Here is a 72,089-nt window from a genome sequence, read left to right as displayed (position 1 = left end):
ATAATATGCTGTTTCTTTTACTTTAATTCTCAAGGGTTAATAAGAATGAAGACATTGTTCAGTTGTTATCCTAGATGGAAGATTCCCTATTAAGTATTTGCTGATCAAGGATGGGTTTTTTATAAGATTTTTTTATTGACAAGATAAAACTTTAGTATGAATAATGAGCTTAAAACTTGTACTTTTAGTTGTGGCATTGCAATAGCAGATAGTTAATGTAGGTTTTTATGCTAAGCTGGTAAGGAAAATAGCCCTTTTGTACTGGTACCTTTACTATCTGGACGGAGTTTGTGTGTGTTGAGACAGAAATCGGTGGTTGTCTTGATTACATAGAACCCTTGCAGTCTTCAGTATCCTACAGTGTTACACCCCTGTAGCTGTGCCCTCTGATTTCAACTAGTGAGATGATAAAAGGGCCCAAAACCATTCTCAAGTGGGCAGAAATCCAACTGAATCTTCTTTACACCTCTTTGAACTTGCACAGTCTTGCTGAGGTTCTTCCATTTGGAGGTCTGTGCGTATGGAGAGGGGAGAGAAATCAGAGTTACAAGAACACCGCTTCTGTAGGCAACTGATTTGTCATCTCATGGGTCTCACTGGGGGCTGTATTTTTATGAGGTGATGATTTCTCAATTCCAGTAGCAAGCTGAAGGAGCTCAGGACCCTCCAGAATTGAACTTAAAATAAACTGGTGAAACATCTGTTTTCTTTTTTTAACTTACAGTTTGAGATCAGTGTTTGACATTAAGAGATACCATTTAGTAAATGTGTTTAACTTTATGACCCAACCTCTGTTGGCATCGTATTTTTTCCTAGTCTTCTTATTGTGAATAAGGACAGTAGTGATATGAGGGAATAAAAAAGTTACTTTTCAAATAGAGCAATCTTATTAGTTTTGGCCACATAATTAAATCTTTTGATTGCACAGTTCAAAATCACTTAGCTCTATCATTTTCCTTGTGCAACTTATCTCTGTAAAACCCAGGAAAATAATTTTTTAAACATTCCACCTACATTTTTAAAGTGTACTTCTGTTTTTAACTGACTATAAATACAGTACAGCCTTTAGTACCCTCTAGGTTTATAAAACTTCTAATAACATCAAAAAAGTGGGTACTGGAGATAGTGCTGCAAACATTGACCTGGCAAATCAGTGGAAGTTTGGGGTCACTTAGGGCTTTACTAGTTCATTTATGTTTAAAATCAAATAGTATAGAAAACCAGTGAGGAGAGTTTTAAAAATACTATTTTTAAAAAATTTCTGCAGATTAAATAATTATTTCCTGAGTAGCTGATTTAAAACAACAACAACAAAGTCATGTGAAATACGGTCCATTTCACCAGTGGAATAACTCCCTTCACGTGGGTGAGAGGGACCTGGCATTTCCATCTTTTCATAGGCTTGAAATGGAAATGATGTTTTGCAAAGGATATGCATGGATGTATTTATTCTACACCCAAGGAAGGATGTACAATCTGTTTATGCAGTCCTTATTTTCAATTTAATTAGATAACCATACTTGCCTTAAGGAACGAGCATTGTTTATAAAAATTATTCTGTATTAGAATGTGCATAATTTTTAAAATATGCTGTCTGTTTCTGATGTCGGTACGTCTGAGGCCTTGTTCATAGCCACTCATGAGTGTACAAGTGATTCACACATCAGTAACTCATTCATAAGGGTAGCGTTATTGAGCCTCATGGAATATCTGCATGAGGTAATTTGCTGGCAGGAATGTTTGCAGATTCAGGATAGAAAGTGATGGCAGCCCGTTGATGGTGCAGCCAGTAGCTGTCAGTGTGCTGCGTCAGTGATGCAGCAGGTCATCGCAGTTGCTTGGTACTGGTAGCTTCTGGCTTGAGGTGAGCTGCATAGTCTTGTTCCTACATCTGAAGTCGTGTCTAGTCTCCAGCTGTAGTCAATGGTGATGGAGTCAAGACAGTCAGTAGAGTTTAGGTATGGCGTCTTTGACCAAATGGAAGTGTCTTTCAAGATGAGCTGGATCACTCTTGACTCCGTTGACTGCAGTGGGAAACTAAATGTGCCTCGGTGTAGAAGCACATGATTAGGTGGGGCTGGGTACCTCTACTCTGTGTCTAGTAATAGCTGGTAGAAATGTCTATTTCTGTCTTCTGAAAGCAACACCACATTTCCATTCTAATACCAAAAGTTAGGAACATGGATGCTTTTGAATTACAAACTACTGCTCCTGGTTGTTAATGCAATATATACAGCATATATAGACAATACCTGAATTTTGTCTTTGAGTACTTAGATGGATATGTAAGTTTGTACAATGGAGTATGACTCTCAAGATAGCTTTAGTGGCTTTTAGAGTGCAGGAATTCCTATATGGTTAGAAAATGTCTCTGTATGAAAGCATATTATATATTGTTGGGAGGTATCCATGTTTATACATAGGTGTCCTTACCAAAGTATTACCTTGCCCAAAAGAAAGAATCGTAACTGGTGATCTGGAGTGCCTACTGATGGTTATTGATAATTTTAAAATATGTTACAATAACATACAAGCACAGGAGATGTTCAGATGTTACCTTGAAATGATTGCAAAAGAAATTTTCTGTAATTGTCAATGTGGCAATAATGTAACAATAAAGCATGAAGTTGTATATGGGGCTCTTTTTTCTGTAAGTACAATATAAATCAGCAGGGTGCGGTTTTGTGGGGTTTATGGGATTTTATTACAGAATGCTGCACCACTAATCAACATTTTATAGATAGTGAAATTTATTAGGAAGTTTTATGACACAGTGGATGAGCTGTTTTGGATAGTCCAGTCTCATTTAAAATAAAAACTAGATGCTGCCAGCTAGAATGGGAGTTGCTGTTTTCCACTATGAAATTGGAGATTCTCCCTTGATCTTTGCAAAGCTATAGAATCTAAGCCTGGTAATAAATCAGTATGGTAAAGGAAATGAAATTTAACATTTTCCATTGCTTTTCAAGTTCTAATCGTCTTTCAGAAAAAGAAAGTATTGTAATCAGAAATGGCAAGCTTCTCATAAAACTGCAGTTAACATTACATAGTGCATGCCATAACACAGGTGATTCTCAAAAGAGCTTGGAGAAATGGCCACAGTATTTCTGGAAGCTTTCTGATACTTTGGGCATCCTATATTTAGTATATGTGTAGTGTGTATATAATACAACAAATATATGTGATACAGTGCAGATATGATAGATTTACTGCCCTGGGACTATTGCCATGTTAGATCCTTAGACTCTGCACTCACATAATGATATGCTACCTTATGCAAAAAAGTCTTCTTTCATTAAAATTTGGGGAAAATACATGTGCATGACATCTGGCATGCTGCTGATTGAGTTGTTCATATTATTCCAAGTTCCATGACCCTGTTATCAGCAGTATTGCAGATGTTATTAGTAATTAGAAATTATTTACTTCTAGTTTCAACAGTATGGTTTACCCTTTTTGTCATTAGATGTCTTGAAACATAAGTCTTGTTCTTTCATCCGTGGTGGTATGATCAACACATGCTCCTGGCTGTTTAATGAAAATATTCACAGCAGTCTTTTTCATACAAAGGTGAAGGGGATGGATTGGACATACGTTTTTGTCCCTTTGGAATAACTTTATTCTGAATACTCACCATGTTCACGGAGGAGGGAGGTGTGGGTTTTATAAACCACTTCTCATGTCCCCTTCAGATTCAGGTATATCAAGTTTAAAATGAGATTCAAGTCTAGGCCAATGCCTTTAGCTATAGGATTAAGATATGTTAATTGCATTTTAGAGAATGTGGGGATGTCACTAAGGGAACAGTTACTTTTACAGCAGGAAGAGATGTTGCTGGTCAGATGCTGCAATGATGTAAAGAATTAAGATAAATCTCTGTTTTAGTTTAATTTCTTTGCACACAAACATCCTCCTTCACAAGATAGACATTTAAATATAACTGGTTACAGCTAACATTGTCTGCTCTGTCAGTAAAAAAAGAATCCAGATCATAGTGACTGGAGGAGCCTCGATGAGAGTCAAGTCTACAGCGATAAATCTTCATCAGACTTCTTCAACGGGTGGGTAAAATAAATCTGCATTGTAGCTGTAGCCTTTGGTAAGTGCTGTGCGTGATTGTATTATGTATAATTAGTAAAGATAATTACTAACTACCTGATTTTCTTTCCTAAACAATTCTTTTTTTTCCTCAGAATTTCTCTGACACCTCTGGTATGCACACGTTTTTCTTAGGAAGGTGGAGGTTTGTATTTTGCTTGTTGCTGTGTTCTTGGGTCTCCTTCAAGAACGTGTATGTATTGGTTTTCCTCCTCCCCCATCAGAGAAGAGACTGCATCTAGTGTATGCTATTTTTTGAGTCTTTTTGTAAAATGGTAGCACTAGTATTTAGATAGGAAGCCTGAGAGGAGAGGTGGAATGGGTTGTATTTGACAAAGCACTCCATGAACGAGGAAGTCAGTTCTGTTGCAAAGACTGTTTCCCTTCCCTTCAGGATGCGGATCAGAGGTGAGAACAAGAATACAATACCATTTTCTGAGAATGTAATTTATTACTGCTTGGACCTGATGGGCATGCATGGATGCTGATGATTTTTTGCAAAACACACTGCCAATACTGCCAGGAACAAAACTGAAACACAGATACTAAAGCCATTGCAAGCATAGATCTTTCAAGTGACCTTGAAAGAAGCCCTGTAATATAATCTCTGCTGCCCAGCTTGCGTTGGAGATATTTTTAGAAAACTCGAGTGGCTGACGTACTGTAGGTCACTCACGGCTTTAGGAAAATAAAAGCATTTGTAATCCACAGTGATTTTAAGGATTATAAAAACTGTTTAGCTGTTAACGAGCTGTGAGCTCTCTACAGCCAGCAGTAAGGGCATGTCTGTTACCTTTGGTGTATTCTCACAATGTTATGACTAAAGCTGGTTCAGCAAAATTTTTTATGCTGCTTTCTGGCTGACAAACAAGTGGCAGCTTCTAAAGGTATGTAAAACAACTTCTTACAAGCTGTTTTTGGTAGGGTGTCTCAGGTGTCAATGGATGTCTGATACTAATTTAAGTATGCAACTTAAATGGAGAGCGCAGCAACTAACCTGGCTTCCCTCTTAAAACAGAATTGTCTCTTGAAATACAGAACAATCGATGTAGTTAAAGTGAAAAGCAAAAGTTAGCTACTAATCTCTGCATGCTGCCAGCGGCTGAAATAACTAGTATCTCACTGTGGTTCAGATGTGACTGAAACCACAAATATGTTCAATGTCTTTTAGAGTAAAATTGTACCAGCGTGCTGTGTGTGGGTCTGAAGGAAGAGAGGCTTCAGTTTTCTCCTTGCTTTACACTTACGTGTGAATCTACTGTATTTACCTGAAAACTTTGCTTAGTACTTTAAAAAAAAAAAGCCTTATCTGAAGTCATGATCGTAGGCTTCATTTCATTTTTCAAGTGATGTATCGCTCTGCAGTGAGGGTTAACCTTGTTTGAGTTCTGCTGACCTTATGGTTCGTGTCTTTAAAAAGCTGTTCTAATCCGTGATTGTTTCTGTGAATTCAGAGCAGATTTTCCCAAAGAGGAGCCATGGACAGCGGGTTCCTGCTAAGAGACTCCTAACGCTGATGGATGTCGAGGAGTAAAGGGAGAGCCCGCAGAAGTGGTTCGCAAGGGGAGTGGGTGATACAAACAGCAGGCAGCCTTCAGCTGCCGGGGAAGGCCCAGGACGTAGGGGACAGTGGTAGGGACAGCAGTCTTGAGCCAGCAGGACAGAGCAGACATATGGGCCTGGTCTTTTTCACCTCCCTCTGCTGTCCCTGGCATCCGATACCCGAGTATTTGGCGTGGGCTGAGTGGAGCTCTGGTTCTCGGCTCCAAGCAGGTCTGTCCCCAGCGGCAGGGTGGGTCAGCTGGGTTTGTAACACGGTAGTGGGGAACTCTGCGGAAGCTAAAGGGCTCGTAGCTCGCTCTCGAAGACCAGCAGGCTGGGGCACATGCTGGTGGAATGTTGCGCACTTCATTTTATTTTTTGATGTATTTAAATCTGCAGCGAACAGGAGCAGTGACTAAAGCAGTAAACCCTCAAGTATTAAAACTAGAATAGTAAGTGGATCAGTGCAGAAGTGGATTCGGTTGTGCTCTGTAAAACTGTTGTTAGAAGATGATGAGGGAAAAGAAACTGAGCTATCGTCTCATTTCAGAACTGGATACTGACCATTTGTTATGCTGCTCAGTGACCTCAATTTCCACTGCCTAATTATATAGTGAAAGTACAATTCATTGATTTGTAAATCTACATGTCCTTCAATCGTTTTGCATGGGAGAGGCCTTTGGATGAGGAAAATCTGCAAATGCAAACGTATTTTAACAAACTTCTGGTTCTTTTAATGTACAAGATTTAGTATAAATAAATATATATTCTCTCTCTTTGCAGCACTGTGTGTATGTGCATGTAGGATGTGGAATTGAGACATATTCCAGTTGAACTGAGACCTAATTAATATTCTAGTGTGTGTGTACCTACAAAGAGAGAGAACAGTCAATTTTAGAATCTAATATTTTATTCATCTCAGAGGCATTAAGCAATGTGAGATCAGATTCCTTGGAACACACAGTCTGGGTGAACACCTTTCACATCCTTTTTGCAGGTAGCTTTTCACTGTGTTAAATCTGAGTTGCTAATAAAAAAAACTACATTAGAAGCTGATTCCTTATCTAATTTCTACTCTCTGGATAAAAGATAATGAATAGCAAATGCAAGAATTCTCTTTTAGGACCTGATTTATCACCCAGAACAGAATTAACATTACCCCACTGCTGATGTGACAATTGTGACAGCTGGAGGGGTCTGGAATGAAAGGCTGAAGCCTTAAATAAGCCTTTCAATTGAGCTTATTATGAGGACGTTCGTTAAACACACAGCCTCGCTTTTCACCATGCCAAATAGCTCCTACAATGTACGTGCTGGAAACCTATACTTCATAGTACGAGAGCTCTACTTTGCATGCTAATAGCTGGTTCACCATTAGCGAATTGTTGCTAAGATAAATATTTATGGAAAGTGTAGAGCATGATCTGACTATTTGTCATGACTCATAATATCCCTCTCTCCTAGGTTTGCATGTTTTGTTTGTTTATGGGGACAGTTTTTTTCCTGGCTGTCATTGTGCGCAGTGTGTGTCACCCTCTGACGGTCGGTCCTTTGCAACAGGTATGACTTTGTTCAGTGGGAGCAGGTTAAAAGGCAGAATCTATCCCTTAAAAGGTATACAAAATGTTACCAATGGCATCTAAGCAGACCTCTCCTGGCAGATTTAGGATTCATACAGATGTAGGTTCCTTTAAGGCAGGTTACTTTCCCATCCTGTGCAGGCCACCAATCTTTCAGAGAGGATTTCTACTTTGTGTTTATGGACTCCTGTTAATTTCAGTGATACTCTCCACAGAATTAAGGTACTTCAGCTTTATAACTTCAGATTTATTTTGCAGGACTGGAGTGTCAAACTAGATATTTTACATAAGGTAGGGACCTCCAAATGTGTCTCAAACACTGTAAGGCGTATGTCCTGGTTTTGGCTGAGATAGAGTTAATTTTCTTCCTAGTAGCTAATACAGTGCTGTGTTTTTAATTTAGTATGAGAATAATGTTGATAACACACTGATGTTTTAGTTGTTGCTAAGTAATGTTTACACTGGTCAAGGACTTCTCAGCTTCCCCTGCTCTGCCAGGTGCACAAGAAGTTGGGAGGGGGCACAGCCAGGACACCTGACCCAAACTGGCCCAAGGGCTATTCCATACCATAGGACGTCATGCTCAGTATATAAAGCTGGGGAAGAAGAAGGAAGGGGGGACATTTGGAGTGATGGCGTTTGTCTTCCCAAGTAACCATTACGCGTGATGGAGCCCTGCTTTCCTGGGGATGGCTGAACACCTGCCTGCCCATGGGAAGTAGTGAATGAATTCCTTGCTTTGTCTTGCTTTGCTTGCGTGCGCGGCTTTTGCTTTACCTATTAAACTGTCTTTATCTCAACCCACGAGTTTTCTCACTTTTACTCTTCTGATTCTCTCCCCCACCCCACCGGGGGGGAGTGAGCGAGCGGCTGCGTGGTGCTTAGTTGCCGGCTGGGCTTAAACCACGACAGCATATCAACCTGAAAAATGGTGGAGGAGACTTGCGGGCAGATCCTTTGCTTTGTGTGAGTTGTGTTTGTGGAGCTCTGCAGAGGAATGTCAGTGTTAGATGACTTTATGTCCCATCTTCAGTTCTGCGGCTTGCTGGCTACTAAACCACTTTTTTAACATTTGTTTCTGGGCTTTTTGCTGACTCCCAAACGTCTTGTAAAGCCCTGGCTTCAGGGAGTGAAATGAAATTTGTCATGCAAAATATGACCCCAGTCTGTTGTTGTGGAGGTCCCATGATTTCAAAAATAGGGGACTGGAATTCAACAGAGCTCCCTGGAAGGGGGAGCACCTGTCTATGCAGTGCTCCTTGCTGGAATAGCAAGTTTAGAAGAAAAGATGGTGTGAGTGAAAACCTGAGTTATTTTGAAAACTGCTTCAGTTGAACAAAATGCTTCAGAGTAAATTAGCTTACTAGATAGGAAGGGAAGAAAATCACTATTATAACGCACAGGTATACATGTACATCTTTACATGTTGTATAATTCAGTATTACCTGATTTTAATAACTAGGGGAAAATGTCCCTATTTTGCAATTCCTAATAAATGAGTGTACAGTATGTTTCAGCAGAAACAAACATAAGCCCTACCACAGCTATTCTTTGAGGAATGATATAAACTCCATGTTAATTTACAAAAGCAGTCCCAGGGTTACTGGTCTGTAGTTTCTCCTTTACTTACGTGTTGCTTTGTCTATAATCAAACAAGACTGCAAAGCAATGGGCAAGATATCTGCTCAGCCTGGAGATACTATTGAAATGCTTTTAATAGTCAGAATCAAGCAGGAGCTTCACTCTTGGTTTATTGTCCTTTATGTTCTGAAAATACAAATATTTCTGTGGCTGTTTGTAAGGAGCTGAGATTATAGAGTGAAAGGATTAAAGCACAGCACTTCAGGAAGAAAAGATATACCAATTACCCTGAGAAGCAATTCTAAATAGCATTAGTGACCTAGCACTACTGCTCTGAAAGGTCTAAATAAAGATGGCACCTTTGTGCTCATTATGGACTACTTCATTTTGATAGCTTATAATATGTACTCAAGGTAAAATGCTAGAGCTGATGTAAATGGAGAATATTACTTTGATAGCATTATAGTTCTAATGGGTAATATAAGCTACAGGCAATGAATATGAGCCCCATGTATTTTCAGCCATATTTGCTGGCATTAATAACAATACAGCTGAAGACTTTTTGCTTTCCATCAGCTGTGCAGCAAAAGCTCTGCAAGTGTAAAAGGAGAGGTGAACTTGTTTTTATGCTGCAAACTTAACAGAAATGCTTCTTAAGAACAAATCTTTGATCCCAGTGCAGCTTGCTGACAGCATCTGCTGGAGTTGGCTGGGGCATCACTTCAATGTGATCACTGCAGATTTGGGTGAGACTTCTTCTGGCTTCACAGCCTTTCCCATCAGCAACAACAAGGGAGAAAAGAGAGACAGAGAGAGAAGGATTCTGCAAAGACATCAACTAAGGGGTAGGAGGAGGGACTTAACATGTAAGCAAAACGTGTTGGACCTGGAGTCACTCGGAGGCAGCAGTGAATAACACATAGGCCTGTCCTGTCTGCTGGCATCTCGCTTCCCGGGGCTGCCACTCTCACTGCCACAACGTGGCCTGGCTCCTGCATATGCCTTGCAAAATCCCGGGTGAAATTTGGTATAGTGGCTGGTATTGTTTTGTGGTGGGCAGTAGCTGGGAGAGCATCCAAGGGAGAGACCTCAAGCTGAACATGCATCTTTTCACTCCCTAAAGCTGCCACAGAGTGCTGAGAGTCAGGTAGGCATTTTCTGTAGATTCGCAGAGGGATGGTTTGGCACACGAACAGAATCTGGGGAAGGTATTAACAAAAGATCATGGCAGCAGCTGGGCTCATCTAACCATGATATTTTGAGAGGGAAATGCCACAGCCTTCTTGGAAATGCACCCTGGAAATGTTGAAGTTGGGGCTGGAAGGAGCAGAAATGGGACCTCTTAAGGAAGGTGCAATTCAGAAAAGAAGTGAATGCAGCTCGCGTAATTATGCAGGACTACTTTGTCTACGGCACTTGGAATAAGCAAATCATGAGCATATGTTCTGTGGATGCAAGAACTATGACGGGGAGAAATAACCGCATGCGTGCCCTGCAGCTTTCACTTGCCTGGCCCCATCATTTCTGTGAGCACAGATCCCATCATCTTTGCCCTTCCCTTCAGCTCTTGCAGAAAAGGTAGCCCCGCTGTCTTGCACTTGCAGTCTTCTGGTGACCCTGTCTCAAACTCCCCTGTCCCGCTTCCCTGAACCTTATCACAGCTGGAGCTGCGCTCTTGGAGGGAGCTAGGCACGCTCCTGGCCGTGCATCGTCGCTGCCAACGTCCCAGATGAGAGCCTCTCAGCACAGGGAGAACAGCAACGCCGAAAAGGTGCCTTTGGCTTGCTTAGAAATTTCCCCTGGAGTCGGCTGAGTTGGGAGAGTCTGACAGAGGTTTGTACATGGGCGAAAAAACCAAATAGTTACTCAAAGAAAAGGCTTTTCAAGGCTGCCTTTGAGCACCAGCAAAGCCCAAAAGAGGTTATGAAGTATCAGAAAGTGGTTTTGAGTGTTCTCGACCGCCTTTCATATTAGAGGTGAGTTTCTCTGTTGTTCTGTCCCAGTCAGTTATATGGATGGTGCAGTGGACAGCCTTTGCTCTTAGCCAGAGACCAGCACAGAAGACCAGAATATGATCTCTGTACCCTTCCTTGGTGAGGGTTGCTGAGGTTTACACCCAAATGCTATTGATGTAGGAGTTTGGAGGGCCACTGCCAGGGACACTTCTCAGGACGCTGCCTTGCGTGGTCTTTGGGGCTCAGGCAGCTCCAAGAGCCCCAGCGTGTGGGGCGTTTCTGGTGCCCATGGCATCCAGCCGTCAGGTGCTATACTTTGGGAGAGTCTGTGAAGGCTTGTTGCTGGTGAGCAGCTGACAGGAGAGGGGGAGACAAGAGCGGTTTGGTCTGGACCATGGGATATGTTTTGAGTTTGCACCAGACATGAAATATGTGGGGTTACACACTACACGTGACTGCGTCTGCCGGTGATGCTTATGAGTAACGTAATAAAAGCACACATTGAGTCCCTCAATCAGCAGTGTTTACAGCAATGCCTAGAGCATGGTGTTCAGAATATGGACTCAGATTTTAAGGAATCTGGATTTCTAGCACATTTCAGTGGAAGCTTTTGTTATCTTTCATGGAAATTGATTGCTTGCCAGTAAAATGCATGCAGTTATTGCTACAATTTAATAGGGTTTGCCTGTGAAAACAGATGTGAAAAAGCCTTTAGGTAGCTACGTGACCTGCCAGTGTCCCAGCATTCGCTGCCTAACTCAGCAGATATTTTCTCAAGGGAAAGATGTCGATATAATTGAAATTAGCAGAAACACTTTGCAAGGAGTCCTAGGAAAGGTATGAGTGGCTCCCAAAGCATTTCCCAGGTGCAGACCTTGCTGCAGAGGTCTGGGTGCAGCTTGGTGCTCAAGAATTCCTGCTTCCCCTCCTTCCCACCACTACGGTTTTTTCAATGCTATCTTGAAAATGTAAGCAGTGTAACCAGTGCATTGAAATACAGGTTTGCAGGCTGCCTGAAACGATCTCTAAGAAAAAAGTACTCTTCCTGTGTCCTGATGGGATTGTTGGCTCCGAACCCCAAAGTTGGCGATTGGCAGCATCATTAAAACTGAAGCTGAAGGCAGGGTAAAACACATTCAAGTTCGCATCAAAATAAGATGTCTGACTACTGTACTGACTGTAGTATTTATTTTTATATTTAGTTCAATAACTTTGTATAAATTGGGTGAGAAAGTGCTGCGTTTCCTCCAGCCTGTGACAGGGTTTGGGCTCAGCTGGCTGTGGCGTCCCCAGGACCTAGTGTACCATCTTCTGCTTCATCCTCACTCATGACACTCTCTCGGTGCCTAGGACATTTTTTTTACAATCCCATCCAACCACCGCCTGCCTCAGCTACGTTTCTGGACAAGTTCAAAAGAACTGAGAGAAGCTGATGCTTAAATACTGTGCAGCCTGTTTAAAAAGTAATCTTGCCCAGGCTAGAAGTAGTGAAATATCTGCTTTTCTCCTAAAGCATTTCTCAATGCGTGCTCAGAGCATCTCATACTTGTTCCATAAGCTTTATTATCAGATGGTTGGGTTGGTTTTGATAACTGTGACATGACTGGCATGCCTGCTCTGGCACGGGGGAGAGGCCTTCAGGCCATGAGTGAAGGAAATGCTGCTTTCTTCTGCTCTTCCCTGGGCCTGGAAGTCCCAAGGCTATTTTGGGTGGGTGCAAACCCACAATTGCATAGAACATTTGTGTCTGTACATTAATGGGATTTTTAAATAACTCTGGTGGGAGATTTAACTCTGGTGTTAAATTAGAACCTGTCTTTGTTTGACCTGCTGCGGGGTTGCTGCTGCCGCCTCTCCCTCCTCTCTTCTCCTGTCCCGGGCTCATTTAAATTCCTTCTGAGTGTCGTTCCCTGATGTGTCGTCTTGGCTGGCACGAGGCTTTCAGAAGAGCCTAGCTAATGGGAAATGGCAGCACAAGGATTTAATGGCATTTAGATTGCATGGACTTGGCTTTCGCTTTCATAACTTCACAAATCTGTTGAATAGCCCACTGGACTCTCCAAAAGCTGGAGCTCTTCAGAAAAGTAGGATGTGATGGTGGTATATGATGCAAAACTTTTTCAGCCTTGCATTTCTAGGCAAAGCTTTCAGTGTACTTTTTGCAATACAGCAAATACTCATTTACTTGAGGAAAGCACTTGGTGGGAAAAACAGGCCAAAGACACCATCAGCTTCCTGTTACTCTGAGGGAAGTACTTCCCCCCCATGTCCCCCCCGCCATGGGTTTTGAAGGATGATGCCTTTAATGGTATATATCTATACTGTGGGGAATGCATGAGCACCCTCGCACTTCTTTGTCTTCAGGAGCTGTACGGGTTCAGCCACCTCCCAGCCGCGAGCAGCAGATGATCTACCTTCTGGACGTGTCTGTCATCATTTGACACCTGCAGACTACCATGGGGATCGCTCCAGGCTCCACTCTGGCCCCTGCCATCCAAACTGCCTCTACCATCTGTGAAGAACTTTACAGTGGTTTTCCAAAGCCAAAGATGACATGTGCTCTGTTTGCTCGACTGACATAGTTTTCATTATGTGGTTTTGTTTCTATGGGTTTTCCCACCCATCCTTTTCCCTTATTACCTGATAACCAAGAGCTGCCCTTAGGAGTTAACTTGGGATTTAGGAAAATATTTCTGTTTAATTGATGGGGCAGTTAAGGCACAGAGGAGACAAGCAAGTCTGTCTGGAACAAGCCCTGCACTCAATCCAGTATGTGCCAACACAGCTGCAGCTTTGGTGCTTCTGGAAATACCTGGATGGTGATGTTCGCTTTAATCTGTTTTCTTCCCTCTGTGTTTTCTTCAGCCATATCCCCTTGCGGTGGTGGTTTCCTTTCATCCAGCCTCACATTCTCTTTACTTTGGTCATATCCTAGCTGACTGGTGTACAACTCTCAGCTCTTCACAATGGCCTCATTTTGTTGCTTTTTCAATTTAACGAATTCTTGCCCTGAGGAAATGCCACTCACTCCCCTAAAAAAGAAGGGCGACCAATATAGCACATGTCCTGTGTCCTGGGATGATGGGCTTAGGAGGGAAAGAGCCAGAGCTTGCCTACCGTGTTTGTAGATTTTGCCTACCATGTTTATAGATTTTCTGTGGTTTTTTTTCTTTCTTGTACAGGTAGACATATCCTGAAGCTGAGACTTTTTTTAGTGACTAAAAATAGCTACAGTTATGGATGTGCTCTACACCTGGCAATTGAAGAGCATACCTGGAGATAAAGAAGGAATAGAGGTCTCCAAGCAAGCCCCAAGCTTAGTGTCTGGGAGGCGGGCTGTTTGTCTGCAGTACATGGTTAAATCCCATGGCTGTCTTCTGTACAAGCTGTGTTTTGTAGGAGGCAGCCTTGGGAAGACCTGCAGACAGGGAATTACTATAATCCAGCCTGGATGTCACGAAAGCATGGATTAATATTTCATCTTCTGCCTCCGACTGTTGTCAGGCTCACTTTGTTCCTGAGCTGGGGCTGTGATCCTCAAAAGACAGCCTTGAATTAAAGATTAAGCCAGTGTTTTACTTGATGGAAAGAGAGCAGTTCTCTGCGGAGGACGGTGACGATGCAGTTCTTACCCAGTGCTGCATGCAGGGGTTCAAAGTTTCCCAAATCCAAACAGAGCAAAGCTGCAGCATGGTGCCGGGGACTGTGCGAGGGGAAGGGTCTCTGGCAGTTGCAATCCACGATAATGAAAGTGAGACCAGTAATTAGCCGAAGGTGAGCAAGAGGCACTGAACTGCTCCAGGAGGTGCCATTGACTCTGCTGTGTGAGAGAGAGCTCACCAACAACAAACTGTAGAAGAGAAACAAGTACCTTACCGTCCTGTTGGAAAAATGAACGCTGCGAGGAAACCAGACTGCGTCGGCAGAGAGCTCGCGGCAGAGCCTTCCCCCAGGTCAAGGATACGGCCCTCTGCCCAGTGGCAGGGCAGCACTCTCCATTGAAAACAATTTAGTTAAGCTGCCACGACTCTCTAGGCGGAAACTGTGATTTCAGGATGAATGATTTATGTCACTTTAATCTCAAGCTGGTTCTGATTGATTAAGTCAAGTGAATATTAGCCTGATTGAAACCAACCCGAGAGAGTCTGTGCACATTTGTTCAGCTTCACTTTTCAGTTAAACTAGTTCAACTGTTTTTATTATTATTATTATTGGTTTTGTTTTTAAATACAGACAAGACCTTGCCATGATACCTGGCTATTTCTTCTTTGGACAGCTGACATGCAGTTGAAGTCCAGCACTTCATCCTTGGCTTTCTCTGAGCACAATAGCTTAGTCAGTCATGGAAACCCTAATAAGACAGTTCAGGGTTTTTAAGATTCATAAATGGGCAAGTTGTTGGGCAAGTGATTACCCAAGAACGTGGAGGACCCAGTTTGAGCGTACAACCCTAACTAGTGCCCATCAGTCACTGCGACTGAGACGACCGCTGTCACACGACAAAGCCTGGTTCTCATGGCTCGGCCACTCAGTAGCTGGCAGAGATTCTTCTAGCAAAGAGCAGATGCAGGCTCTCAGTAGTGCTGCTGCAGAAAACCCTACGTAAGCCTAAAAAGGCTCTTGCAGAAGGCTGCCTCGTAGTGGCTAGGAAACCACAGGCAAACACTGCTCATTGTGCCCATTAACGTAAAAAAAAAAAGCTAGTACAGTCAATCATACGAAGAATAAAAACCACAGTTTTCACAAACCACAAGTGAAAAAGTGATCGTGTAAAACATCCACAAAGCATTTTTTTAACTGAGCATGTTAGTAGAATTTGAGTTTGCTAAACAAATTTTTGAGAGCAAAACAAAGCAAAATTAGTTTAATATGACTGGTCTGTTCAGTTCTATTGCTCACCAAACAAATGTTGTTCTTTTTCACTTGTAACTATAGACTTCAGGAGGCTGCGACTACAGATTTTGGAAAAGGATACCAGGTGGTCAAAGACCACATATCCCTTGCACGGAAACTGGGTAAATCCTGAGCGACAACTATTCCACTGCACTTCCCTGGGAAAGCAGCCAAGCTATAAAACAGCATCTCTGCTTTCAATACAACTACATTTGTATATTCTTGTTTTGGGACAGAACTTTTAGTGGGGCTATTACTTAATGGCATCACTTATTGATTTGTGTCACGTTACCACTGTCACACAATAAGGCAGAGCATCCCTACGCTACTGGCTTCTGCAAGAAGCTGGCTTCAGTACAATGGCAGCAAGCACAAGGAAACCTTAGCTCCTGTTGCCACATGCGGTTGGAAAGTAAATATTTTGTCACCTTTGTCAGTAGAGAGCTGCGTATAGAGATTCAGAAAGCACCTTTGGCAGTTAACACTGCCCTGAGCGGATTTCGGTTACTACTTCCCTTAAAGTAAAAATACTGTACACACGCACACATGCAAACAGAGATGTTTGAGCAGTTCCTGCATCCCTCCCTTTATCCTCGTGTACAAGAGCTCACTGTTCGATCAGTGCCTTATGAGAAATTGCTGAATGCATCCAGGATGGTGCCTGCTAGCATGGATTTTGCGCATCTGCCTCTTGAGGGTTTCTGTTTATTTTTTATTTGTTTGGGAGGAAGGGCTTGTGCAAAGTAGCAAACTATCATTCATGTGGGAAGCTGCTAGGATGGGAAGGGGAAAAGGAACCACCTGAACTCATTTCCCCAACCTCTTCTGTTTTCCCAAGAGTGGACTGAAACAGCAGCATTTGGCCCAGTAATTATCCACAAACCTCTGCACAGTTTTATAGCCATAAAAGAATGTTACGAACATTGTAAATTCAAATGTGCCGAGAGAAGTGCCAAATTTAAACCTGACTAAGCAAAATTAATATGCATAATAACTTTAATTACCCGATGAAGTATGATTTTTCACAGAATCCCCTGCCTCTTTGCACGCAAGCGCTCCATAGTGTTCAGTGAAAAGGCAGCTGGCCTGTTTTCTCTTTGTAGTCTCTATATTATACCCTGAATGATTTGTTCCTCTTACAGAACAATTATTTAATGCTAGCTTTCTTAGAGACAGTCATCATTAACATATTTGAGTGCTTCACATCATCACTGGCAGGTGAGAGGCCTTTTATACGTATATATTTTATAAATCTCTAAACATATATGAATATATATAGATGTTATATATATATAGCACCTATTACTTTATGTATGAATGACACATATGTATGACTATGTTACCAATAGGTAGTTTTATAGGTATGGTTTAATTTAATATCATGTATAATTAATATAACTTAATTATACAGGTATTTTATAGCTAGGAAACTGATTTGGGGCATCCAGTTTGCCAAGTTTGTGATGTCCTTATTCAGTGTATTTAGCATTATAAAACACATCTTGGTCTAAGCACGGCTCTGGCTGACGTCATTTGTGCTTCTCAGTGGTCAGTCAGCAGCTCCACAGCCAAAGCAAAAAGGGTCCAGAGTTTATGAGGTTTTCCTTAAATGCCATGTTTAGCTGCACACAGGAATTCTCCAGGCAGAAGCAAGGCGAGTTGGCCCTTCTCATGTGCCATGAGACATTCTCCAGGCCTCCTTTGTGATAATGTGACAGCCAGCAATACCTTTGGAGGTGTCTGTGAATATTACATTTTTTGCTTACTTGGATGACTCAAGAGCGTGGTCAGATACACTTCAAACACGACACCTCTGAATACCTTTTCCCTGTCCTGTTCTTTGGTGGACTTTCCAAACTGTCTTTCCCTGGAAATAATCCCCCCTTGGCCTTCTGCAAGCAGAGAAGGTGCTATGAGAGGAATGGTACCTGGGGATGATGAGCACTTTTTTTTCTTTTTCTTTTTCTTTTTTTTTTTTTTTTTTTCATTTGGGTTGGGGGAGATCCTAGAGAAAAAGTGTCCCCAGGATCATGAGATAGGCAACGTTTACAGCTCCCGGGGGGGATCCAGTCGAACTGAGCTGATACAGGACTATCCCTGCATGGGTTAGTTATACAGCTGAACAGTTTTATTTCTGAGGTTTATCTCTGAGGAAGCCTTTGCCTCTCAGCATATTTGAAGCCCTGGTTTGTGTTTACCACCCTAGAAATGACCTCTTGGCCTCCCTACTAACACAGAGGAGCAATCTTAGACACACTTAAGGAATATGTCTGTACTGAAATCAATTGCTTGACGTCTCCCATTCTGAACGAGCTGATTTCAGGTTTTCATTGCTTGATCCGTGTGTATCCTACAGCCAGCCTGCCGCTGCTCTGCAGGCTGCCTCTGGTCTCCAGCTCCTCCAGCCAGCATTATTTCTCCAAAGGGCAGGCCTGGGCACCTTGAATATATTTAGCACAGGTACACAGGGAAGGATCTAAGTGATGTTGCTCGTTATTGGCTATTATTTTGATTTTTGTACTTGTCTTAACGCATAATGTGTTGGTAGGCGGGATGCTCTACAGCCTCGAGAGGGTCCCTGGTGGCCAGCCTGCTGGGTGACAGGTTTATCTGGCTTTCTTATTTTCAAGATGCTGTTGGAGGCATATTCCCCAACTTCAGATCAAGTCTTTTACAACTCTGTCCAAGGTCATTGCTGAGTAAAGATCTTCAAAAGAGAATGCTGGGAAACAGGAAACACTGAAGGAGGCTCATATTGAAACACTTTCTTTACAAATAATATATTCCGTAGCAGACCGGAGCAAGCCTTTATGGCTGCTTTTGACTCTTGTCTACACAAGTCAGAAAAATTTGGGTCAAAAAGGCAATGTTGTTTTAAATCAGAGACACGCCATAGACATCAACATATTTTTCTTTCCCCCTCACGGCCTGCATGACCTCTTGTCCACTCTTCCAGGGATTATCTCTTCCCGCTGTTATCTCTGATAACATTAGTTTAGCTGTTTTCAGTGACTTACTTAGAATTCAAAGATTTAGTTGCAAATTTTACCATATGGAGAGTCTGTCAAACTGTCAGTCCAGTTTTTGCTTGCCTCGAGAAGATGGCGGGCTGGCTGCTCAGCTGCTCTCTCTGCTGAATACACTCTCTGGGTGAGTAATTATCTAAGTAATGAAGAAACTCTTTAAATAAACCAAATGACCGTATGGGTTTGTAATTCTATCCGTGATGATTTAAAAGGAAGAAAAATGTGAGGATAATTCCCATTTCATCCAAATCTTTCTGCCCTACTTTATGGCTGAAGTCGCTGAGCAGCTCTGTTGCTGGTGGTCATTTAATCTTTCCAAAGAGGGCTCAAAGGAGGGGGGGGGGGCTGTAATTTTCCTGAACATCTGCAAACCAGTCCAAGCCCCTTTCCTTGGGGTTCTGAAGAGGCACAAATACCTGTAAGAGGGTGTCACCTCTGTGTGTCACACAGCTAGATGTTTTCTGGAGCTGCCTAACCTGTGCCCCGGAGCTCTTCCTCGCTGCTTTGGGCACAGCCAGGAGCACTGGCGGAGCCACCTGGCAGCTCTCTGGCTCCGAGTGAGACCGTCTCACCCTTCCCTTCCCTGCTTCCCTGCACTGGCTCCAGCGATTTTGTTTTGCTCGTTAAATTGGCAGGATACTAATCCAGCAAAATGCCAGGTTTGCTGCAGACAAGCAGGAATGGATGGGCAGGAGAGAGGGACATGAGTGCCCTTTCCAGCTTGTTCCCCACTTGCAGCCTCCTGGTATCTAACCAAACTGTGGAGTGTTAAGTTGTGAGGCACAGTGAGCAGACCTAGCAAAACCAGCTTGCATCGCATGAATTACAGAAAAAGAGTAAAGTCTTCAGTTCAGACCATCTGCAAATTGGCATATCCTGCATATTGGGTCCTAATTTCAGTCACAGCTTTTGGAAGTTTCCTGCTGAAATGTAGATGTTTAAAAAAGAAATACCCTCAAAGAATGTTGCATATCTGTATGCCATTTTTCTGTTCAAGGTGGTTTTTTACCAGCTGCTTTAATATCTGTCCCTTAGCAGGACAGCACGAGCATTCAGGACTATTAAGAAAAAGGCATTCAATGAAGAAGCCCAGTGAGGATTTTTGTCAAGGCTTAAGGAACAGTTTTCATTGGCCTAAAAATCCCCAAATGAATAATACATAGTGACGCGAGGAGCCAATTACATGTAATTCTGTGTTTCCGCCTGAGAAACCTTCCATGGGGTTGGTGGTCTCTTCCTTGCGACACCGTTGTTCTCCAGAGACGAGAGCACAATATCATTTTAGAGAACGTTGGGAAGCGCTTGGGGTTTCACTTTCCACCGTCATTATATTAAATCTCTGTTGCTTACTGCAGAATTAAGTCAGCCCATCGGGCTGGGTGCTTCCCGGCGAGTATCAGATGGTGAGAGGCTGGCTGTCACGCCAAAGCTCGAGCGTTCCGAGACAAGCAATGGCCATGAAGGCAGGCACAGCCCGTGCTCCAGTTTCACTCACAACGCTCAGGAGCATCGTTCCCACTAACGTGCCAGACTGCAGCCTGGCATTGAAGGCAGGTAGAAAACCTTCCTCTGCCCTACGAATCAGCGTCCCCTTCCCTTCTGTGGGAGCATCCTCCTGCAGCATCCCCTCCGCGTCCCCTCAGGGGCTCCAGCTGCCAGGAGGTGCTGCCAAGGGCTCGCATGCATTTCTTAGGAGGTAAACCATCCTGCTTGAGCGACCAGGAGCGATCTGAAGTACAGCCGGTATCGCTTGGCATTTCAGAGTTATGGGTCTCTTGGGGAAAAAAAAAAACACCACCACCAAAACACAAACCAAACCACTCTGTTTGTGCTGAAATCCAACAGAAATCAAATCCTCCTCAGCGGCAGCAGCTCGAGGGGGACGGATGGCGGGAGGAGAGCCAGGCGTGCCTCCTCCCCTGCTACGGTCCATTTGCCACAGGTTTCCAGAAGGATGTTTTGCAGGAGCTTTGCCCACTCCAACCTTCAGACGCTTCAGGCAGACAATAAAAAAAGCAAGCGAGAGGCGCAGCACTTTGGGTGAGGACGGTGATGAAGAGGAGGAGACGGCTGGGGGCGCAGTGAGGCAGCAGGGGAGGAAGGCAGTGAGGAGACAGAGACCTGTGCCTGCACTTCCCAACCCAGCAAGTGCAAAGCTTTACACAGATGCACAAAATGGAGCCACGCTGTCCGTAAGGATGCCAGGGGACTGCCTGCTTGCAGCAGAGCAATGTGGCTGTGCTTTCTTTTACTTGTAGGGAAAAATTCACAGGGAGTGGAAGCTAACCCACAATAGCTCCTTCCAGGGAAACCAAACTGCTTTCAGATGGTGCTGATTAGTCCATTGGTGAAAGTGGGTGGGCTTTTTTATCTACTGAAAAGTGAAAAGCAGCATCCCCCAACAGCTCTGAAGAATAAGGTCGCCAAATAAGTTTAACAGCTTGTGCCTCTTTTAATGGAAATATCACATATTTATACACATATACACAGTAAAGTACAAAGGGTTAGAAAACAGGCTTCATTTTCAGCCCCTAATTCTAACATACTGTATGTTAATCCCTGAGAGCACCTGTCAATTGTATGGGAAACTCCTGCAAGTGATACTGAGAGTGCCAGTTCAAGTGTTCACCTGCAGCACAGGTTGCTTTTCAGATACCGCATCTGGATGCTAAATCTTCGGTACGCTGGGCTGGCAGTAAACAAAAATTAATAGTTAAACCGTTCAATCCAGTGTACCAATTCAAAATCCATCCTGATATCTTTGCCACAGGCAGCTAAAAGATTGTCTTCCTACTCTCCAAAGAAATGAGTTCAGCTTATATTCTGGTCACACCAAATCCATTACAAAATTGGCGCCTATGAATTGCACAGCACCGATGCACTTGCAGACTAAAATCCTCTTTATATTTACAGGGCTGGGGAGGTTTATTAGCAGGGTGCATATTCCTCCAACTCTGACCCGGGAGGCTACCTGGCAATGCAGTCTAGCCAGCACAGCTACTCCAGCAAGAGGTACAAAGAACAGGCTGTGTGGAAAAATCTTTGTTTCACACATCTGCCATAACCTCTGTCAAGCCCTGACCCCACAGACGCTAGCTAGCAATACCAATCCGGGCGCTAGTTTTGAATCAACTGAATTTATTTCTCCCATGACATGCACAGTTTCATTAGAAGTTCAGTGAGACCGTGGCTGGCCTTTGTGCTGTGGGAGTACAGGATGGAAAAGTTTTCCCTCTCTTTAAGTGAAGGGAGAGGCTGGTGACAGCAGCAGCCGGGGTCTGCCTGGGCTGCACCAGAGCAACACCATCAGGAGGACACACTGCAGCGCATTTCATTTCAAATGAGAGCAAAGCCTCAGCAAAAACATAGCCTGAGCATGTGCTGTACGACTTGCTGTTTGCGTTTGACCTCTGCTTTTACGCATGCGGTCTTGCTTCAGCAAGCAGCAGGTTTACAGCCCTTCCCTCTTGGGATTTGCCGGGGTTTGGCATGCTGTTCAGACTGGCTGCTGGTAAAACCAAAGGAAGCCTTAACGTGGAGCACAAGAACCTCCAGCAACCTGCGGGAACTGCCACTTTGAGATGCGCTCATGTGCTAGGGAAGGCTTTCTCCCAGTGCTGAGACAGAAGGGTGAGGTACTGCCCTCTCCGGGCACCCAGAGGCATACTACCACAATACCACCGCAAGCTCACAACGACATCTGGCCACGGTTTCCAAACGCTAGTGGCCGAGCTGCCTGATACGGCATCTCTGACTGGATGTTCATAGCATATGGCTGGAGTTGATACCTGGGAAAACTGCTTGAACTTCTGGAAGCTGCGTAATTTTCCTGTCCTGGCTATAATACGGCAAGGCTCACAATAAACCCGGTGGTTTTTTTTAACAGGAACTTAAATATCAACCTGAAAAAAAAAGCCCACCTGTGGCTCACCATCTCTCTTATTTCACAGTTACATGCAATGACAAAAAAATTCCCTGAGACTAAAGAGGAGACAACAGATAGCGGATACAGGGAAATTTAACGGGGGAAGCAGATCTTAGGTGATGGTGGCATTCAAAAATTAGCTCAGCTCCTCTGTTGCTCCAAAGAAATCAGTCCCTGCCCCTGATTTATACTTGCAGAGGATGTGAATACCTCAACTACAGAAATATTTCATATGCAGCCCTTTTTATATTCAACAGAACAAACAATAGCATTAAGACCTGCATCCATACAGACTGTATTGAGCTGTACAGTTTAATACCTATCCTGTCTTAAACTTTGATTACTGGAATTAAAATAAAGTGCTTAGTATATTCAAAACAATTGTAGACCTGGGTTTTCACTGCCCACCAACATTGTGGTATATTTTAAACTTTTCATTATTACTATAAAACCTTGCAATATGTCTACCTAAGCAAGGAGAGGGAGGAATGTCTAGTGTCAAAAGCACAACTTCTTAATTTTGTCCATTACAAAATGAACAAACACAAAATATGATCCTTTCACACACATGTTGTTTTTCAAGCTGTTTCTCAGTCGTTCACCGGGAACTGGAAAAAAAAGGAAACCGCAAAAGGACTGCACCACTTAAAACTTCTTATGAACAGCAGACAGGTAAATGTAGTAAGTCTTCCACCTCAAAATACCTTCACGCTTTACCATCAGACACACTGTGGCATAGCCCTTGCCCTGTTTCTGCACCTTAAAGGCCATCATTCAGTATTCCAGCTACGTGAGCAGTGGGCATGCATGAGGGCATCCAGTCTGTTATCTTGCTAAGATAACAAGACTAATGGCTCTACAACCTTCTAAGCAACTGCCTTTAAATCAGGTCCTGCATCTGGCTGGAGACACCTGCCTCTGCTTTTGAGTCTCTGCTGCTTTTTTCTTCTCCTGTTCCTCTGCCTTCTTCCGCTCCTCTTTTAGCTCCTTGTATCTCCATTTGGGAATCTGCAAATAGGGGTCGTCCTTTGCACTGCTCCTCCTTCTCGCCTTTTCTGGCTGGAAGGTGGGTGGAGGAGCCTTGCTGATACGGACTTTGGGGATGACAAATCCCGGCCTGACGCTGCTCCGCCTAAGCAGGTGGAGTGGCAAGAGGCTTGCTTTCCTAGTGGCTACGGTGTTCACTTGAGAGACTGCAAGGCTGATGGGCTGCAGGCTGGCTCGCCGGTCCTTCTTCTTGGGGATCAGTGTGACTTTGGAGTTCTGAAATAGCTTCTCGTAGCTGCTAAAGTGGTCTTCGTCCTGAGATCGGATCTCCTTGGCTCTCTGCTTCCTAAGGATTTCTTGCACAGCCAGTCTGCGTTTCCCCACAGAAGGCGGGCTGCCTGGGCACACAGTCCGGCATGACAGAGCAATGAAAGGACTGCTCAAGCTTGTTGTCACCTTCACCATGTGATCAAGGACCCCGTCTTCTTCTGGGCCATAGAAAGACCGGAATGAGACGGCTGCCCTCATGCACTCGGAAATCCTCTGCAAACAGCTTTTTGGCTCTGCAGCCTTGGCAAGAAGTTCCTTCATCTTTGGCCATTCTGGTTTATATTGATCGCAAAACTGTTCTGGGCATGGCCTGTCCATCAGCTTTTGCATGGTGAAGGCAGATTCCGACCTTCCTGTGAAACAAGCCCATTCCCATGAAGTCAGTCCACGGCTTGGGTCAGTCGCGTGAACATTTGCCCCTCAAAGAAAAGAAAAACAATTGGTGTTAATTAATGAAACTGCCCGCACTTTTGTTGCTATGATCAGAGTTGAATCAGGCAGATCCCTGCAAGAAAATGTCACACACGACACACTACAATATTTGTGTCAAAATGAACATGCAACAAGGATAGATCATGGTTCCTGACTTTGTGAACTCTTGATTTATTTTAAAAAAGTTAAAAAAAATTAAGGCTGTATATAGGAATTCTCTTAAAACAATGCAAGAATGACATAACGAGTTTCAACTGCACTGAGCGTTGCCTGCCATTTTAAAATCCATTCAGTCAGGCTTGTAAGAAAAGAGTGATGACTATGGAAAGAAACAACTCTGCACACAAAAAATCCTTCCCACACAGAATGATGGGCTTTGCACTGATCGCTGCCACTCATAAGAGAGATATCTTGGGCTAATGTTCACAAGTTCCATGAAAATATCAACTCGGTGCTCACTAGGGGTCAAAATAGCAAATAATATACAAGGAATTTCTAGGAAAGCATTAAAAAAATAGAGGGAAAAAACAAAAAAAACAGAGAAAACACCAGGTGTACAATTCAGGTTCTCTTATCTCTGAAAGCACACTGTAGAATTAGGGAAAGTTGAGAGGATGGTGACAAGGTTGATCAAATGTAAGGAAAGTTTCCATACATGTCAGAGACTGGATAATGGGCGAGACGGACCTTCAGTCTGAGCCCAGAACGGCTGCTCTCATCTACCTTAGATTACCACCCCTGAGGAAATGAAGTACTTGTTAGCAAAAACACGCTATTATCCCTAGGTGGACCAGCTATAAGAGGTGACTGGGACACATGCTAGACAGCAGAGGCTTAGGCATTTGAAGTACAGTTTTAGGTCCTGGAAGGAAATGATTTCTAGTGGATATTATCTTTCAGCCTGTCCTCCCCCATTCCTAAATTATGGTCTTTATCCATCCAATTCTGATATCTGTCCCCATCACCATTCTTTCTTCTCATATTTTTCTGCATCCTTTTTCAGCTCTGCCTTCCTTTTGATCTCTCCATGTTCCTATAAGCCCCCTCACATGGGCTTCTACCCTTGTTCTTCAGTCTTTTGCTTTCAAGTGGGGTTAATTCTTCTTCTCCAGGGCACCTGGCTGCCTGAAGAGAGGATACCTGAGGGTGCTGGTTGACAGCTGGCTGAACATGAGCCAGCTGGTGGCCAAGAAAGCCAACAGCATCCTGGCTTGTATCAGGAATAGTGTGGCCAGCAGGAGCAGGGAAGTGATCGTGCCCCTGTACTCGGCACTGGTGAGGCCATACCTTGAATACTGTGTTCAGTTTTGGGCCCCTCACTACAAGAGAGACATTGAGGTGCTGGAGCGTGTCCAGAGAAGGGCAGTGAAGCTGGTGAAGGGTCTAGAACACAAGTCTGATGAGGAGCGGCTGAGGGAACTGGGGTTGTTTAGCCTGGAGAAAAGGAGGCTGAGGGGAGACCTTATTGCTCTCTACAACTACCTGAAAGGAGGCTGTAGCGAGGTGGGGGTTGGTCTCTTCTCCCAAGTGACAAGCCATAGGACGAGAGGAAATGGCCTCACGTTGCGTCAGGGGAGGTTTAGATTGGATATTAGGAAAAATGTCTTTACTGAAAGGGTGGTCAAGCATTGGAACAGGCTGCCCAGAGAGGTGGTGGAGTCACCATCCCTGGAGGAGTTCAAAAAACATGTAGATGTGGCACTTCAGGACGTGGTTTAGTAGGCATGGAGGTGTTGGGTGACGGTTGGACTAGATGATCCTAGAAATCTTTTCCAACCTTAATGATTCTATGATTCTATAATACAAGAGTAACAGGAGGAGCAAGCATCCTAATCTGCTCTACTGTATCCTTTACACCTTCTGTAGTACTATATCCAATGCTGCCACATTCTCTGGCAACCAGAAAATTGCAGGGAAGTCCTCTCAGTCCTGGTATTAGGGTGCAGCATGGGCATATGTCAATGAGGATGTCATGTGCTTAGTTCTGCTCACACAGAAGAGCTCTGTAAAGGACAGAGGAAGCTCAATACAGACAGCACCTTTGGAAGAACTGCTGCAGAACAATGAGCAGCAACAAGTGTTTTTGGAAGCTGAAGTCAGCAAGACTCTGTCGCAAAGGACCAACACATTACAGCTCGTGACTGCTAAAGGGCACAGAAGATCTGTCCAAAAACTAGCTTGCTGTCGCCAGTCAGAAAGAATCTCAGAGACATGATGAGGACTTGACAGCAGCATCGTGTTCTCTGCATCGTACCCAAGTGATCCTGGATATACCACCTGGGGACACACATCTTGGTGTTTTAGAATATATGGGTATGCGGGTGAATGAATGACATCAACAGGAGAATAAGTGTGAGTGAATACTCTCTGGTTTCAGGCAGTCACGTTCTTGAGCTGCAAATCCTTTGTTTTATATTCTGCCTTTAAACTTTGACTGATCTCAGTCAGAGCTTTGCATGCTCTAGAATGTCAACTTTGTTCAGCAGATCTGCAGCACGTTCCCTGGGACAGGCACGGGCACTTTGCCCAGCTGCTTTGAACATAACTCAGCTCTTTTACATTCAGTTGTGGTTTACACGTATCCCTGGCCCTCTACGTAATTTCAGGGTTCCTTGATAGAGTTTCAAGCTGGGATATGAACAGGCTACAACATTTGACTTCTTGAAGGGCTTCTCTATCAGCTGAAGCACCATTTTCAAACAGCCAACACAAAACTGACCTACACAGATCTTGCCACAAAAGAAAAGACATTCTGTCCCATTGCTTTGGAATAGGGAGATGTCCAGAGACCGAGACCTGAGGAAAAGGCCAGAGAAACATCATGATAAATTATTTTTTTCAGGGTGGATTATCTTGGTGACAGCATTTCAAACTAGCATAAGGGGCACTACATATAAGGAATGGTAACCAGGAACCAGTTTGCTCCAGTATAACCTTCCTCACAAAGGATGTTTTGTCATTACAGAAAAACAAAGGAAAAGGGAGAGCATGGGGAAAGTGATCAAAAGCTCAGTTTTAAGTCTATTAAGTACCAGTCGATTCCTAAGTCTCTGAAAAAAATCCCTAAGAAGAGTATACTAGAGACACAGACCAAGAGTGAATGTGGATGGAGACGCCCTAAGCAAAAGACCTGATCTCAGTTTAAGTGTAGTTTAGGTGAATTTTGCAGACCCGATCACTCAGAGAGAAATCACAAGGACACCACAGAGAGTCAAGCATGGGGCCCAGACTGGAAGGCAGAGAGAAGGCAAAGAAGAGGAAGATTTAATCCAAACAAAGAGTTCATTAGCTGTGGACTGAAGAAAGGATTATGAGATCTCAAAGGCAGCAGGGTTTGACGCAGTTCATGACTGCAGAAGCTCCAGACAACCAATGAGGGGAGGAACGAAGACATAAAAAGACATGTCCTCCTGCTCCACTAGACTGTTTTTGAACCATCCTACCCACATTTCCTACCCCTGAATCTCTCCCATCTCAGCCTAGCCTCTTGTCCTGTCCCCTTCTTAACACTTGCCTGTGTCTTCAGTCCTTCCAACTACAGCTGACTGGGAACACAGCAGATACATGGAAGTTGTTTCTTTGTTGTACACATAACAGGCAAGGATTTACTAAAGGAAGCGCTGTTAAAGGAATTGTCTCCAAATATAAATTTTAATGAACAGTATGCTCTGTTTGTAAACAAGCAAGAGGTATAAACAGCTGCTTACTTCATCTTCTTCATCTTCTTACATCTTACTTCATCTTCAAGAGAAAGACATGCCAGCTCTGATACGGTGCAGCTGTGGGACCTTGGATCAGACTTGTGCAAAAAGAGCTGTGTGAGAAAGCACTCACTGGGGGCTCCCCACCTTTGCTTGGGGGCTGCATTGAAGCTCAGACGCTCAGCTCTGGTCCTTGCCTGAGCTGTGCCACAGCTATGCCTGTGCCTGGCCACGTGCCGTGCTGATATGGACCCTGACCCACAGACTTAATTTCTTGTTTTGACCTCAGACCTACCTTGTCTCTATGGACTTGCCTTGGCACCATGGACTTGGCCTGGCAATCACTGCAGTACTGGCTGATCCTGGTTATTGTCACCAGCCCTGCTCCATTTCTTCATGAAGCACCTTTGTTGATGAGGCTAGTGCCTCTGTGTGCCTTGCTGTCACCCTTGGCTCACCTCCCTTTGAGGAGAAGCCCACTCCTGCTGCTCCCTGACAGATGTGTCCCCAGGTGTTTCGGAAATTGAAATCCCTATCTTTCAACAGAAATCAATGCTGACTTTCTACCTTGTATCACAAAATCTCTTCTAAGGCATGATTTACTATAGTGGTATTGATTTTCTGTACAAATCAGGAGACATTTCTGAACAAACTTGTCATTCAGCAGAATGCCTCCTCTGGAAGAGACATGAATCGTCATGTGCCTTTTAGAATGTGATAGCAGCCTTATTGAACTAATTGTCATTTCAGGGTAAGTATAGCCTACAAGTTTTCTTTTAGGAAAACTGCATTTGCCACTTGCCTTGATTTTCCTATGAAGGTTGCCCTGAAGATCATTTTCAGCACACCTAGTTTGAATACACATGCCCCTCTGGGATATCAATATCCTATTTGATTAAGAAGGTTTAATGTCCTTTGAGATGCAAAACTGACATCCTGAATTTAAAGACAGGGAGTGAAAGAGCTCAGGCATCTGTTACTGACCTGTTTTATATACAGTATTTAAAGCCCAGTCTCCAGATCCACAGCCACTCCAACGACTTTACTAAAGCAGCACTGAGTTTACACTGGAGATTACAGCAGGGCTTGACACGTGAATTACAACCGGCATTTCTGTGCTCCCGCTCGGGCTGGCTCGCTTGCTGAATGCTGGCAGCAGCACGGTCCTGGCAGCGCAGCAGCCTGTGACAAACTGCCGATGAGCAACTGGGTTCCCCCCTTACTCGCTGTGCACTCACAAATAGCAAATTCACATGTTCCAAAGACTCACTTTGAAAGAGCAAACATGATGGCCAAGTGTCTCAGAGCGCCTTAATCTTGTAGTGATTGACCTTGGCCACCCTCCAGCAACTCAAATTTCAGAAAGTGCAGTCGCTTTGACAATCCAGCTCCAACCATCTGTCACACGTTGCCGTTACCTCTTCCCCATCTGACTGTGTTAAATCCATGCTTAGGCGGCTAGGAAGGTGAGTTATTTTCCTTTACTGACCTCCTGCATTGCCATAAGTAGGTGCCAGTCAATAGGGGTCTTACCCAAGCCACTAAACAGATACTGGGTTTAAAAACCTCCTGGCTGTATTCTAAAGACACATACCTGCTTTGTAGCTATGCAAGTAGACCCACAGCTGATTATGGGTGTTTTCCCCCTATATTTCCATGCAGTTGTATGTTTTAACATAGAATTTTGCTGGTTTATTTGTGAAATTGGTTTTTTCACCAAATCTTTTAATAACAATTTCTTTCACCTTCTTCAGCAAACTAGCACTTTATTGTCAGCAGCCACTAAGTATCCCTTAAGCCCTGAACTACTTCTAAATACATTCTGAATGAGCAGCTCCCTCCCTCCCTACATTTCACCAGGCTGTACAGTGCTAAAAAATAATCAGATATTAAAATGGGTGCAGGCAATTCATGACACTTCCTTTGTGGCCCCTATTTTGAGCTGAAAATGTGAGGACCGGCAAAATACTCGCCAAAACATGTATATAAACTGCAATTTAGAAACTCAGAGTATATTAACTCTATGCCTCTTTAGCCAATGGATGATGTTTGGTATCCTCACTATCTCTGATGCACAAACAGGCTGATGATACAACTTTCTGTAGGTAAACTCAATATGGAGGCTAACAAAGCCATTTTCTGGCTGCCTAAAGGTTTGTTCTCCCCAGTATTCTGTTTTCTTATGAATCATGAAAATGAGAAGGTGGCTATTCAGATGCCAGAGGCAGCAACCACATAGTGAACTTTTGATTATATATCGATACATATATACATATATAAGTATATACATATATATACATATATGTTTGATACATATATCGATACTTTTGATTGTACAAGAAGGAGAATAACAAGGACTGAGTTATCTACAAAGATGGAAAGGTTGTGAAATAGCTTCTAGTGACCAAAACAGAAAGAACAAGCTTCCATCAGATCTCCAGTGATAATAATAGACAGCCATGATACTGTAAGGTCAATTTGACAAGTCATAAGGTCTTGGTATTGAAGTTTCATTTTAAGTGATAATTTAGAATGGGCACTGGAAAATTCTGAGCTAGCATCTGCATGAAGTATGTGTTAGTCCAGAAAGTGCATCTCTGTCTAGAAGTACTCTAGCTCTGACAGTCATTTTATAATTTTGTTTCATAAAAATTTAACTCCAAAATGAATGATCCTATTCCAAAGCCTTGATTCCAGTGTAAGAGGCTACAGAACCTTGCAGAAAACAACATGCTGGTTACCACATCATCCAAACATTTTCTGTGTCATATCAACATCTAGAAACTGGATATTATGAAAATGAATGAAAGTAGTATCACTATGCTTGATAAATGCCTGCAACTTAAAACACACAGATTATGAGGGGTTAGACCTCTGTGACAGCAAAATGACTGAAATAAACTACTTATTCAGGATATCTCTCAATGAAATAGAACTGTAGGATTCCTGGTCTAGACAGTAACAATATTCACATGCAATCTGTTATCATTTCCATAATATTTAATTTGTGTCAATTATCTGCAACTGTAATACAAGAATATATACTAATATATGCTAGTTATTTAATTATTATCTAATAATTTATATACCCATTACTTAATATAATAAAACATACAACATTGTGGCTAAAGGGTGCTGTATGCTGGGACTGCTCCTGTAGAGGCTGTTGTCCCGATGCGTCTCGCCCTTCCAAGTTTCCTCTCCAGGACCCCTTCACCTCGCAATGTATACGGCTGGAAGTTCAACCACAGTCAAGAGCCAACAGCAAGAAACAGATTTCCTGTTCTCAGATGTGAAGAGAGGCAGGTGGGCAGAGATGGGCCTGCTCACTCCCTGTGCCACGACTCCCTCCTTGCAGCAGATAAGGACCTGCTGGTGCCCTGTTGCCCATAAACCTGGAGACCCAACTCAGATCTGTAGAGGGGTTAGAAAGAGAGGTTATTCCCTATGTCACCAATGTTCCCTGTGGGATATGAACCCTACACCCAACTCTCCTGACAGGAGCCAGAGCTCCCAAAGCTCTGCACTCCCTGCCCCAGGACCTGCCACAGCTGGAGGGAGAGGTGGAGGTCTGGCTACGGTCCCACTACCATCACGCACGCTTGCACCGTCTCACCCACAGAGCTGGCAGCAAGAGACCTGCGTGCCTTTCCCAGCTGTGTCATGAGCTTCATTAACTCGTTGTCTACAAATCTTGATCACACTCCCCAAACTCTCCTGGAGACAATGAATGGAGAGATCCTGGATGAGCTCTTGGAGAGATCCTGGATGAGTTTCCACAGGCAAACTAAGCACTCCCACACCTGCAGCATGTGGCTTCACCGCCCTGTCTATGACTTATTTAAAAGATGCACCCGTTTCCAGGGAAGGCTGCACCACACCTCTCAGAGTAAACACCACAAGAGCCAATTTTCTTCTTGGTGTTTGTGTGTGACTGTCTAGTATTTACAGGCAGATTATGATGAAGAAGCAGCAAAGCACTTTGCATACCTGCCAACATCAAGGCTTTCACGCATTCAGTTCGGCCCTGCATCGCAGATTTCATCAGTGCTGTGAACCCGAACACATTCCTCTTCTCAATATCAAGCCCAGGAAAATAGTTCAACAAATAGTTTGTAATGGTTATGTGCCCTATAAAGAAATGAAAAAGCAGAGAAAATATGTCACAGAATTAAGGCGATGTCTCAAGGTTAAACCAAAAATTACTCCTGCAGGTTTGATAACTGGAAAACTGCAGATAACTAATATCATCTCTTTTCTTGATATCCTCGTCTGCTCATTGCAGTCATTAGCCTGAGGGTTAAGTGACACTGACTTGTGACCAGAGTGTTGGGCTAGGAGCCTGGAAAGGCTCCCACCTTCTCTCAAGTTGCTCTCCTCCCTGAAAAGTCAATTTAAGGTAAGGAATACTGGAAAACCAGAGATGGTCACTCTGAGGTTGCAAGGGGCCTCTGTTTCTTGACTGAGTCAGTAGCACTGCAAAGGGAATTCCTACAGCTTACGGAAGGAAGACCCATCACCTGGGGGAAATGACTGCAAAGGTTCCGCTTTTTCACTCCCCTGGTAAATTTGAGCCTTACTATAATGGTGCTTTATTAAAAAGTAATTACATGTGGTAGTTCCAGCCAGTAATACTAACAAACCATGCCAGGCCTGATATGAGACAAAAAAATATTTTGCGTAGAATCCTACGTTTTTATTTTTCCATCTGACAGTGTAAAGCCAGTTGTCTACTCTCCAGCAATAGGAAAATGGGGCTGATGTTCAGTTTTGTTAGTAAGATAAATTACTTGAGTTCTGTTTCTAAAAGCAACTGTTGTTGCCATTCATGTGCCTTGTGCACCAGGATAACTGGTGTCAGCAAGGGCGTACTGAGTAGTTGAAGACATCTCTGGCTAAATGGTTGGAAGACCAATTAAAACATCAAGTCTTTATAATTGGACTATCAGAACAAGATTGAGTATCTAGTGCCATTATGACTCATTCAAAACAGTTTTCCCTTCACTTGTCATTCATTTTATGATGCTTTGACGCTTTATAAAATAATGCAGTCTGTCAGGCAGCTGCAACAATTACAATTTAATTACTAGGAGCTGTAAAAATATTCTCTCATCTCACTCTGCAGTCCAGCTGAATATTCTGTGATGCATGTCATTCAAATTCATCTAGAAATGTTACTGAAGCAGACTATAATTCATACGGGACAATTTTTAAAGTCTATAGTGTCACATCTGGTGCAGTTTTCATCACCAGTTGCTTTGTACCAACACAGTCCTGCATTCACTTTGGAAAGCAAGTTAAGAAAGTCTTTACCAATTAATTTAAGATGTTTTCTAGGTGTTACTCTTAATCTCGAATTTGCTGGACTCTGCTACCTTGCTGCATAACTGGAAACTCTCCTGAAACCTGAGCAGATGTAGAGATAGCACAGATCAGCTTAGCAATGCCAGAGAAAACCAAATAAGGAGCTCCCTGACCCTTGCGCAGTCTGATGCAAATGAAATACAAAGATAGGGCAAACCGCAACAAACTGAACAAACCCAAAGTGAACTGGCTTCAGGGCAGGATCAAGTGACCCGGTCCTGCTTACTCAATACAGAGGCTTCAGCTTCACTGACTTCATGGCATAAGATCAAATCCTAACAGCGTATCGGTTACTACCCGGAGAATTTTTGTCTCCAAATTGTTTTGCAGGACATGTTCTGTTTCACTGGTGTACAGTGTGCGTCTTCATGATGGTTTTGGAATGGCTGAAATACTGCTTTTTGACCACAGAAGCCAGAGACAGGAACTGAAACAAGGAGAAATAATAAGACAGAAGATTTTTCAGCGTTTATTACATTACTAAAGATGTTTTTCCCTTTGCCAGAAGTATAGCTGATGTAAGAGACATTTTGCAAATCTGGGATGATCCTGAGAGTCAATCCTGAAAGACCTTGTTCAGCCAAAACTCTTCAGGGGACTACAGATGGCCTCAAATGAGACAGAAAAACACCAGCAATAAAATAACAAAGAAAATGAAGAGGTTTGTGATTCTCAGAAGTTTTGCGTCTCACGGATTCCTGCAAACCACTTCAGTTTTAATCTGCAGGAGCTTCTGTCCTCTGAGGTTTGCATCAAATTTCAAGTTCAAACAGGTATCAAATTCAAAGCAAAACTCAGAGCTGCCAAGTTTTTGTTCAAACTCTGTCATATGCTTTTGATTTAAGGCCATAAAGTTTGCTTCAGTTCTCCTGTGTCTGGGCGAACTAAAAGTGTGTATCTAAATCATAAACCAGGTGAGTCTTCTGTGATTTAAAGTCTGCTATGAAAGCTATATGCAGCTCTAAAATAAATTAGCCTTGCCTCAGCCAGTTTGGTCATACTGAATTTGTATCAGGCTCTCGCTGTTTGGAAGCCAGATCTATCTTCTACCAGAACTGGCGTGCTAAGGGTACACTTCTTCGCCTTGTGAGCCATATTTAGAGATCAGCACAGATGTCTGTAGTAGCTTAATTCACTTAATTGCTGCCACAGAGGAAATGCATATAATGATGACAATATTACCTAATAATCTATGTAATGCAGGCAGAAGGATAAGCTGGATAGTAAGGAAGATGCTCTGTCGTATAACATCACAGTTGCAAATTGTACCTGCAAAAAGCCTGTGTTTGGTCTATGGGTGGAACCGAAGACACCCAGAACCTTTTATCCTCTGGATGCTTTAGGTGGCTGTGTTCTCACGTCTCCCTTAATAAGCAGAAACTGGGATAACTTGTCGTTTTGTGTTCCCAGCTCTACAGCCTTGCCCCAAACCGGTCCCTGTAACACAAAACATCTATACTTTGTGAACAAATACGACTCTCTAAACACCAGTGTATGCCAATTACCATACGCTGCCACTGATGTAGCTATATCCTCAGCAGCAGCAGAACTGAGAAAAAAAATTTAATGTAATTTTCCTCCCTGTTCCTTTTTTTTGAAACCACTCTCCTTCCTTCCTTTCTTTCCACTTGTTATTTCAATCTCATTTGCATCAGTCTCCCATTTTTTCTGCATTGTCCTTGTACTGATGTTTAATGATTTTTCTTCTGCTTTAACAGCATCACCACCCATTTCTGGGCACCACCTGCTGCAGGCTGTTTACAGTTTTGGAAGGCAAGATCTCTTTGAGAAGGGATCCCACGTCTGTAAGAAATATTGAGAGAGCAAGTGAACAGACCAATTTTCAAACCTGACATTTACACACTAAGCAGAGCACTTTGCAGTTATTTTTCTATATGAATAAGCTTACTGAGAAAGTACTGCTTTTCACTGGTCCCTCCAGCCTATCTTTCTCAGGTCAGCCCATGCAGAAAAACTTCAGCTTTAGATACTTTAAGATGAAGATCTTAAATTATCAAAAGCAAATGGTTATGAGGAACTGAATTCAATTCTCTTCTGAGACTCTAGCTGGTCTTTAAAATAATTCTATTTAAATCAAGCTGATGCTCAGATTTGAGCATCATGTCTGGGCAGTCATGAAACAGCATAAGCAAGTGTGGATTTTAAACTCCTCTAGCAGAAGTAAAGAGGCCTCCCTGACATCTCCCTTAGTACCTGTACCTAGCGTTACAGATGCAGCCTCTGAAACACACAGAGCGATCCCTCAGGACCGCAGCTTCTTTCCCATCCAGCTCCTCTTCGGGGTCTGGCCATGCGTGATGGCCCACCTGGTCAGCAGGTCATAACAGAAATGGCAGTGCTTTCTGAAACCTTCTGATACTGCCTTACAATCAACTGAAATAATGTGGATTTGCTATTAGATTCCCTACAGGAAAAACAATACTTTCGGTATAAATAACAGCAATCTCTCAGAATAATTTATTTTGAAAAAAAAAAAAATTTCCATGGCCTAAGGATAACAAAAACCAAATAAACCCTCCACTAAAGGAAAGCTCACATAAGGTTTGCTTTCAGTTCTTTATAATACACTGCTCAGTGTTACTGCTTAACATTCAGCAATAATTAAGCAGCATCTATTGCACCGTAGCTCCTCTGGTTGCAATGTTAACCTCATGGTAATCTCTATTAACACTACAGCAGTATCTTGTGATAATGAATTAAATAACTGGTGTCAACACTGTAGCTCAGGATTATCATAGGCAGGGGAAAACATTCAAGTTGTTAAGCGTTTGTATAAGCTTCTGCTGACTACAGTCATTCCCAGTTGCTTTGGGGATCAATAACAAGTACTGGCAGAGAGTGTCAAGTCAATGTCAGCCCTCTGGATCAATTCTGAGCTCATTATCATGAGTTATAAAGGTCAGGAAGGAGTCAGTGTTAAAGTTAAACCTTTTGTAGTCCAAATTTATATTAGGGCAGATAAATAAAGTAGGTTAGAGTTTTGGAGACTCCTCCACTTTCTTTGGAAAGCTAACTATACTCATGACTTTGCTATGAAAGTGACAACTCTGGTCCAAATTCTTTCTTCCAGTATTCCAGACCTATCTCATAGTGGCTTCTTTAGCAGAGTTCACTTTTTGGTACAACACAAAGCAAAGTTTGGTATTACCTGGAAATGTCTAGTGGCAATATTACTCAACTAAAATCAAAACCTAACTGCTCCAATCTTCAGACACGGCTGAAGTGGACACAGGATGTCCATTGATGCTGCCTGATGGAAACTTGTTTCCTCCATCCAGCCAGAGAAGAACAGACAGGGTCTGGGAGGGAATACTATGTCCCATGAACTCCCATGAACATCCCAAATTCTTCATCAGTGAGAAGACATGATAAAGACCAAGTACACATTTCCTCATAAAGTGATTGCCTTTGAGGAGCACACCAGAGGGACGCAAAGGAAACCATGGATGCAGAGCCAGGCAGCCCTTGGAACAGCTTTCAGACCACAAAGGGATGGCCCCCTTGGCCATATTTTTCCTGATTCACATGCTTCAGCATTTTGTTAATACTTGTAAGAGAAAACTACAGCTTCCCTTCAAGGTTAAAGCACAGTGTTACAGTTTTAACAAAAATAATTGACTGATTGCTTTTTAACTGTACACTTGAAACTAGTAACTCTTTTGGGAGCATCTCTTACATTTATGTGATCTATTACACTTGTTCACTGAATATTACCATGCTGGGTGGGATAAAAGAAAACCTGGGGATAAACTCTGCTCTCACTCCAGTCTGCACCAGGATTAACATGGTCGATGTCAATATACTCAGTCTGTTATAAAAGCAGCATTGGCAAATGCTGAATCCTGCTGAGACTATATAAATAGGGGTTTTTTGCTTTTAACTACGGAGTGGTTGAAAAATGTCTTAGCAGCTAAGATATTTCTTCATGATGATACAATTTCCTACAGTCAGCAATTACTACAGACTCACTGAGGTAGGTGCAACAAGCATGAGAAAAGAGATGCTATGAGCACTGATACAGCACATTATATGGCCACAGTGCTGACTGGTTGCTTGGCAGAGCAAACATAGGAAAATAAGCTTAAAGGAACAAAGTAGTATAGTACTGCACACCTGGGGCAAGATTTTCTTTATTTTTAAGTCAAAATAGTTAATGGCATCTACTAGAAATGTATAGCTTTTTCTGCCTTAATCCATTGGATAAATATTACTGTAGATTAATTACTTCAAAGAAAATCAAGACAAACTTACTTGAGAGTGGGCTTGGCCAGGATTATTTTATGCAGACTAATTTCTTCTAGGGCTTTGACAAAAACCTAAAAATAATAGCCACGACACACATTCTTCCTAAGACCCTGTATGTAAAAAGTGAAACAAAGAGCCTTACCTGCCTGTGCAGCTGTAATTAGAGCCGTGTTCCCTTCGTTGTCCTGCCAGTTCACATCAAGGTGAGGGCATTGTGCTAAGGCTATTACAATATCCACATAACCTTGGTAACAGGCAACGATAAGACCATTCTGTAAGTAAAATATAAAGAGAGTTAGGTTTACCAGACTCAGAAAAGTTCACTGAGGAAGCATACTAGTTTGCTTTTTTATCTATTTTTTTTTCAGAATGAAGACCTGAGAAGGTATCAGCATAACTAGTGGTTAGCTCCAGGCACAATGTTCAGATCCAAAACACCACCTTTTATCTCTGCCCTTTGGCGAGCAACATTTGGTATTCCTCAGAAATACCTAAGAGAGTAGGTATTATATTATGCTATTTGGAAAGCAACTGTTTATAAATGGCTTATGTTTATATGACTATATAATCTAGATCCAAATGAGAATAAATCAGATTTTATTATATAATAAAATGAACCCAGCAGGTAAGATGAACTGGACCTGATCTGAATATTAATTCTCTGTAAAACAACTACTTGTTCTCTGAAGGGGAAGTGGTAGCCAAGAGTCCTGCTCATACTGCCTGTTGCTATCTTGAAATACTTCAGGTTTCCCATTATAACCAGACCTTTTTTATAAACATAAATAAAATAAAATTGCTTTTAGAGCTCCTGTTTAATGTGCTTTATGACAGCTGGAAGCTGTAAAACTTCCAGGAAGAAGCCAAGCCAGAAGGTAAACCTTATAACTCAGCTTGGTACCCAGCTAGTGTTTCACTCCACGGCGGCAAACTGACAGCTTCCCTAAAATACATCAAAATGCACTTGTCATTAATTAAATGGAAGTACAGTACTTATTCCTGGCTGCTCACTTGACCACTCAGATTAAAACCATTATCTCCGGTCTTCAGGATTACGCAGGCAGCCCAGTGTTCATCTGCACGGGGCTGATGGGTGTAGAGGAGGGCAGGTGCAGATAAATCAGTGCTCCCTGCAGCCCCTCTTCTCTGCCAATGCATGACTCGGTTTTCCTGCACTCAGCATCAGTATCTGACTATTGAAAAAATAAGGGCAGAGACACAAATCTCATCCTCTCTGGTAACCCTGCCTGCCTAAAACGCGCTCACACAGACATGCTGCAAGTTCATAACTGCAAAAGACTAGTGAGAAGGGGAACCCAGTTATGAAAGCTGAATGGCCCACTCTGACTCCTCCATCATTTTTCTAAGCTGCTCTTGCATAAACACTCTTTTTATTTCTTTTCCCCATGGACACTACTGAGACAGAGCCATTCAGCAAATGACAACAGCTGCGGTTTCTGATTTATTGTCATTATAACTAGTTAGTTAATATTTCAGTGTTCTGTTTCATTGTTATTCTGGATAGTCCTTTTCGTTTAGGTGGCAAACAGCTTCATTAAGAAATAGGCAATGCCAACTCTTTAGGATGCTCACAGGCTATGTACAGTATTTCTCAATTACATCTTTTGATAAAATTATTACTCTGATTTCTTTTACTCTCAATTCACTCTTGTCATCAGTATGAAACAACACCCACCACTGCTTCATAAAGAGCATCTCCATTTCCTTGTGAAGCACCTGTAATACTTCAAACCATTCTATTGAAATTGTACAGAGGATTCTGCTTAAAGATATATAGAGAGATATAGATATAGATTAGATAGAGATAGAGATATATAGATACACACACATATATGACCTGAAATAGGTCACTAAAAAGTATGTACTCTCCTGGTGGGATTGTTCAGATTAATCCAAGTTTTACTACAATCATTCTTAGCTTTAAAAAAATTGTGTCAGTGTCCACTTGGTAAGGACTTGAGCATTGTTTTAGTTCTTTAATAATTTCATCTTTCACCTGATGTTCAGGATATAGGTTTTTACAATTGCAAAAACTCTGCAGGTTTAAAACACCACCCAATCATTTAAAAAAAGGTCAATTACTAATGATAGCAGAAAACTAAGTGTACAATAGGTTGGAGACCTAAAATTCTTGACAATAAGAGGGTAGATCCTATTGTTTACTGAAAAAATTGGCATTTCTGAAGGGTGGTATTTTCAAAAAGCTGTAAGAATATCTTAGAATAGTTTTCATCTTGGAACAAACTGTTTCACTCAGTATCTGAAGGATATTTTCGCAATATATTTTCAAAGGACATTTTTGTGTTCTAAAAGTATTTACCAGATGCTTCAGGGGAAAAAAAAAAAAAGTTCATTTTTTCTCTCTTTAAAAGAAAACCAAACTGTAAAACAGTAAAACAAACAATAACAAACAATAAACATTAGCTCTTTTTTGCAAGAGGCTTTTGCATTATAGTATTTTGGGACTTTTGTCCTACTTTTAGTGGCTATCTCCATCAGATAGAGTGCTAAAGACATAACCAACAATGCCGGCATTCTGATTTCAGCAGATATGAGACACAAACAATCTCAAAATCAATCAACCTCATTCACCGTTCCGAGTTTACAAACCAGAAGGATTACTCAGGTATCAACATTTTCTAAAGTTTATTTTCCAAAGATGCTATCAAAGACTGCTTGCTTAAGGATAAGGAAAGGCAACAGAGAGTAGGAGCTTTCTGTGGGATTACACGACGCAGTAACACGGAAAATCATTTTTGGAGGACAGTTGTACGGATCTGAAGTGGTTCAGATAAGAGGCTGAGAAGCTGGTATCTGATGGAGCGTACCCAGCCCTCCCTGGCTGAGAAGCAAAACGAGCAATCGCACGAGGACGTTAAAAACAAGTCATTTTGCTGCCATGCGGTTCCCAGCACCGTCCAGGGCTGTACAGCTGATGCAAGTGCTTTCTGGTTACCCCCACCGGTTATGTTTCACAGGGAGGTGGGTGAGACAAACCGCTTGCTGAGGGTCTGCTTTCCTTTGCATAACTCCTGCAAATGTATCAGATATTGAAATGAGGTGCAGGAGGCTACAGCTTTAGAATGAAAATTGCAATAAATCCCTGGATTTGACTGTTATTTCCCAAATTCTGGTTCAAGGATACCATGATAATTTGTGGTTTCAGGTTGCTCCCCGCCCCCCCCCCCCCGCCTTTTTTTTTTCTCTTTGCATCCATTTCTGGCCCTGTCTGTATTCTGCTTGCTGAAAGTTAGTACAAGCAGATCAGCCAGGACACACAATCAATCAATCGCAACATGAGTTATTGGGGAATCTTTAACTTCATGTACCAATAAATACTATTATCCACAGCCATAATATATTACAAACTCTTTCAACAATCTCAATTAATAAATATAACTGATACAAAATTGCTTTCAGCGAACTGCTTTTTGAAGCAATCGGTAACGCAGTAGCCTGTATCACAGCAGTATGCAGGAAAATGCAGCTGTGCACTTAATGTTTTTTTAAAAGATAAAAACAAAGCAGTATAAATTAATTTTAGCTAGAAAATTCTGCACCTGAATAATCTGGTTATCCTTAGAAAGAGATGACTTTTTATCTCATTAGTGTTCTACCAAGGCATCAATTATTCTGCTCCTCATATGAAGGGTCATGGTGCAATTATGAAGTGGTCAGTGTCTGTGGAAAAAAGGATATATTTTTTAAATTGAATCTTACTATTATTTTGTCAGTAAGATCAATTCTCAAACATATTCACTACCTGTGAAAGCTTTAGAAGGAAGATTGATAATTCTTAAATGCATGTCCTTCAACCTTTCTCCTTCAACAGCATCCTTTTCCCTCTCTTCCCTTTCATATGTCCTCAACCACCACTTATTTTAAATCATAATAAAAACTCAAACTATTCCCATTAACATATAATAATAATCAATTATTAGAAGTAATAACCGTACATATGTCACAGTATGCAAGCACAGTATCCCTACTTTTCAAGGACTGGTTTCTTAGCTAAGACCTGCTCTCTCCCGACCAGTGGCCAGGGCTGCTGCCCATCATTCTCCCAGACCAATGAAACAGAACAGGCAAAAAAGTCTGCATTGATCCTCTGTGCAGAAGAGACCTTAAACATGAAATGAAATTGATGTCTTTGGACTATAGGAAAAGGGATTTCTTCATTACAGGAGACCAGGACTGCTGGCTTCTCCGAGGTTTGCAACAGATCCTATTTCATTTTTCAAATATCGCATACAGACTCTGCTTCACAAACAAGAAAGCGTGAGTCATCCCTCACGTCAACTACATTAGCATTTACTGTCGATTTTTCCACTAAGGGGGGGGGTTGAAATTCAGCTCAGTAATGAGTTTTTTTCTGAGTAGAAGCCATAATACTGCCAGGTGTTGAGGGCTCTGTCTTTCCTCTGTGGAATATTTGGCATTTCTCAGAGATTCCCCACAGTTTTCCTATAGTATCTGACATATCTTATTTTTATGTAACTAGCACAGTTTTGAAAGATGCCCCTTTGTTTTGAAGTGACAGAGCAAAATTAACAACACTTTATTTAGAATATATGACAAAACAGTCGGTCTGGGATAAATTACTTGTTTTCCTTATATTCTAAGTGAAGTATAACTAATTTTCTTAATTTCATTCCAGAGTACATAGATGGACATTCCAGGTGTGGGACTACCTGAAGTTAGTCAGATGTTACAACACCTTCCTCAAGCAGTGCTTACAAATTGTAAGAGTTTCATAGATGCTCTCCTGTAATCAGACTAAAAGCATTGTATTAAAATTTCCTACAAAAGCATAAACTTGAAATGTGCATGTTTGAAAAAGAATAAAATAGTCTTGGGAAACTTTTGATTCCTTTTAAACTTGATATTTCTTCACGTACCTTTGATTTCATGTGAGACTGGAATAGTGCTGCCACTGTAAAAATAAACTCTGCTTTGCTCAGCTGCGTTGGCTAATGACATAACAATGTGTCTGATTAAGTGAGGTCATGGATATCTCAGGAGACAGTTTTATAAATCAGATGTTATGACAAAATTACAGGTGTAAGGCTATTTGTACACTAGATCATTACATATAATAGAGCTCACAAGAAAAACTAGAGGATCAATAATGAACTCAAGCTGAACGGGAGAGCAAATCACATATAGCATGCAATTATCTTAGCTTTTAAAAAAATCTCTGCAGGCAACTTATTTTCCACCAAGATACTGAGAATGAAAACAGCTTATTATAGCTTTTCACCTATTACCCAGACAAAAAAGGGTCTGGCAAAAGACTGAATTGACATTACCCATTGCTTTTTATACGCAACGTAATAAAAAACTGTCCGGTTTGCTTTGCATGCGCCTGTAAGTATTAATGACAATTCTGCAAGGTTGGTTTAACAGCAATGATTAAAACTGCATGTAATTGAATTAAATGAGATAATGATTCATTGTACTTCATAATCATATGCAGGGACAACTATGAAAATTCTGTCTAAGTTAAAAGCATGTTACACAAACAATATTATGAATAATAGAAATGAAAGAATAATAAAATATAAAGGAATAAAAAGTTGCATTTAAACTTTTTCTTGTTGACTTACGAAGATAATAACTCATGTTTAATATTTTGTGTTATACATAACTCACTGTTGGAACAGAACTACATATAACTGTCACTCACTATAACATAATTCATTATTATACAAAGCAAAAAAAAATCAGGTCAAGTATTTCAAAATAAATGTCACAAAATTATTTGAGGGAAATTCTGATCTCCACTAAAAACTCTGCAACTCTGTGAAACTTGGGTTAACAGAGATTCTAAGTTTACATTGTAGTAAAACAGAGCAAAATTTAGTCTTGAGCATCACTATCCGCTATATACTAATTTGTGTATAATGCACAAAACCTTCCATCTGCATAAAGCAATCTGAGAAACTTTCATAAATGGCTTGCGCTTATATTGTAATTGGTTTAGCTGATTAGATCAACGGTGACTGAGATGAGGTAATTATTCAGGTCATCAGTCCCATGAGAAGTGGTGTTTATGTGCTACAGAAACCCATCAAGCACATAAGCTTTAATATTATCTGCACAAAATAATTTAGGCTGACCTTTTAGAGAAAGGGCTGCAACAGCTTAGTCACATACAAATTTATGTCAGGAGAGCAACAAAAAAGAGCTAGGAATTTAAATGAATTTTGTCCGACTGTTGCTTGGACAAAACCCCACATGCCTGAGGGGAGAGATGCTGATTTTGCCGCGGAAAGCGATCAGACAAGTGCAAAAGAGTATTCGAGCAGGGATGGAGCAGCGGCGTGCAAAACTCTCTGCCTCCTCTGCAGAGAAACACAGTAGCCTGAAGCACAATCTTGCACCCAAAAGCAAGCTTAAATGGCACTGCCCCTTCCTCCGCCTGAATACTGAAGGCACAAAATTGCCACCTTTGCTTCACAGCATTATGACCCCTCACAGATTCATTTCCCAGCATGAATTGCACTCCGCTAGCTAAAAACACGGACACGCAGATGATAACCCACCATTTTCCCCCTCCATTTCGTGGGATATGTTCGACTTCACTCGTTTCGTAAACACCTCTTGTGCCAGCCAGGCCACATGTCTTTAAGTAAAGGTATAGCTTAGTATGTGTATCATCTCTGCAGAAGTCCTTACTTAATCTATTCTAATCCAAATCTCTGTGATCACCTCTAAAAATACTCCCAGGAAAGTTCATTTTACTATGCCTGCAAAAGCTTGCATTACACAACAAAGAAAACCACTGCCACTTGTGTAATAAATCAGACAACCAGAAAAGGTAATAAAATTAGTGTGACTTTTCTTATTTACTATCATGGACATTGTGTGAATCGGTTTCAGCATTACTAGTGATATAAGCAGCTGGCAGAAACCTCAGGAAGCTACTGCCAGGGGCCAAAAGGGACACGCAAGGCGGATAAACACACGCTGTGAAGCCAGAGATATTCCAGTGGGTGGGATATACAGGAAACAAATTGTTTTATCATATGGCAGTACTGAGAGACGCTTATGAGGGATTAACCCTTCTCTATTTTTTTTTTAATATCAAGCCACATAATAAAAGCAAATAATTCAATGGGAAATCAAAAACCCTTGAGCTGATGGGGATTTGGGGGTTGTATACTGTTCCACAGGAGGCTGGAACATGTCCCCAGCTCCTGCGCTGTCCGACATCTTCTCCCAACGCCAGCCATCCGGCTGCCTCTTGACATGGCTCCCTTGACCAAAGCTGGGGGAGAGGACAACTGAGAAGTCAGATGATTGCATCTTCAACCCATGGGAAGCCTGATGGGAGGAAAACTGGAGCATTACACCAGAAGTAGCAATCCTTTTTTCTCCTCACTCTTGCAGGGAGTTCTCCTCATCTTCCCATCAGGGAAACCCCGGTTGAGACAACACTGGTTGCTCAGGAGCCTGTCACCACACCCCGTCCCCCCAGGGATGCTCCAGGAGCTGCAGAAGGCGGCTTCTCTCTCACACTCTTTCTCCCCCAGCATCTGCTGCCGCCTCTCACCCCGCATGTGCCTCCCCCAAATCACACCGTGTCCAAAGGTCTGGAGGGCTGCTGAAGTACAGAAGACATTTTTTGACTGTGTAGCCTGACCAACAGCCAATGCTCCCTGGCACATCCTCTCCCGACCACCGGAGAAAAGGGCCGCTTTGTTCCTCACTGTATCGCATCCTCTCGGCCACCCCTTTTGCTGCAGAAGGAGGCCAGAAGCAGAGGGCACTCAGGATGACATCTAGCAGTGGAAACAGCCCTGCAAAAAAATATGAGCTGAGGGACACTGTGTTGACTGAGTTGCAGGAGGCCTGGGTTGCATTGCCAGCTGTTTTACTACAAGTTAAGATGACACTTGGTGGTAACGTCTTAAAACAGTAATAACTGGACTTGTGTTAACACATGAAAATTGGTTTATTGTTCTTTCCCTTCTGAACCTCAGCTTGAAACAAAGAACTGAAGACCTGAACACATGGACAAGAACTAGTAGCAGCTACAGCTAACTCAGGTGTTTTTTAACATTGAGGTGCTTGAGTCAGGAAATTTAATGCAATTCCATTGAAATATACATATATATTAAAAAATGTATTTGCACACAATGTTAGCAGGTATACACATTCATGCTCAAGATCAATTTTGTTAAAATAATGTATTATTTTGCAGTGACAGCTGGTAAGACTGTATTAGGAATGTACTCATCAGTCTTAAGTTTCATCAGGTAGGAGAAATGCCTTTACCAGTGACAGCAGACTGTTGTGCAACAAATATATAGAATGAAGAAATTTTTATGGAAAGAGAGGAAAGTGGCATCATTTTTCCACAACCGAAAACAGAAGTGACATTTGATGTAATCCAATCAGTCCAAAATTAAGCTTTGCAATGTCTGTGAGATCTCTGGTCACAGCAGAAGTAAACAAGGTATGATTTTAGAAAAGGAATATGTAAGGAATCTTTAAGGAAATACTGTTTAATAAAAATAACACATACTTAAAATGAACTGACGGGTCACCTTGTGGAGCATATTACTGTTATCCATATGTTAAAAGGACATTATCTCTGGATTCAATAACACGGGAAATCAGCCCAGGATACCATTTTCAGGGAAAGGTTCTCTGTTCTGCTTATGGGGTGCCTGACTGTAAAGGACTGTGGGAAGATGGTAGGGTAAGTAACAGGATTTTTATCAGCTTAAATTTCAGTTTATTTAGACTGTCAAGTTAGGTACAACTACTAAGTAGTGATGATCCCTGACAAATAATGCGGCCTTACTAATCCTAGCTTTCCTGTTTGTATAGCACATACTAATCAGTGTTAATACTGTCAAATGTTAGTGCTAAGTTTTGATAGTGTTGACAGTAATAACACATGATACATGGCAGCCAAATTTATACATCCCTCTTTGCTATGCCTGTTTTTTGATAGCTGTGCTAAACACGGGTCACTCTGCTCTGGCTTAAAAGTAAGGGAAGAGATATTTATAGGAAAAAAGTGAGAGGTCTGACTTCAGAAAACTATGTAAACAATGTACTGAACTTTAACGGCGGGATCCTGATGTAAACCCAGAAGGCAGTTCTACCACGAACCCCATGTCTGCACTTGAAGGTGCTCTAAACATTAGCAACCCAAATCATTAACTGCAGAGGGCTGGGGGAGGCAATGTAACAGATTCCCACCGACACCAAGATCCTGTCCCAGTGAGCTGATTTTAATTTCATTTCTTTGTCTTTCATTGGCTTGCTATGCAACGTTTAGCAAGGCTTCCAAGGGCTGTAAACCATCCTGTGAACAAGGATAATATATTTCCGGATCCTTAAATGAACAGCACATTATTAAGCTTTGCTTGGAACAGGTGTTTCCAGCTAGCCATAGATTTAAAACAGCGAAGTGCTGACTGCTTCCTCCTGTGAATATATGAGGCTGGGAGCTCCTGCGGCATCAGCCAGTTGCTGTACAAAGCTGCAGCGGGTTTGGGAACCACTGAAAGAAAGAGAGTTTGTAATAAGGCTCAAACTATACCTTTTGTGGAAATAATTGTATGGAAAACATTTTGGAGAATCTTGATTGCCAGATTACTTCAAAATCCGATGTTACAATAGTAGTCTGCCTATCAATTATATCATGGAAGCATAATGGTTTTTTTCTTCAGAAAGGAAAAACCTCTAAGAGCTAAACGAAATGACAGTCAAAGGCGGATCATCTAACAGCATAACCCAAACCTGATGTGTCTTCAGTCCAGTGCACCCTCTCACCACATAAGACCTTTAGGAACATTCAGAAACCAGTTTAGATCTGAACTCCAAGTCCTGGGCCTCACAGACACTACTGTTAATTTATCTCCTGCTGTCTAAATATATACATATCTTCACACACATTCAAGATAAAAAAGGAGAGTTTGCAGCATTTTAAAAACGTTTTTTTGTCGTGGATTCAGAAGCCATGTGAAATGCATTTTGCGCATTGACATAACTCTGTCAAAAGTACTTCCTTTGGCTTTAAGGCATGTCATTCAACTCCTCTCTATGTGTTTAACAGATACATTTTCCTTTCTGTTATGTTCTGTCAGACACAGGCTCACTGTAACTTAGATCTGTTGCAAGAAGCTAAACACAGTGTTTGAATGTATATTTTTTCAGGACACCTCTCCAAAAGTAATGATTCACAAAATCCTTGTAAACAATAAATTTCAATTTGACACTGGCTGAAAGATAAATGCACAACCTTCTACTCCCTCATAATCTATCATTGTATGTAATCTGTCTCTTCTATAAACAACATTTTAAAGGCCGCAGCACATTTTCACCGTGGAGTTCTCTGAAAACACGTGGCCAGCGATGAGCTTGCAAGCACTCTGTTGTGGCAATGAGCTCCTGTTATGTTAGGAAAGACCTTCCCAAGAAGTTTCAGTTCCTTTCCTCCAACTCCTGTAAATTCATTTTGCTTGTGTTTCTCTGAGCCTCCTGGTCGTGGAATCACACCAGACCCAAACCTTTTAAAGAAAGAGCCCAGGAAGAGGTCTGTCCATCAGTGGTTAATCTGACACGGAAAAAAAAGGTCTCTTTCCTCAAAAGGAAAGCAACTTGATGAAGAAAAAACCCATCAGGGTGAAAGCTCTTCCTTGCAGAGGTCCTATACTCACCAAGAAGAGCAACTGCATACACTTCTTGGGACACCAGAGATGGGGGACTGCCTGCACGCTACAGACAGCACTGCACAGTACCACACACAAAAGTACCAGCTATTTCCTCACCCTTTGATCTAAAGAATCTGTAAGAGCAATAAAAGCCCAGTCTGGATCTTAGTCTGCCATTTGACAGTAAGTTTCGTAATGACATCAATGGATAAATAACACCCTCATTGTCTCTTCTTCCCAACCTCCCCCTATGCTCTGGCTTTTGAACCTCATTGCTTCCTTTTCTGTAACACTTCTAACAATAATCCTCCTTATTGATCTTGGATCTTCTAATAACAAGCCTTATTGATCCTGGAACTGACCTGAATGGACCAGGAAGCTGCGGTAAACTTTCTGCCCCAGTGAAAACAAAGAGAGGGGAGAAGACCAGCTGCCCTTGTACAGCAGAAAGGCAAGTGATCTTCAGATGACAGAAATGTATTAGTATTTCGCCTACAGGATTCACCTTACATACTTCACTCTAGATGTGTTATCACACAGCAACAGTCAGCATCCTCTTTTCAACCAAGAGGATAACATGGTAACAACAATCAGTAGTTGTTGTTCATGAAAACGCAAGCTAAATACTGATCTTCAGGAGGAAATGTATGCTGAAATATTACTGATTGACATGAAGAAGCTTCTCCAGCTGGACCAGGTGTTATTATTTTACTTCTATCAAGCAAAGATCCCACTGATGGGATCTCATTAGTTTGTCTCTTCAGATTATCATCAACTAGTGCAAGTAGCAATGGTTCTTCAGATGTTAAAGCATCCAGGTTCTTGAAAGCCCTTATTATGCTTTCCACAATGAAAGAGCTTCCTTTATTTAGGATAGGCATCTGGTTTTACCTAGACCGGCTTTCATCTCAGTTATGCACCTTCCTGTTTTTTCCCCAGCTCCAAGAAGGCAAAAGATTTCTTCGACCATAAATATGAAAAAAGTCTCCTGCTTCTCCTTAGAAAACAAATAAACTTTTTAAGCAATAGAGGCATCTGTGGTGAACTGATGGGAGGTGTCTATTTTTCAGTCAGAGACCTAAAGTGGATTTTGGTATGTATGGATTAGTGTCAACTCTCGTGATCTTAAAGGGTTGCAATCCTGTAATCCCATAGCTCCATGCAATGCAGCTACTGTGGAATATCACAGAAGACCATGCTGGAGGCTAAAACCTGGATTTTTATAAGTATTACTCCTTGGATTTAGGCTTGTGAAACTTGGAGGAAAGTGCTATGTTTCCTGACTTCATAAGAACTCTTTCACTCTTTCCCACCTATGCGCTGCTAATTACTAGCACTCCAGAATCAGAGAATCATAGAATCATTAAGGTTGGAAAAGACCTCTAAGATCACCTAGTCCAACCATCAACCCAACACCTCCATGCCTACTAAACCATGTCCCAAGGTGCCACATCTACACGTTTTTTGAACTCCTCCAGGGATAGTGACTCCACCACCTCTCTGGGCAGCCTGTTCCAATGCTTGACCACCCTTTCCATAAAGACATTTTTCCTAATATCCAATCTAAACCTCCCCTGACGCAACCTGAGGCCATTTCCTCTTTCTATCACTTGTTACTTGGGAGAAGAGACAGACACGCACCTCACTACAACCTCCTTTCAGGTAGCTGTAGAGAGCAATAAGGTCTCCCCTCAGCCTCTGCTTATCCAGGCTAAACAACCCCAGTTCCCTCAGCCACTCCTCATAAGACTTGTGAAAGAAAGAAATTGAATTGCACATAAGAAATTGCACTGAAAAGTGGGTCTCCACAAAGAGAGATGAGGCACCAATAACTATAATTGTTTAAACACCGCCTTCGTAAATTCACCCTTTCTGAATACCGGAGATTTTCAGTTCTGGGTGAAAACATTACCTTCAAACAAAGTATGCAATTTTCAAGTAATGCATAGTGAACTAGCATTGCTAATACTAAGAGTATAAATTTTATGCCCAAGTGTCTCATGTTTTATAACTGTTAGAAACACTGATGACTATGATCGCATTTTAAATTACAGCAGAACATGTGGGTTATGTTTCAGACACTTTTCTAGTTTTTAGGTAAACATACTTTGGTCAAGGGCAAAGCGGGTTGCGCTCTTGTGAGTTACACCTGCAAGTGCTCACGACTCCATAACGTTCATGGCTGGTTAGAGAGCAAGACCTAACTCCCGCTATAAAAACCATCAAACTACAGTTCTGTCTATTTTAGGAATAAAGTAACAGATAGGCTGCATACAGCCACTGGAGATGAAATCCAGCATGCCTCGGACTTCCCATTAAGGAATGGTTCCTTCCTGCAGGTTTAACATCACCCTGTGAAAAGTGCATCTGTTTTAACAAAAGACAGAATTACATTTTTGAAAGATCAGAGAATAGCACTTGGCTGTATCAAGAACACTGCTGCTACTGGCTTGCAAGTCCTAGCAAGCAGCCTTCACATTAATTTAGCACTGTATTTAGGGAATAGGCTCATCCACAATGATGCTTATCTGCAAGAGGCTCAATCTGATTTTTTGTTTGAGAAAACACACACTGTGACATCGAATTAATCTGTTCAGAGGCGATCTTTTTTTCCTCTGGTAGCTTGCTATTTTTTGGAGATTCAACTTTTTAAAAATCCTGAAGAAGATAGTTCTAAAGCAGCTTTTTTTTTTGTTTTGTTAAGTGTGCATTCCCATTTTAAATTTCTCTCTTTGATTATCTCAATTGGCTAAATATGGATTTATCATCCACTGCAGCTGTAACAGGTATCAGTGTATGAGCAGATAGTTCAGCAGAGGTGAAAATCATATTTAGAATATCCAGGTGAGAGACAGTAGCATCACCATCGTATCTGTCTCAAGTCAACTACAGTAAGGCGGGTTGAGTTTAATAAGCAAATGCAGCACACACTCGTAATGCCATTACCTAGCGGCCAGAGCTGAGTGAGGCTCTGCCTGCCATTGCTGCAGTCTTTCCTCTTATACGGAGCCTGTGACCACCCTGCTTATCTCAGCTGAGTGTCTCGCTCCATGCAGTAATGGCAGGAAGGCATCTTCTGCCTCTGTGTTTGGATCTAAGAATCTCATCTTCCAATGAACACCTCTTTCATCTAAATAATAAAGAAATGTAGGGAGGGACTGAACATGAATATATTGTTGAATTTGAAGTAAAGAAGATAGAATTAGCTGAAAAAAAGAGGGAGGAGTAATTTCACATTTATATTCAAATGTCTGGAATTACTAGAGATGACCTGCCTTTGTAAAAAACTGCTAACGCATTAATACAATATATCCATTTTATAGGACAGTTTCAGTCAAACAATCCAGAAACAGTCCTTCTACGTCATAAAACTGGAGAATATTTGGGTAAACTGCAAAACAGCTTCTCTTGAGTCAGGACTCCAGGATTTTATATAAGCAATCTACTTTTTAATTTAAGGACCTATATCTATGAGAGAAATAGTAGACATTTAAAACAGTTTTCTTAACAAAAGAACACCTTTCGTGGAAAAGAAACATGCTACAAAAAAAGCAGTATGTATCAAAGACATCTGATGGAGGTTTTTCAGAGCTGCTTGCAGTGAGCTTGACATGTCTCCGTGCCCCACAGCAGCCTAAGAATTACAACAGTCTGGCACAGAGTCTTTTGGTACTTCAGGACATTGCTCGACTGCAGATGGCATTTTTGTTGATAGAAGCTCACTAACGAGGGCAGTATCTGAACATACCAAGGGACCTTTGAATGATGCTCCAGGCCCCTGGAGAAAAAAAAAGATATCCAGTTTATAGGGAATTTTCAATGTATAGTTGGAAAATACATCCTAAAAAAAAATGAATTTTTTTGCTTAACTGGCTGCAAGCCATATAGCTTATAAAAGAAAATAAACATGTTCTTACGCCCATAACTCATCACAAAAGCTCTTTAAGCTCTCCAGCTGAAGATTTGTAAATAAATATCTTTATATAAAATAAAAGGATACAGAAGAATATTGGCTACCTGACACATTCCATCTCAGTTTGTGACAGCTATTACTGTTCACAAGATGACTATATCCTATTGCATTCAATGTTGGCCAAACATCATAGCAATTACTGGACTAGCACTTTCACATAACTAAGCATTTAGCCGCAGCCATATTATTCATGTCTTGAAAAAATTAGGAATTAGCAAATGGGCCTGCATATCCATCAGCTGTCTGTGTTGCTTTCCAGGATTTTCTGGTTTTCTGTTACAGGACGATACTTCCCATCAGCTCAGTACGGCATTAGGCCACACAAGATGTCATGGCTCATCTGTGGCTATTAGAAAGCACCGTCTAAGCAAAAAGGCTGGCAAGCTCAGAAAACTGGAAGTGTACTTCTACTAAAGGTATAAACAGAGGTACATCAACAACTGCAGAGATTTCTGTATGGTAAATGAGGACCTTTGGTTGAAATAGACTTGGTGGCTTAGAGACACTCGTCCATTAAAATAGTATAGACATGACCTGTAAACACAATTTTCTTCATTTTTGTGGTGCCCAACTCCAACGCACTGGAATTTGCTAAGAGATGGGAGCAAAGAAACACATTTACCTTGAAGAAATATTGCAAAGAAGATTCCATTAATATTTGTGCAATTTTTCTGTTTCATAATGATGAAGAGCATGATAGAGAAGGAAACTCTCCAACCATTGGATAAGCATAGGGTGATTAGCGGTAAACAGGAAAAATGAGAATAAAAAGCTGGGATGAAGATGTATTTCTGCATTTAAAAGGAAGATAGTAGGTGTTGGTGTAACTAAATATTCCATTATAAATTTGGCATTTTGTTATTAGCAATGGATGACATTCTTAATGTAACTTTTCAGCTGTGCTGTCTTATTACATACATTACACTGAGCAAAAAAAATTACATTTCCACCCCATAAATGAATAACAGTCATTTTTATAAAGTTAGCCCTTGTTCATTTAACAATCACTCACAGGCCACACTCGTGGACAAATCAAGCAGTTTTGCAGGATGCTGAGGCAAAACCAGAAGACTGGCATTTTTAGAGTTGATTGATTAAATATACCCAACCACAAACAACATGTTAAATGGTAACTATTTCGTCTACAGCTTTTTGTCATTTGGCTTCTTTTTGTTTCATCATAACTGAGTCTGTGGAGCACTAGCTGTCCTCCTTCAGGAGCAGATCCTTAGGAGCATCCTTAAGTCCATCTGTGCATGGTCCAAGAACAGTAAATCTCAGCAGCATTAAACCTCCCAGCTCCATGCAGAGCTCCAAAACCACCAATATGGGGAAAACTGGAGCATCGTATTATCTATGTCATCCTACTTGAAAGCTATCTTGCCATACCTGAAATAAGTATACAGCATGTGCAAATAGGTATTATACCAATTTTAGTATCAGCATAGTTAATGATTTCCAAAACCGTAACACAACAAATGATGCACTTAGTTTGGGCACTTTGAACTGAAAAGCCTAAAAAAAAAGGACGAATTAGGGGAACCACTTGAGATTTAGAGAAAACCTGGGCCAAGCAGTGGCTGCGTGGACTTCATTGGTCCACTCCAGAGAGGCTAACTCTGAGTAGGGTGGACATGAGCTCAGTCGCACACGTGCTCTTATGCCAGAGGTGGCTTCCTCTGGCGATGCACACACAGCCCGTGCTCATCTAGTGGGATTTTCTACAAGTTGACTGACGCTTTCCAAATCAATCTTTATTTCAAAACCAACAGTGAATTTTAGTTGGCGATCATGTATCACTTTTCTTTAGAGGAAGACAAACGTGTTTTAATGAAATGTAATTTAAAATAAACCTGATGCACATTAGGCTCATCTGGCACGAAGCAACCAACACCTGTAAAGTCATACAAGAGTTACTACTCAGTCTCACTATCATTCTCCTCTGTGAAGATGAAGTACTACCAACACGTAATAGTATTACAATAAATCACCTGATTTTTGTTGGGCTCTGTTACACAGTAATCGTTACCAAAGTGTGTAATGGGGCTGTGTTTTTTTTATCTTTCAGTCTATGTCTTCTTGAGTGGTAGAACAGATTTTGAACATAATAGTACCTGCTGAAATGTCTGGATAGATCCAAATAGGTACTTTGATTACTTGTACTCCTTGTTCAACATTTGTTAGTATTTATTTTCACAGTTTCTATTGTTCCCAAGCACACACACAAGACCTTGTGACTAAAATTAATTTGACAAGTGGTTCCTGTGCCACATGCAAAAGTGAACATTAACACATATTTCAAAGCCCTTTTTGAAATGTCCCCTGAAAGCCAGCGACAAGCCAGACTGAGTGAAAAACAAGCAAGTCTCAGATCTCTGAAAAGGGCACTACCGGATGCGGGGATGGGTGTCCCCATCCCTGCCTTTCCACCTGGCAGTGCTGACCCTGGTCCTCCAAGAACCACAGCCCACATCACCGCTTCCAGCACTAGCAGGACCAAAGGACGTGAAGGGAGCTCAGAGGTAAGCTCCTGATGATGCTGAAAGATGTGGCCCTGGGGACCTGCTGTCCCTCACGGCTGGCACCTGAATCCACCGCTCCTGTGGCAGACAGCTCTGAACCCAGTGCCTGAGACGGGAACGTTTATTCTTTCTTCCTCAGAGCCCCTGCTTTGAGACCTAAAGCCTTGATAGACGAGGTACAGGCAATGCCTTGCTGGTAGTTAGCTTGGAGCTGAAGAATTTGGGAACTTTGGGGCTTTTGGACCCACTTTCTTTCCCAGTGTACTTGAAGCACGGTAGCTTCTACAGGCTACTGAAACTCAACCAGGACCCGGGTTTTCAGAGCAATCAGATGCTTCTTAGTGGTGCTGTCTGTTTCAACTTCCATTTTCTTCCTGAGGAACAGTATTGGCATGCACTTGGTTTCAGGTCAGGCATGAGGCCTAAAAAGTGATTTCTACACAGAGCAGTATCCTAATTCAAGGAGCACTCCTTACCTGAAGATTTGAAACACCCCTCAGGCCAAGCATTTGTGCTACCTTAGGCTTACGGAGAAGTACTACGGGAAACTAATTTTTTTTTCTGTAGGTTAGAAATCTTAGCCCTTGAGGAGGGGAAGGTAGAAGAACAACAGTGCCCAGAGATGAATCACTTCCACTAGTGTGTATGTTGGTATGTCAGGTATCAGTAGAGTTGCTGGGATCAAAACAATGCAGGGGTTCTCCATATAATCATGCATTCTTTACATACGTTGATGCACACTGAAGCTGATTGAACGGCTCAAAAACAAATGCCTGAATACCACCACGAACCAGCATGGAGGTACAGCTTGTTTTAGTTTTGGTCTTATCATATCCTCTTTAAAAAAAGACAAAATCTGCTAATGAATATAGATACAGCATGGAAAACCTAAAGCAGCAAGAACAGCAACTGAAGGCTTTTGGGATTGTGAACCTCTGTGTAGTGTCATACTAACAGAAGATGGCCTCTGCTTCTCAACTTCTGAAATTGCAACAGCCATACTGCCCACATCCCAGATGTGGGATCTCTAAAATCACCCCTTTTAAACTCATTCATACCCCAAATAGTTTTTGAGCTCCAAGTTTTGTGGTTGGTTTCTGCTTAGGGGTGAATTGTAAATACAGCCAAACCCCAAGCGCCCATCCCTTCAAAGAAGTCCCTGACTTCTTCCTCTCTGGGAAGAAGTACTGGATACCTCTGACAGGTTTCAGGCTACACAAACTCTGTCACAGACATGATTATATTCTGGAAAGAGGCAGCACACTTGGCTCTGCCTCACAGGACTCTCAGTCCAAAGCTGGGCCAGCTGGAACACCCCTCAATAACCACCGAGCCACATGGGAGCGAGCTGAGAACAGCCCACTTCTCTGAAGCCACCCTGAAGCCACGAAGCAACGTCAACCAGCCATTACTTCAGGCGTCCCTTACAGTAAGGGGAACTCCCAGATCTTTTTGGAGAGGTCCAGTTTTAAGGCACCTTCGACGCTACCAATGCTCTGTGCAAGATACCATTTTATGGAGCTGAAAAGCCAGAACCGCAACATTTACATTTAGAGCAATAGTAGGGAGGCAAAGCAGAAACAGGAAGAAATTATTAAAAATTGCTCATTTCCTGCTATAAGAAGATACAAGATTGCTGGGATAGACAGCAAAAAGGCAAAATAAGTCTCTTTTGCATGTCCCAGGATGCTTCTAGAGTTTTCTTATCCTGTATCAGGCAGCGGTTAAAAACCTAAGTCTCCTGCATGGGAGTCTTGAGTCCTACCATATGCAAGGAGGAGAGCAATGTCACTGTCTTTTTCCACCTCCTTTATTGCAGGATTTAAACCTGACTTTTCTAAAGACAATTGCTCTTAATGGACTTTTCTGAAGCTCCTTTCTCCTTCTTAAGTTCTTTTAGATCTACTCTTTTTTGCAGCTTCAGCATCAAAAGGAACTTTTGTTGGAAGTTGCCTATTTACAATATGTATGCATTCTTTCCAAATAACCCTTCTAAAATACCAAGCTACAAGAAACCCAATTTTATCTAAGTCTTGAATTTTTGAGAGCATTTTATGCCTTAATAAAATTTCAGGGAAAGGATCTTAGGAACCTTTAAGGGAGAAAATGAGTGCCAAAATTCCTTCTTGGGTAATTCCTCCATGAGAATATAAATTTTCATTTCCTAATGGGATGAAGGAATTAGCAGTGTCACATTGTGCACTGTGAAATAAACCTCAAAGGTTCTCCTGGAAAAATGCAGTAAGGCATCCTGAGGTCACATTTCTTACCTGTGTTACAGACATGTTCTATTAAAGACACCATTATAGATCTGTCATAATTATTGATGACAGATGTGCCAGACAACCAGTCTTGTTAGACTACCATTAGATTTTAAATGCAGCTATATTTGATTACATCTGGAGTCAACCTGTGCTCAGCTGTGTAACCAGGATCATCCCTGCACCTCTGAGGAGCTCTGCAAGTCCACATACTTGATTTAAGATACTAACATGAAACACTGCTTTGAACAAAAGATTGCTATGACCTTTACTTCTGGGCTACCATCATGCTAAAAACATCTCTCCTGTTCCATTCACTTTACATTAAACAATTTGTCAAAATTCTTCAAGGAAACTACTCTTCATCTGGTTTCTCTAAAAGCTGCATCACTTGAAACTAGATTAAACTTGTACAACTTTCTCATGTTGATGAGGTCTTCAAATCTGTATCTATCAATTTCATTAAGAGTTACATCTGTTAGCTAATGCTGCTTTTGACACTAAGTACAAATTATATCTTACTACGTGTCTATTATTATATCTTACTACCTGTCTGTCCTCCTGCATGGAGGATGCAGCAGGTCTGGTCATGCGTTTCCAGTGGTCTGCTAAAGACCTGCATTTCCCTTCTTTATGTCTAAGCACCCTCATGGTCCATATTAATTGTTCCCTTTACTCCATAGAAATCATGTTCTGGGCATATACTTCTTCTTCAGTTAAGTTATTTTAAAGGATATGTTTCTGTGCCAGATTTACAACGGCATTACTCACCTAACACTTCAGATGAATGCAGACAAGGGCAGGCAGACAGCTAACCTGCCCACGCTCTTCTGACAACGCCTCCGAGTGCCTATCTGTATCAATCTGGTCTACACTCCGGTTAGCTCACCGAATTCCTTCTTAGCCAACTGACTTCATATTTTCCATGCTCTATCTACTCCTTTCTGATGGCTTCCCTTGAGTTGTAATTACAGGATTTGAAGGGTTCCCAATTTGTTTTGAGCAGCTGCTGTTTTTTGACATCTACTATTCCTTGCCTTGCCTTGCTCACTCACTTCCTTTTTAAACACATAGGTATTTCCAGGGACTTTTTTAGTGCATTTGGGTATTTCTGTACTTTCTTGAAGGATTTAGATTAGTTGACTTTTGCTGTTAGGGTCTTTTTAAAACTATTTCCACTCTAAAAAAATTCCCTTTCATGGTTTAGTGTCATGATGTTAAGTTTCGATACAATCCCTCCCACGAGAATACCTTGTATGAGAGAATATGAGGGAACTGAAACTGCCTATGAAAATATGAAAAAAGTTCCCAGCACTGTAGCAGACGACATTCTTCAAATCCTTTTTCTGGTATGGGATGACTTACGCTATGTGCCATGACAACTGAAAAGCGATATGTGACAGGGAGATCTTTATCCCTCACCACAAAATGCTCTACTCCTAATTTTTTATTTTTGCACGTTAGCATCGTGAAGATAACAAAATTAATAAAAACAGGTTAATGGAGTGTCACACAAGCTCTGATCCTTTTTGTGATATATAACTTTCTAGAAAAACATTATCCAGCACAATATTCCCTCACCCGGGAAGCGGGAACTGAACCACTGGCTCCCTGCCCTTCTCAGCCAGTCACAACTTTAGGAGCATAGCCCTTTGGCAAAGACAAATTCAGGTGTCAGCTCCATGGAGGATTCACTGTGCATCTCTCTGTGAACAACTCTGAAGGGTAATGCTCCCCAAACTAGCTGAGCTGCCCGAAGCAGTCTCGCTGTGGTAGTACAAAGCCTGTGGGCTCCTTGGCCTTGCTGAGGAGCAGTCTGCAGCGTAGGGCAGGGAGACCGCTATGACATGTCTGATGCCTCAAATGCCATCATGGGTCTGGGTGCCTGGGTGAGTGATGCCATTCCAAAACGTCCTTTTACAGCCAGCGACACACAAACCAACCTAGGCTGCGTTCAGAGAAGCTTCTCCACTCGATTGCTGATGCTCTCCAATGCAGCGTGTTCACTTCAGGAGGTATTCGTTGTGCCCAAACCATAAGTCTCATGTGCCCAGTCGCTGCAAACTCTCTCAAAAGTCAGCAAAGGGAGGCTTTCTGGCGGGGGGTGAGGGGACAGCAGTTAGAGCATGAGCATAACATAGACATCTGAATCATCCTCCGGAGAAACCCACTCCTCTCTGCTGAGGAGAGAAGGAGAGCAGGGAAACCATCTTCCTAATTCATGCACTACACCATGGTGTGAACCCTCCTCCCTGGAAATTTCTCTCTTGCTCCTACTTCTCTGGGCTTACTTCCACAGCTGGCACAACCCTACGTTCTCACGAGCTTTTCAAGTAGGTTTCTAGCCAGGACATCGCTACCTTATTTTTGTTTATTCAGTAACAGCAACTTTCAGGCTTTTGATGCATTGCTGTCCCTCCCCAGGACTAAGCATCATGAGAGGGGAAATCAAAAGAAATTTAGATCAAGAGGAACAAAGCCTTCAAACCCCTATCTTCTTCCTTCAGCAGAAAAAGGAGAGAGGGACAAACAAACAAATCCAGGCCCACTTGGTGACAGAGCTGCAGAACTATTGTGCCTCAAAGGAAAACTTACTCCAGAGCAGTACTGATCAACAGCAGCCTGGATAAAGCATTAACGGGAAAAGTTAACTGTGCTCATCTATGGATTTAGGAATATTTTCTGAAAGAAGAAAGAGCTTACAAGCTGAGCCACATAGATTATTTTGTCTTCACACCTTTTAAGGGGGCAAAATGAAGATCACAAATGTACGATCTCCACTATATGATGGTATACTTACAACAATAAACTGTGCAAATTGGTTCCTAGTTATCTACAGAACTGATGAAAGACTCATTGAACAATGACATAAAAAATGAAAAGCTGAAAAAGACTACAACAGAATATTCTCACACGTATGTCAACTTCAAAATATGGAGTTGCAGAATACCTGCTAATACAGAGTCTATCACATAGATGGTTAACACAAAACCTTTCTGAGGATGAGCTGCAGTGATTATTTTCAATCTGGCATGGGAATGTTCTTTGCCTTCTTTTCTCTCTCTCCCCCATCCCTTATTGGCTTCTCTATTGTCATGGCAAATTTCTAAATTTGCTTTCATTCTGCAGTTAGGTAACACCAGATTTTGAAACTCTGTCTTTCTGAATATATATAATCCTGGTCTCCAGGAGAGATTTAATAATAAGTTATATTAAACTTATGAGATGCAAATATCTGAAATTCTGGAAATGTGGCTAGTAAGGAGGCAAAACCAGTCCCCACAGCACGTGGAGAAAAGCAGCGTCATTATCGGATGACGCTCTGGTCTCAGCCAGGTCAGGAGATTCCACCAGAGCCACGATTTTATTTTTTCATACATATTTGCAAATCCCTCTCTATTGCCAGCGTGAGGCAGGTAAATACATCAACATTAATGAATGAGAGGCCACCCTGCATGATCTACAATTAGTATATTATATGCTGTCATAGATGTTTTCCAAATATTTTGGTATTAGATTTGGCAAGGAGAGGAAACGAGCAGTACCGAGCCAGTCTTTCAGGACCCATATACGGAGAGCAGTGCAACAGAGATGCAGGGATCAACCCTTTGGGGATCCTATGCCGACAATGAGATATAAACTGTTGTTGTCTCAACAGTAATGAAAACGAGACAGGGAAGGTACCGGTCTTCAGGCTACATGTGGTGAGTAATAAATCGGATGTTGTTGAGTCTGGTTTACTGCAGGAAGGTGACTTTAATGAAAACCTGCGCCTAGTGAGCGGTTCTGCAGCTCACGGAGAGAGCACGGGAAAAATACACTTCTGCAGAAATGTCACGAAGACCCACTATCCAGCCTCGGCAAACAGTCTCAAAAGAGAGAATGAATGTATTTCAATAAACAAGATTGAGGAAAATAAGTAAGGTTACCTCTGGATCGTAGCATTTTTAGAAATAATTCGTTCTGAATCTTAAATTTACAAACAGAATTGCTTTAGGGCTGAGGTCAAAATTTAAAAACAAAACAATGGCAAAACTCCAGCTGTTTGCACCCAATTCATTTAAAGAATTTAAGCATCAGGAAGTTTCTTCATCATGTTATGCTTTGAGATTTGAATTTAATTACTTTCAGGATCAATGACAATCATATGACATCGTCTTACTACCATAACCTGTTACGTGCTTTGTCTCTTTTGAAAAGAAGTAATTTTTGAATTATGAAAATGAAACTGCATTGTACATACTTAACAGAGGTTATCAGATCAGGGTTGTGAAAATAGTTAAGCTACTCAGTTGGACAGCCCTCCCTTCACCATCCCACTTCTCAAAAAGCAAGTTATTCTTCCTTCTCGCTCCTGCCTCGCAGAAAAGAAACAAGATCTTAGAAGAAACAAAAGTTCATCTTCTTTATTCACAGTGTAAAAATTAAAAAAAAAAAGAAAGAAAAGATGCTTTCCAATAAATGCATGCCAGATAGCATGGTAAACAAACATTATCCTGGTGAAAGAAGATGCTGAAAGAAGAAGCAGCCAACAGTACAGATTTCAGCAACTGAAAAATTTTATTAGCACAAGTGGTGTATGTAACTCCTTCAGTTACTTTTTAGCAGTAAAACTAAGTTTTACTTAGTTTTACTTTTAACTTTTCAACTTTTGTTTATGAGTAATGCACAATGATTTTATATGACATGCAAATTCAAGAGCTGCAAAAATTCCACAGAAAAGGCATTAAAAGAGCCGAGTAAAACTTCCCTTTTGTCAGGTAAAGTTCTGTGAAAAATGGTGGCTATTCTTTTGCAAAATAATGTGAATTTGCCCTGATTTTCTGAACAGCACTGGCTGAGAAAAAAATTGGGACTAGATGCACAAAATCAGAAGAGGAGTCAGTGGTTATTTTCTACATTTTCTTGAAAGACTGGAGAACAGACTGCAGTTTAACCAGGCGGCCAGCTTGGGGGCTGATCCCCTGCTCTCATGCCAGGAAAGAGGGGATGAGGAGTGCGCAGGCCTGCCCTCCCTGCCGCCGGGACATCGGGACCACAGTCACACCTGACGTTTCAGCTTCCCGGCAGAAAGGTTGCTCCCATCCCATTCACATCTGTCTGGAAAAGTTAGATCGTCCTGCTCTGTACCACTGTGAGGGTTCATATCCCCTCAGGCAGAGAAAGAAACTGAACTCATGTCTCCCAGATCATTAATGAGGCTTCCAGAAGTTGTTGAATTACAGAACTTCTTTGTTTTCATCAAAAATCAGAAAAGGTAATTTGATGTCAAAGTTTAATTTCAGGTCAAATGGAGTATTTGCTTAAGTAGAGAAAACCTTTTTTTTTTTTTTAACAGTATGAGCAAAAAAGAGGAACTTTCAGTTTGGATTCAAGCTTCGATTTTGTTTCTTTTCTGGGAAGTTGAAGAGATAAGGAGGAGTAACGTGCTTTTTGGGAAGTGGGATGGCGAAGGGAGGGCTGTCCAACTATGTAAATTCACTGTTTTCACAACCCTGATCTGATCACCTCTGCAGAAGGAGCTGCTGTGGGATGAGGGCTGATGACTACGCTGACTTGTTCATACCCCCTGACTCAGCGCTGCACAACCCCAGCCCGGAGGCGGAGGATGCCTCCAGCTTCACAGCCATCTGCGTACCCTCTGCTGGGTGGGAAGGCCACCTTTTCAGCAAGGACAGCCCTGGGGCACTTGGTCTTTTATGCCACAAGTATGGTGGGGCCAAACCTTCCCCACCATCGTACACTTGAGGCACGCTGCATCAATGGGCCTCGGCGGAGATGAGTGTCCATGCAATGCCAAGGGTGGGTTTGGGCTCCAGCTCAGGCCCAGACCTCATATACAGGACAGATGTGTCTGCAGGATCTTCAAAATCTCCTGTAACGTACGTTTGGATCTCACATGTTACTGATTAAGAGTATAACTACACCGTATGTTGGCCTGGGCAGAAAAGTTTATTTAAAACATTTCTACCCTCTGCTGCTCATTCCCGCCCCCAATGCCATAGGTTGCTGCCCCCTCAGACGTGTTAATACAACTTTTTCCATTTGTATCTTTTGCAGAAGCTTACTGTAAATCAGATCACTAGAAAATCTGTATTAAAAACAATCCTTTGGTGGGGAAGTAAAGATATTTTGTAGGAGAAATCCTACAAGTATATACATCTAAGACACAAAAAAATCCCCTCTCCAAACAGGTCCAAACCCAAATTATTGCATTATTTTTGATGCAAAGACCACTTATTTTGCCAGAATGTACAAGTCACTTGCCCAATTAAAATGACTTAGGCTTTCTTTCAAAACATTCCTGTCATAGACTAGTCATAGAAAATTTTTTGGAGATTGCTTATGCAAACTACAAGTAAAAATGTCTTAGTTTTAATATAAATTGTAGTAATACTAGTGAGAGGAGTTGCTGTTGCTAACCTTCAATGTTGTTGCTCAAACATCCCAGTTACGCGTTACCCAGGAAATCTTTCCCAAGTTTTCACCTTCTGGCTTAGTGAAGTACGTTTCTGTCCCTGCAATTAACTAAGTAACAGGCAAAAACTGAACCACAAACCTTGTACTGACACAACCCCCAAAACCAGTTCACCAGCAGCAAAACAAATACCAGGAGAACTCGGAAAAGTCTGGTTTTAGCACAGGAATACCCCAAGCCCTGCTTGGCATTCTAGGAACCGGGGGCAAGCTTACATTTTTTGGGCAGCTAACGAAAAAAAAAAGGAAAACGTAAACTTGATCGGTTGTTCAACTTCTCAAGGTGTACAGCGTGAAGCACTGCAGGGGATGGAGTGGCCAGCAAAGAGGAAGGTGTAGCCCTGCTGAACACAGCCGTGACTAGCGAAGCCACTCTCTCCCCAGTAAACTGCCGGAAAACAAGACCCAACTCAAAGCTGTCGGCGGGAGAACTGGAATCTCAACCTTTCTCTTTCCCATAAACCGGACCCTTGCTTTCCCAAAGGCGGAAAGTCACGTCTAGCAGGGCGAAGCTTCGCGCCCTTCTCCCGTCCCCGCTGCGTGGGCTCCCGTCCCCCGCGGGGCTGCAGCCCAGCGCCCCTTCGACCGAAAGCGGTGTCACCCAACCCACGCCCGCCCTCTCCCCCGGCTCCGCTCCCGGGGGGCTGGGGGGCGGCGCGGCAGCGGCCGTGCTCTCCCCGCCGCCGGGACGCCCGCGGGTGCTCACCCGGCGGTTGCGGTCGGTCTCCCGCACCTCCTCCTCCTCGGGGCCTTGGCGGATGAGCGCCTTGAGCACGACGGCGTTGTTGGTGCAGCAGGCTCGGAAGAGGCTGAGCGCCTCGGGGCTGTCGCGCCCGCCCCGCTCCAGGGACCAGCGGTCCTCGTCGTCGTCCTCCAGCCCCCCCGGCGGGTAGAAGGAGTCGTCCGAGGCGATGCTGCAGGTGTCGGGCAGCTCGGAGAAGTCCTCGTACTCCTCGCAGTCCTCCTCTTCCTCCTCCTCCTCCTCGTCCAGCCCCTCGGCGGCAGCCCCCGCCGCCCCCTGCTCGGGGCTGCTCTCCGCCTCGGCGCTGGGCATCTCCGCCGCCGCCGCCGGCGCGGGGCAGACGCGCTCCCCGGCCAGCTGCTCCCCGTCCCCCGACAGCAGCACCATGCTGGCCCCGGGGCCGGGACGCGGGAGCCCCCCGCCGCCCCGAGCGGCGCCCGGCCCCGCGGCCAGCGGCTCCGCCGGGCCGCCCTCGCCTGCCGGCCGCGGGGCGCTGCCCGGGGGGGCGCTCAGGGCGGCCGGTGCCCCCGCAGCCCCCGCCCGCCCGCCGAGCGCTGCCCCGCCGGGGGCTGCGGCTCTTCCCCGTGCGAAGCCGCGGCGGGCAGGGGATCCCTCTGCCCCCCCTCACGCAAGTTGCGGGCCCCTCCCGCGGGTCGCCCCGCAGCAGCCCGGCGGGCGGCCGCCCCCGGGCCGGGGCATGCTGCCGCCTGGGGCTTCCCCGGGGGGCCGGTCCAGGCCCGCTTACCGTGGCCGGGCCGGCAGAGCGGCGGCTGCGGTAAGCGGGGAGAGGCTGCCGGCAGGCAGGGCAGGTCTGGGGAGAGGAGGCACTTAGCAAACTCCTGGCCCGTAATCCGCTCAGCATCTCTTTGAGGAGATTGGGGCTCCGGCTTAGCGCGCTGACATCAGGGCGCGGTGCAAAAGCGGCTGGCGGGGGGGCGAGCAGCTGCCGCCGCCGCTCGCTGCGCGCCGCGCAACCCAGCCGCAGCGCACCGGTGCGAAACCTGCGCGTCCGGGCGAAACCTGCGCGTCCGGCGCGAAACCTGCGCGTCCCGAGCACCTCCAAGCTCCGCGTCCTGCTTCGCGTCCCGGCGGTGGTTGCGCTTCTGTGCGGAGAGATCGCCCACCGCAAGCCCACCCGCGGGTGGGAGAAGCGGGGGAGTGGGGCCATAGGTACCCGGGGCGGGTGAGGGCGAGGCTGCCGCTAGTCCTTCAGCACCAGTTGTGGGGGCCCGAAAGCCGCGATGGCAGCGATGTATGCAAAACTTTTCAGGACTACAACTTCTATTTTGAAATAAATATTGAAACTAAGGAAAACGATTACATAGAATTTGAATGCTTTGAGGGTGAGCTTACTTTAAAGCGAACAATTCATTAAATCACATAACACAGCCCCTACAGTTTACCAACTGTAGAGATGTCAGGCACTTACTTTTTCTGGAAGGCATTTGGAGATTAGATTGAGAGGAAAATGCATGTGTACATTGAGCTCCCGCTTTGTCACAGTTCTGAAACCTTTTTTCCCTTTTAAATGCCATGGATTAGCACCGTTCACTAGCAAGGAAACGCTGGGGGAAAGCCCTTTGGCCAACGAAACAGGACATTTGGTTTCACCTCACCGCACTTCGAAGCAAACCTCATATATATGGTATGCTTCAGCAGGTGAATGTCCAGCATCCGAGTCCCAGTCTGTCTGTAACGAGCTTGTATTTCTGCATGAGGCGAGGCAGAGTATGATACACACTTTTTACATTAACAGAAGGTATGAATAAAAAATAAAACGTAACTGTGAGTAAAGGGGCCTGAGTGTTTACTGTCAAGAAAACATCGTGGGAACCAGATGTCACGGGTGATACAAAGCCCAGTGGCTTCTTGCTGATCTCTAACTGGCGGGGTTAGCCCAGCGGCTGGCAGAAGGATATCTGTAATCGGAATTAGTAATAAATAGCTCCCTGATTGGCTGCTTCTGCAAAGAAGCTAAACTGGGAAGAAAGGAGATTAAACTATTTGCTCACCTCCAGACACCTCTGAGATCACAGCTGACGTATATTACCAACAACGTTCATGCTGATGCTGCCTGTCTTTGGTTATTTCTTTGTGCAAAGAAAGGCCCTTAGTCCAATACTGCTCTATGTGTCTGTTCCCAAATCAAAAGCTTCCGAGTTGGCTTTACCTGCAGCGTGACAGCTCCGTAGGATTAACTTCTTACGCTTATTGCCTATCAATTTCTTAAGTATTTGCATTCACAAAGTTTAAGGGCTCCATTCAGTTCATTTTTTGTTTCCTACTCAGTTAGTTGTGGCCACTGATCTGCCCAACAGAATGTTATTTCTTGGAGTAGCACTTGTATTTTGGAAGAACTTTGTTTTTTCTTGAGACCCTGCAGCTGGCGGGGAGCGTTTGTGTTGTTCTCAGCCTGAACTCATCATAAAAGCTCAGGAAGACATTTGGCTTTAGTAACTTTGAAAAGCAGAAAAAATGAAAAAACTAATTCTAACTAGAGAGGAACAAAATTTGGGGGGTGAAGGTTCAGCTCATCCACAAGAACTGATTCATCAAATAGACTTGCTTTGTTTCTGTCACAAGAATAAAGATTTACTTAATTTACCAGATTTTTTTTATTTATATGAAATATGTTAACAAAGATGCAGGCAGCAGTAAATTTGAATAGCAAAAAAAATTAAAACCCAACCGAAAACCCCTAATTCTAACTAGTGGGAAACAAGAGGTATTTCAATATAAGAAAAAATGTTTGTGAAAATTCATGCTTTTTTATCCTCTGTTCAGAGTTTATCTTATTGGCTTATTAATGGAGAAGAAATGAATCAGTTTGGTCCCACAGCTGTAGTGGTTCTGCAGGGACCTCAGAGATGAAAACTGTCTTCTCTCACCTAAGCTTGACGCTTTCATCCTTTCTCTCGAAGAACAGTGTTACATGGCTTGAGCTTTCAAAGCAAGGTGTCGGGCTAGTACAGAGCAGACACTGGGTTTGCCATTGAATTTTTCACTTTTACAACTGCTGTTGAGCCTGTGGTTCAAATTATTTAATCTCTGGGCAGCTTGTCAATAAGCTACCACAGAAAGGTGCAGCTATTTGGACATAAACTGTTACGTGGTTCTCTGAGATGATGCTGCAGCCCTTTATCTTGTCAGCATAGAGGCTCCCACCAAGGCTAGCCTGCTTGGGCACGGTTATAGATTTAAAATAGATTATGCCTGGTTTCGCAGCTCTTTCAGTGACACAGCTTGTATGTGGCAAACAGGGTTTCCTGTCGTTTGTGCTTCAGTGTGCAAATCAAATTAAAACAATGTGAAGAAAGGCCATAGAATAAGTCTGCAAATGCTTTCAAACTATCAAAACAAGCCGTTTTCATGGCATTTGTAAGAGGACAGCCTCAAACCTTTCATCTAGAAAAGATACCAGTTAACATTATTGAAGTTAAATGCTGGTATTTATAAACTTTGTAATAAAAGCAAAGAAATAAAGATTATAATCTTAAAGCAAATAGCCCAGAATTATTAGTCATTATCATCATCAGTATCTCATCAAAATTTATTGCTGGGAATTAACAAGGCAGGAAATTAAAATATCCAGAGCAGATCCCACCTGTCCCTACGCAGATAGAGCTTCCCTTGAAGAAATCGATTTTTGGAATGACTATAGCATCAGGTGCCCCCAGTTTGCCTCATTAAGGTTTGTAAGCCATTTCATTTATAAATAATTCTGAGATTGAGATTTAATGAGATTCATGTGCAATAGTAAAAGTAGTATGAAGACTGAGTGAGTGTTACGTGTCCTTCTCACATTCAGTAATTTAACCTAAGGAAAAAATTTGCAACACACTGAAAGTTATTGCCAGTATTCTTAAAAATGAAATCTAGTCAGAACAAAAGCATTGGTCTCCTTAATAAAAAAAAAATGTAAAAATATTTAGTTTTGGTTGCTTACATTGCTTAGGTATCTGAAATTTCTGATTAACAAGAAGCCTGCTTATGTTTTATTTTTACCCATCTGATGTCTATGCACTCACTGTTGAAATCCTGAGGGTATTTGTCTCTTCCTTAGTTTATCTGCCTGTAAAAAGCTACCAGAGGAGAACCTGAGGCTTAGTTAGCATTTGTTGGTAAGGCATTTATGCTGTTTATGCACCTTCCTGGTGTATTCCCACAAACTGGCAACTTAAGCAGTTTCAACGATGCAAGGGTTTTATAAATTCTTGCTTGCACATCAGATAGATAGGTTTTTCTGCAGCCACTGGCCTCCTCACCCATTGCTTTGTAGGTGTGTGCTGGGAGCAGCGTATCGTCACCTGGCAGTACAAGCAGTCATAGCAGTACCACACTGTTAAACATGAGAGCCAAATCGCTTCCTTCCTTTCTTTCTCTGTTGAATGGCTTGTAAAAGCTCTTTTTTTGAGCTGCAGAGAAGATGTTTCTGTGGGCGCTGGACCGCTCTTTGGCACTTCCACCAGAGCTGCCAAAGGAAGTATTCAGAGCACAAGGAAACCTCCCTCGAGCAATCTGCTCATCTTCACAGATGGGAGAGGAGCTGAAGCCTCCAAAAGGCCAACGTGGGGAACAGGTTTGGTGGCGTGACCTCAGCCAGCATCACCCCAACACTAACCTGGTCCATGCCACAGGTCACAACAGGTGCCACGGGGGTGTCCGTGGAGGAAATGTGGGCACTGAGGGAAACAAGGCACTAAAAGAGATGTGGTATTGCTTTTTACTGACAGCGTCTTTTTGATTTTTGGAGACAGACTGATAGCAATTTGTGCTTTCACCATTACTGCCTCCAAGCCTTGTGTTGGTCCTCAAAACAGACTGGTCACAGCTTCAAAAACTGTCTGCTTGAAGTTACTTTCAATACAATATTTACGCACGGATGTAAGCAAACTGGTTCCTGGAGTTGCTGAGTTCTTGGCAGGGCTGGCAGACTAATAAATCCAACCCCATGTTTATTATGCCAAATAATGTATTTTTTATTTGGATGCTTTGCTAGGACTGTAGCAGGATTGTAAACAGGCTAGCTGCTGTGAGGCATAAAAGTGCAATTAAGCTAGTCAAAAGACATTGAGTGATGCACCATACTTGAGTGTTACTGTTGGTGAGTTACGTGTGAAGAAGACATTCAAGGTAAAGATTAAGAATTAAGTTGAAGAGATCACTGAGGAGACGTTTCCTGTCAATTAGAAAGAGCCGAAGAGAGACATAATTTGTTTTCATATTTACCTGATTAGGGGGGTAGGTCAGGAGAGCATTTACAAATGAACAGATTCAGCAGATCTTGCTAAGACCACCCCACTTGCAAAGTCCTTTGGAAGGAGCAGCGTTGGAGCCTTGGTTTTCATAAGCTCTGGCCAAGATTTGATGTGAAATCCTGCTTGATCTAAGAAGTAACATCTGCTAAGGAGCTATGGGTGGAAGTTGCAATATGTTTCCTAGAAACCAAAGGCTTGAGCTGAATGATGAGAGTGGAGCCAGAGAATAAGAAATATTAGCAATCATCTTGCTAAATGTTAGTGTTTTCTCAGTTGCTGGTATTTTCCAGCTGGTGCTCAGTCAGATTAAATGTTTTTTAAAGTATCTGTAATACTAGCCCATTGGTTGGGCTGTAATACTAGCCCACTCTCTGTGCAGTTAATACAACAAAGGGACATAAGTGTAAAAATTTGATACTAGTTCTTGTAATTTCATTTACTAGCTACGAGTGAAAATAATTGGTGTTTGCTTTTAACAGGAATCTGTATTTTGTCTCTACTTGAAATCAAAAGCATGGCCTTTTCTAGAAAAAGACTGTTTCCTCAAGGCACTGTACTGGGTCTAGCTAATCTCAGTTTAGCTTGTAGTCGAACCTTGCAAGCCCTGCCAGTGCTGAGGTCCCTGAGGGCAGCAGCGGTTAGTAGTGGGTAGGTTTCTCAAGATAAACTGTGCTAGTCCTGAGCAGGCAAGGCAGTTCCCTGACAGCAACGAGCACCTGGAAGGTGTGCACCTACCTCCTCTGCACTGATTGGTGGGGCTCAGCTTCACTGGAGGAAGTTTGGAAGCTGCTTAATTAACTCTTTTTGGATTATTTCCTCAGGGCTGCGAAGAACAACTGTTGTAGCATTGGTAAGGCACATCAAATATGCTAATGTTGTGTTTTTATATGTTGTTTTGATATTTTTGAAGGTGGTGGGTAGAAGGCTGACAGTGGAGGAGCAAATGCAAGTGAAGGAGGGAGAGATGGATAGAGTTCGAGTTCCCACAGAGCTGGTTTTTCCAAATGTATGCTCCTGTAGACTGTGTTGATGGTGAAGATCTTTGAGGCTTCTCAATAATTATCCAGTGTGGAACTTCTGTTTTCATATTTCTCTTCGTTTCTGTCTTAGGGAATTTCTCAGGAGAAAACTGATGAAAATTTATTGTTATTGTTCAGATGTTGCTTTATTAAAATACTGAGGGAAAACAGAAGTTTGAGTAAGACCTTTGTCTGGAGCTCTGGCATCTCTGAACAGTGGATTACAGAAATGTCCACTTTGAAATACTTCTTTTTTCTTTTTAATTTGTGTATTATTTCTTAAAATGCTACACATGCACATAATAATGTGGAAACATTTCATTGTTTGAATTGTCAATGGCTGTCTTTTTCGTTGGACGAAAGCTAACAAAGATTGAGAATAGGAGAGCAAACTGTTTCTCAATTGATAGGTTTAATTTTCTTTTCCTGTATTTTGATACCTTTTACCAAAATAACACAATACTAGAAATTAATACATGTATAAAGATTATTAGGGAAAAAAATCCTATATATATTCCATTACTAGATTATAATTATTGGATCATCAGGGTTTTGTTAACTGGATTAATGTGCATGAGAATTTATTTGTGAACTGTTATGTTATTTTTGAACTCTAGTGTAGCAGAGGACTCCCCACATACATGTCTGAAAACATGTCTAGGTATCTAAAATAAATAAGGAATGTCCTCTTTACACCAAAATCTTTTGTTCCTCCCTAAAGGAATTTCTTTCCACATACAAGGAATAAACCATGCATTTGCTTCACATTTTCCTAAAATTATTCCTGTTCCTTTATTGTCAAATTATGCAACCAAAAATAGGTTGGGTTGATACTGGTATGAATAAGCCTGCTGATGCTATTCCATATGGAGAAAACATGTAGCACGTCTACCCTTGCACTTCTGAAGCTTAAGATCAGTTCCCTCCTCTTCTACAGATTTCCTGCCTGACTGTGGGGGCTCTGAGCCTTTCCATCCCTAAGTTTTTGCTCCTGAGCAACAATAATGGTACATCTCTCTACTCCTGGGATGTTTGGGACCTAAGAACTTTACAGTTTTGTAGAGGTGAACCTACACCTGTGTTTGACTTCCACCAAAGCCATGGAAGTACCACAGATACGTGTCCATCTGTCCTTACTGTTGCCCCACAACAGTAAACTGTAAAGAAGTCAGTGCTGAATTCATGCTAATTCTAATTTTTCTGGCAAACCCCAGAGAAAGCCTTAATATATGACCCAGTTTCTATTTCTGAACTATTATGTTTTTAATCCTCTTTCTATTTCAGTTTTGTCTAATTCAAACTGGGGGTTGGACACTGCTATCTAATGCAATCCAGTACTGGAGAAATATTGATACAAAAGCAGAAACAGAAATAATTTCACAAAGTAAAGAAATTAAGGGGAAGGTCTAGAAGTTTTGCTGCCATAATTTACTCTTAAATACCATCTCATTTCATTATCCGCC

General features: G+C 42.5%; 2 protein-coding genes across 3 annotated transcripts in view; one reads left to right on the top strand and one right to left on the bottom strand.

Annotated features, from left to right (window-relative positions):
• The window catches only part of DAP (death associated protein), a 55,115-nt gene extending 52,483 nt beyond the window's left edge, over nt 1-2,632 (top strand). For both annotated transcript variants that reach the window (XM_072853099.1, XM_072853098.1), the window contains one exon: nt 1-2,632. This exon is cut by the window's left edge and continues 228 nt beyond it. The gene's annotated coding sequence lies outside the window, so the exon portion shown is untranslated.
• Nucleotides 2,633-23,485: 20,853 nt separating this feature from the next.
• ANKRD33B (ankyrin repeat domain 33B) lies at nt 23,486-64,736 on the bottom strand. Its single transcript, XM_072851352.1, has 4 exons — nt 64,314-64,736; nt 37,823-37,952; nt 32,041-32,181; nt 23,486-24,336 (listed from the first exon to the last, which is right to left on the bottom strand). Exons 1-4 carry the CDS (start codon nt 64,734-64,736, stop codon nt 23,486-23,488), a joined length of 1,545 nt encoding a protein of 514 aa, XP_072707453.1.
• Between the last annotated feature and the right edge of the window lie 7,353 nt (nt 64,737-72,089).

The sequence above is a fragment of the Ciconia boyciana genome, chromosome 2 (assembly GCF_034638445.1).
Source record: "Ciconia boyciana chromosome 2, ASM3463844v1, whole genome shotgun sequence".
NCBI classification, from domain to species: domain Eukaryota; kingdom Metazoa; phylum Chordata; class Aves; order Ciconiiformes; family Ciconiidae; genus Ciconia; species Ciconia boyciana.
Note: the sequence above shows the minus strand (reverse complement) of the source record. Positions and strands in the feature narration are given on the sequence as shown.

Bases quoted from the DNA above. Each gene is read 5' to 3' on its own strand.
- ANKRD33B (XM_072851352.1), bottom strand. From the start codon at position 64,736: ATGGTGCTGCTGTCGGGGGACGGGGAGCAGCTGGCCGGGGAGCGCGTC. The intron at 32,182-37,822 runs GTAAGGCTCTTT...ATTTCTTTATAG, and splicing joins AATTACAGCTGCACAGGCAG to GGCACATAACCATTACAAAC. The intron at 24,337-32,040 runs GTATGCAAAGTG...CTTTTCTTTGAG, and splicing joins GAAAGCCTTGATGTTGGCAG to GGGCAAATGTTCACGCGACT.